Source organism: Rhamphochromis longiceps, linkage group LG16, assembly GCF_057381845.1.
Source record: "Rhamphochromis longiceps isolate RC_006_pf linkage group LG16, R_longiceps_female_GT1.1, whole genome shotgun sequence".
NCBI classification, from domain to species: Eukaryota; Metazoa; Chordata; class Actinopteri; order Cichliformes; family Cichlidae; genus Rhamphochromis; species Rhamphochromis longiceps.
The window spans coordinates 39,227,458-39,295,688 of record NC_140572.1 but is presented as its reverse complement, the minus strand read 5'-3'; the positions used below and the strand labels follow the sequence as shown (position 1 = coordinate 39,295,688).

At 44.3% G+C, this 68,231-nt stretch overlaps 8 protein-coding genes across 14 annotated transcripts in view; 6 read left to right on the top strand and 2 right to left on the bottom strand.

Annotated features, from left to right (window-relative positions):
* Window positions 1-866: 866 nt before the first annotated feature.
* Window positions 867-8,721, top strand: LOC146651673 (ICOS ligand-like). Its single transcript, XM_085385373.1, has 5 exons — window positions 867-1,013; window positions 2,947-3,309; window positions 3,390-3,680; window positions 3,943-4,044; window positions 4,298-8,721. Exons 2-5 carry the CDS (start codon window positions 3,090-3,092, stop codon window positions 4,393-4,395), a joined length of 711 nt encoding a protein of 236 aa, XP_085241499.1. The 5' UTR covers window positions 867-1,013; window positions 2,947-3,089; the 3' UTR covers window positions 4,396-8,721.
* A 4,258-nt stretch (window positions 8,722-12,979) lies between these two features.
* LOC146651672 (ICOS ligand-like) lies at window positions 12,980-19,137 on the bottom strand. The gene is made up of 5 exons (XM_085385350.1): window positions 19,110-19,137; window positions 16,328-16,705; window positions 15,440-15,736; window positions 14,778-14,852; window positions 12,980-13,664 (listed from the first exon to the last, which is right to left on the bottom strand). The coding sequence occupies exons 1-5, from the start codon at window positions 19,135-19,137 to the stop codon at window positions 13,636-13,638; spliced, it is 807 nt and encodes a 268-aa protein (XP_085241476.1). The 3' UTR covers window positions 12,980-13,635.
* A 4,712-nt stretch (window positions 19,138-23,849) lies between these two features.
* Window positions 23,850-29,362, top strand: LOC146651671 (T-lymphocyte activation antigen CD80-like). Its single transcript, XM_085384682.1, has 5 exons — window positions 23,850-25,069; window positions 25,277-25,654; window positions 26,609-26,902; window positions 28,559-28,650; window positions 28,816-29,362. Exons 1-4 carry the CDS (start codon window positions 25,018-25,020, stop codon window positions 28,642-28,644), a joined length of 810 nt encoding a protein of 269 aa, XP_085240808.1. The 5' UTR covers window positions 23,850-25,017; the 3' UTR covers window positions 28,645-28,650; window positions 28,816-29,362.
* A 3,800-nt stretch (window positions 29,363-33,162) lies between these two features.
* Window positions 33,163-34,772, top strand: LOC146651670 (cathepsin G-like). Its single transcript, XM_085384797.1, has 4 exons — window positions 33,163-33,592; window positions 33,767-33,914; window positions 34,087-34,341; window positions 34,438-34,772. Exons 1-4 carry the CDS (start codon window positions 33,507-33,509, stop codon window positions 34,588-34,590), a joined length of 642 nt encoding a protein of 213 aa, XP_085240923.1. The 5' UTR covers window positions 33,163-33,506; the 3' UTR covers window positions 34,591-34,772.
* Window positions 34,773-40,041: 5,269 nt separating this feature from the next.
* Window positions 40,042-41,317, top strand: LOC146651669 (granzyme G-like). The gene is made up of 3 exons (XM_085384090.1): window positions 40,042-40,513; window positions 40,688-40,835; window positions 40,932-41,317. The coding sequence occupies exons 1-3, from the start codon at window positions 40,428-40,430 to the stop codon at window positions 41,202-41,204; spliced, it is 507 nt and encodes a 168-aa protein (XP_085240216.1). The 5' UTR covers window positions 40,042-40,427; the 3' UTR covers window positions 41,205-41,317.
* Window positions 41,232-44,773, bottom strand: rabl3 (RAB, member of RAS oncogene family-like 3). Of its 2 annotated transcripts, XM_085384088.1 has the most exons (9): window positions 44,623-44,709; window positions 44,144-44,270; window positions 43,912-44,003; window positions 43,364-43,493; window positions 43,163-43,277; window positions 42,918-43,068; window positions 42,477-42,548; window positions 41,810-41,848; window positions 41,232-41,720 (listed from the first exon to the last, which is right to left on the bottom strand). In XM_085384088.1, exons 2-9 carry the CDS (start codon window positions 44,196-44,198, stop codon window positions 41,664-41,666), a joined length of 711 nt encoding a protein of 236 aa, XP_085240214.1. In that variant the 5' UTR covers window positions 44,199-44,270; window positions 44,623-44,709; the 3' UTR covers window positions 41,232-41,663. The 2 variants fall into 2 exon arrangements, with proteins under 2 accessions (XP_085240214.1, XP_085240215.1); XM_085384089.1 differs by lacking the exon at window positions 44,144-44,270 and having other exon boundaries at window positions 44,623-44,773.
* A 6-nt stretch (window positions 44,774-44,779) lies between these two features.
* Window positions 44,780-52,991, top strand: gtf2e1 (general transcription factor IIE, polypeptide 1, alpha). Of its 4 annotated transcripts, none has more exons than XM_085384085.1 (6): window positions 44,780-44,920; window positions 45,427-45,738; window positions 45,862-46,019; window positions 49,116-49,311; window positions 49,490-49,719; window positions 51,918-52,991. In XM_085384085.1, exons 2-6 carry the CDS (start codon window positions 45,449-45,451, stop codon window positions 52,361-52,363), a joined length of 1,320 nt encoding a protein of 439 aa, XP_085240211.1. In that variant the 5' UTR covers window positions 44,780-44,920; window positions 45,427-45,448; the 3' UTR covers window positions 52,364-52,991. The 4 variants fall into 4 exon arrangements, with proteins under 4 accessions (XP_085240211.1, XP_085240212.1, XP_085240213.1 ...); XM_085384086.1 differs by having other exon boundaries at window positions 44,790-44,905; XM_085384087.1 differs by having other exon boundaries at window positions 44,855-45,000; window positions 45,427-45,606.
* A 14,397-nt stretch (window positions 52,992-67,388) lies between these two features.
* The window catches only part of stxbp5l (syntaxin binding protein 5L), a 133,307-nt gene continuing 132,464 nt past the window's right edge, over window positions 67,389-68,231 (top strand). For all 3 annotated transcript variants that reach the window (XM_085385098.1, XM_085385097.1, XM_085385099.1), the window contains exon 1: window positions 67,389-68,231. This exon is cut by the window's right edge and continues 108 nt beyond it. In XM_085385098.1, the coding sequence (XP_085241224.1) occupies window positions 68,172-68,231 (60 nt within the window). In that variant the 5' untranslated portion in view covers window positions 67,389-68,171.

Here is a 68,231-nt window from a genome sequence, read left to right as displayed (position 1 = left end):
TACCTGCTCCCACTGGAGGAGTGGGTATAGGTGCACAGGTAGGCAGTGTCGATGCAGGCCTCACTGTAGAGACCGGCCACTTCCATGGGGAGCTGACAGACTTTCTATTAGCTGCATCCGGTGCTTAGACCGGTCCTGCAGCTGGTCCCACTGGCTGGCCCCGTGTTGGTTCCACCACGCCACACTCCTGGCTATCAGCACCACTGTAGATGCATGTTGGACCCAACCACATTGTAACACATTCAGAATACATGTCTTTATTTCCAGTTGCTGTACACTCCAACGCACTTGGCTGCAGCCTTGCAGCTGCCAGCCACACATCAACAACAACAACACCAGGACCCAGTACAGTCCCTCGGGAAAGACCAAAGAGCTGTCATGTTATTTTGTCTTATTCAAATAAAACATACACTAAAATTAGAGACTGTTCGTTTCTTTGGAAGTGAACAAACTTACAAATTTAGCAGGAGGAAGTGAATTTTTCCCTCACTGTAATATCTGAATTCCCCCTCGCTCTGAGTTCACGAACTCCTTAAAGCATCGTTTTCCACACTGAGCTCAGTTTTAATTTCTCTGCTCCATCACCAAGCAACACTGACCAACCACAGTCCAGTTAACCAGTTAGACCCTGGCTTTGGTTCAGTCTGATGACACGGTGCCCCCCTCCCCAACCCGTGCTGAACCCGTCTTCTCATTCTAGAGACAGAAGCCTTCAAACTGCTGCAAGGCAAACAAGTCACCTCAGACTGACTTAAACATGCAAAGAATAAGGCACCTTTTCTTTTTTAAATTAAACACACAAAGTTGACGTACCAGTCTGTTCACATTGTTTGCATGAAGGAGTGGCTGCAACACTTCCTCTTATAGGGAGCGACTGAAACAGAAGCACAGCAGTTTCTACACTGTGTGATTAACTCGTGCAGTTCATGTAAACTTGAATTTAAGAACAACAGAAAATATTCGAGGAGCTACGTCAGCTTTACCCATCAAAGAGGACAGACTTACTGCAGCAGGTAGGCAGAGTCCTTCTTGTTCTTGCTCTTTAACAGCTTGTACTACAGACGGTTGGAGGAACAGCAAACTTTTATTAATCCAGAGTTTTGTCTCTCAGATTTTTATTTACAAAAGAAAGAACTTCAAGTCAGGCAGTAATAGAGCAACAAAACGTTGACAGGAAACCCACAGAGGGAGCATTACCACCAACCTGGCATCCCAACACACACACACACACACACACACACACACACACACACACACACACACACACACACACACACCCCTAAGCTGCTTTTTCAGTGATTTAGTTATTGAACCTTAAAGATCTAAAGTATTCTTTGACATTTTCAAGTGAAAAAAATAATCTGTTGGTGAAATCTGACAAATGTAATTACGGGTTAATAACAGCCTTATAACAACACCTACACCTCTTTCAGAGCGCTGACAGGTTTAATGAAAGAGAAATGAAGCAGATCAGAGTCGACATCTGTCTCGTAGCTGGAGATGGTGTCTGACCACAAAATCCCAGCAGTCGAAGTTTTGCATCAGGCCCGCCCTGAGAGGGCGGAGCAAGCGTAACGTAAACGCAGTGGCAGAAACATCGTAGGCATCAGGTGTGGCCAGGCAGGCAGCCGTGTTGAGACAAACCAGTGGGTTTTCGTTCACGATGGAGAAGAAAAGCTTTTATTTCTTCTTCGGTAGGTCTGATTTTGACTTTATTGCACTTTTACTTTCATAAATCCGTCAGCGTGAAGCAGTGAGGTGATGATTCAGCCATTCTGCTTGTGACCTTTCAGTGGCCTGGAGCTAGCTGCTGCTAACAGGCTGTAGCTTTAAAAAAACGTGGTTATTAATAATTATTTATTTATTATTAAATGATTAAATTATAACTTTGTTTGGTTGGTTGTTCTGTGTGTCAGTACGAGAGGAAGCTGTGACGTTTCCACAGCACTATGCTGTGCGATAGTGGGAAGTAAGATGTATTAAAGCGCGGCGCCTGCTTCTTAAAGATACAGTTAACCAATCAAACAAACATTCATTCATTTTTTGTTCAATGAAATTTATTGAATGTGACAAACTGCTCACACTGTGATCTATTACGTTTGTTAGAGTTAATAAAATCATGAAAATGAAATAATCATAAAACACGTTACTGATATACTGCAGTTCTCGTGTACTGCTGTTCATTATACTATGATTTCTGAATCTTTCCACCAAATTGTTAAATGAAAACTATTATTCATGGATGTTACCATGTTATTAACAGGTTTGTCGTGTTGTACATGGGTGTAACTTTGTGCTGAGCATTGGGTGGGGGGTAAGATGTCTGTCTAAATAAATAAATAAATAAATCTGGGTAAATTCCCGGATGATTAAACATGCAACTATTTTGATTATAATAACTGAAATGAGTAAATAAATTCAATAGCCTACTCATGCAAGATAATTCATAATTTTATTGGGGGGGGGGGGGGTATTGGCTGGGTCTGATTATTGGAAATTACGCCCCTGTGTTGTTACACATACATTAGTGCACCATTACTAACTGGTGTTGCCTCATAAGTATTTGTGCATACATCATTACCTTCAGTTTCTGGTTTTTATCCAGTTACAAAATGTCAACAGAACTCATCTGAGCTCGCTGGTCATACAGTGTCTTACTGGGTTGGTGCTTTAGAAATTAACGTATTGTTTCCACATCGTTAGCGCCTTGTTGCCTCTGTATTGTCCCACTATTACCACGTTTGTTTTGAAAACTTTGTTATAATTTTCATTAATAGTTGGACGGCTGACAGGTTGCATGATTTCAGACTGCCAAAGGAGCGACTATGATGAATGGCGGTTATGGTTTAAGATAAGATAAGATAAGATAACCTTTATTAGTCCCACACGTGGGAAATTTGTTTTGTTTTGTTCGTTCTGACTGAACCTTTGTCTGTTTCGTTGCAGCTCTCTATGGGTTCCCACTGGTGGCAGCTTCCTCTGAAACTAATGGAACCAGAGGAGAGCCATTACTCTGGCAGTGCACACTCAGCAAACAGTTTGATCCACAGAAAGTCAGCATTTATTGGCAGAACCAAAACAATACTGAAATGCTCCACTATTACAGGAATGGAAAGGAGGATTTGGAACATCAAAGCTTGCCATTTAAAAACAGAACCAAAATCTTTCCTGATCAGTTACGATCTGGAAACTTGTCCCTTATCATCGATCCGCTGATGCATGAAGACAACCTGAAGTCCCTTAAAGTCGTTTTCAACCACGCAAGAGAAATCAAGGACAAACTCTGCCAAACCATGGTTCATGTAGCAGGTTGGTATCTGCGTCATTTTACAGCACATCAAACTTGTTATCTTATATATGTCATTAATACATATTTACAATATTTACAGCTAATTTTAAGGAGCCAAACATCGAGATCAACCAAAAGAAGATGACAGCAACTTGCATAACACAGGGGGGCTTTCCTGAACCTGAACTGGCATGGATTTCCACCGACCACGAAGGACATGAACGTGCACTGGAACCACCTGATGTTCTGACCCTGCAGATCCACAAGGAGGAAGACGGCACCTACAGCGTCATCAGCACAGCCAACATCACGGGGTCAAAGACGGTGACCTGCAACGTTTACAACCCAACTTCTAACAAGACTGTGGGAGCAACTGCAGACCTGCCTGCAGGTACACAGAGGGTTACATCACCATTAATCAGCATCCAGCTGACAACTTGCATTGCTGAAATGAGCAGAGCTGCTGATCAGCTGCAGTTTTATTTGTTGTCCATTACTGTCACATCACAGCTAACTTACTTACACACCAAATAAACTGAAGCTACTATTTATGACTTTACATTTATACTACATTTCCACTACATTCATGATCCATGCAGTCACAATAACTTTGTGCATCACCCACAAATGCAACATAATCTGCTTATTTACAGTTGAAGGTCTGCCTGTGGCTGAAACGGCTGGGATTGGAGTATTTATAGTAGCCATCGTACTTGTAGTACTGATAGTACTCGCAGCCTTTGGCTACAAGAAATGTAAGTAAGCTTCTGAATGTTGTTCTTTTACAGTTTTAGCAGATACAATTATCTGATTTCGTGTCGAACAATAATTATGGACAGCTGATATTAATATGTAAACATCAAAATTTTAATTTATTACAAAAAATGTTGCGCACACGTTAGCCAGAGTGCTCTTAGTGTCACAGCAGCATCATTAACACTGAACAAAAGTTGGCGAGCGCCCCCTGCTGTCCTGGTTTGTGACTGACACATTTTTCTTTTGCTCTAGATCACCAACAGAGACAACGGAGGCCAGACAGCCCTGAGCCGTCAGCTGCTTATCTTTCCAACGGTGCTTTGCTAGCAGAGAATGGAGGTGTGTGCTAGTGCTGTACAGGAAGGTGGCGCTGCACACGGGCTGACCAGTACTGGCAGGACTTTGTCGGGGATACGTGTGTTAAACCAAACACTGCTGCTCTGCTGTACCTCAATGCAGGAACGTTGTCCTTCCATTCAGGCGCAGACAGCCAAAGAGAAAGCTCAGGAGAAGCACAGCTCTGAGGTCAGCTCTCCTGCCATCGAGGCAGGATGACCACAGATGAAGCCTGCATTAAGATTCAGAGTGAGACCAAGACTCTAAAGACCAGCTTCATCTCTGTGGCATTATTAAAGTTAGAGCTTCACATGATGGGCTGTACCTCGTTATGCTCAGTATTTGTAATTCTTGCTTGAAACAGATTTCTGAGCTTTAACATTTCTCCCTCTGTGAAGATAAACTGAAGGATCTTGTTACTGTACTTACGTAGAAGGTATCTGGACTTCAGTATTTTCTGACAACTTTTTACTGCCTACATGTTAACACTACTTTCTACTCCTTGACTTTTCAAAACAGACTCATTACTTTTGGTTCAACGGTATCATTTATAGTGTTTATACTCTGGGTTAAAGCGGGCGTACGTATGTCGTCAGCTTCTAGTTTCTACAGAAGAGGAAAGAGCATCAAGGATGTTTCTCCAACGTTTCTATCGGCTCAACAAACATCAGCAAACACACAGTTTGTCTCACAGTGTGTGCTAAAGCTAAAGGTGAGAGCTACGTTCACTCAGAGATGGAGACAGATCAGAAAGACGGACAGGAGAGGAAGAGCTTAGACTTAATGTTTATATCCTTAACCATACTATGCAGTTACAACCTATAATTATCTGAGCTTAGTCCACAACAACATCGGCACGTTTAAAGTGAAATATTCTTTTACTCTCTTCACCTTAAAAACTATCCTAAAATATGATGACAGCATCCATCTCATCCTAGAACGACTAAACAGCCGATTCATGAACAAAATAACTGACAGACATCAAAATGTGAAGATTTGTATTTCCCTTGAAGTCACTTTGTCCTCATGTAAACGCGTTCATGCACATTCACGTGTTTTCTTCCTACAGGACACCTGACCAACAAACATGTAATAGTATTTGTACAGTAACAGTATCCAGAGTACTTTAGGTTCGAATCACTGCTGCGGTTGTTTGGCTCAGCCAAACACGCGTGGTTCACATCCATGTGTGTCCACTCATGAGAAGGACACACATGTAGTCCTGCATTCACTTCATCAATGAATCCGAGTGAACGTTTGTCCTGCATTAACTCTGTGGGGTCTTCACCTTACAGTAACACGTGTGTTTGTTCACTGATGCTATATGAATAAAAGGGAACTACAGGTGTTCCTGAAACGTGTCTTTGTTAGAACAGGACGGATGGATGAGCACAGCCCTCTCAGCGCAGGGCTGACACCACTTTGCCCCTTATAAGAAATACAACACAAATTTATTAGGACAGGTTACTAAACCAGGCTTACAGGTAAAAGGTGTTTCATTTAGTAAAAGCTGATGATCCACTTCTCAAATAATCTCTAAGGATCTGAAGGAAGACATGCAAATATCTCTGCTCATTATTAGGCTAAAAGCGTGATATAGACAATTATATATTTTAGCAGCATCCCCATAAGGCATATCACAGCCCTGCACACCAGCACAGTGCTTATATTATGCTTCAATCAAGATATAGTTATGATTTAACCACATTAGCTCAACGAGGTCACAAAAATATCCCACAATACCAGAAATGACATGCTCAGCACTACATAACCCACATGGAAAAGAAACAGTAAAAACTTACATGATTTACTCATGAAAGTGGCCACTTTCTCATTACTTTCATTTATTGTTTTAGTATCCAAAACACACAAGTTTCATTTATATAATTTTTCAAGGGATCTTATATCTGTTTTCACTCTTGTATGCTTTTCATACAAGTTTCACACAAGACAGATACAAACTTTATAAGAGTTATATTTATCTTTTCCATGTGGGTAAATTTTCAACAAAAGTTGGACTTCAGTCTGTTAACCACCAAATTAGTCTATCCTGGTCAGCTAGCTAAAAGTCTGTACTTTAGCAGCCTAAATCAGAGGCTAACATTAGCATTTGCTAGCACGAGCCAGGATAGTCTGAGGCTAAAACGAGAGTTTGTGTAACTTTTCCTGAAACCCTTTAAAGTGTACAGTAAAGGCAACCGTGGAGCATAAGTATTATTATGGAAGTTTTTATAGTCCTAAAATTATTTCTTCCTCTCTATACATCAGTAGAACCATGAAGTTTTCACTTTTCCCAGTTATGGGGCGACCGTGGCTCAGGGGGTTGAGAAGCGTATCTGTAACCGGAAGGTCACCGGTTCGATCCCCGGGCTCTCTGTCCAGGTCATTGTGTCCCTGGGCAAGACACTTCACCTACCGCCTACTGGTGTTGGCCAGAGGGGCCGATGGCGCGATATGGCAGCCTGCCCCAGGACAGCTGTGGCTACAACCATAGCTGCCTCCACCAGTGTATGAATGTGAGAGTGAATGAATAGTGGCATTTGGGTGCCTTGAAAAGGGCTATATAAATGCAATCCATTATTATTATCTACATGGCTGACTTTAGCTAGTTAGCTAGCTAGCAGTCAGAGCTGTGCAAAGCCCAGAGAGAAGCAGACAACTAAATATCCGGCAGTGTTGCCAACTCCTCCAAGGGCGTAGATTTGGTTGTGGCATTGGTGGGGACGGATGATTCAACCACCGAACCCTGCCCTGTTTCTTTTGTTCCCCTTTTTGTCTTTGCTTCTTGATAAAAGGAGAAGTATACTTGCCTACATATGCTATTCTACCTGCTTTTAAACCATTTAAAATTACAATTCATAGTTTTATATGTGAATTATATAATGTTAAATTACTATTAAACAAATGACTGACTAAGTATTTTAGGCTTTAGTTTACTTCAGCCATATTCCATATAAATCAGGTATCATACAAAAATAGCTTCAAATACAGTCATGACAATAAAAGAATATGACTTTAAGGACTTAACAACATTACTTCAGTCATTCCGTGTGGACTACCCGCTGCCTGTGAGCGCTTTGGCACGGGCGAGGTGCCCACCTGTTGCCCACCTGCACCTGTGGCAGCACCTGTTGCTTGTTGAGAGTAAGAGCGATATGTGTCATCATAAGTCTCCAATAACACCAGAAAAAGTCACCAGATTTGTTGTTAGTCGCTTCTTAGAAAAAAGTGGCTAAGGGGGTCTGAAACTCACTAAATATAGCGACAAACTCGCTAAGCTGGCAACACTGCTATCTGGTCTTTAAGTGATGATGAGCCTGCTTCCAGGTCCAACCTACGGTGTGTTTATTATTGTGTTTTTAACATGTTTTGTATTTTGTTCTATTTAATCTGAACAAGCCCCTAAAAACAGTCAGTGATCACTGTCGGCCTCTCTTGGTTTTTACCACCACTGTTCATTTTAAAGCTCAGTTTTAAACCCTTACGATGTAACTACAGCCCATGCAGCAGTATATGAATGACTAACCTCGTATTGTGGATGGATTATCTCAGTTGTTCTCCTGGCTGAAGTTTACAGCATCCTGCCATGCGATTGCATTTGTCTCTAACCATCAGGAACCCTCATGTTAACTTTTATTGAGTGGAAAGAAGTTAGCGTTCATCCTCCAGCTTCACTGTGCTATATCATGCTATATCAACTTCCTGCTATCTTCTAAATCCGTTAAACTTCATAAAGTCTGTTTTCATGGATGTTAAACTTAATTGTTACACTGATCATTTCATTAAAGATGAAAGAATTTAGACAGTTTTTAACTCTCAGTGATCGTTTGATGTTGGGACCAGAAGCGGAGTTTGGATGGAGAAACAGCAAATGACCTCAGACTTAAAGACCAGATGGTATTCATGAAAACTGCTCCAGCCACTGGAAGCCAAACCGAGTATCATAGCGAAAGATAATTAACTAAAATGGAAAGTTTATGTCATGTTAAACCTAAATAACAACTCTTTTCAAAGTAAGTCAGCAACATATTCCTGACTTATCTGGATACAGTGGACACCATTTAACAAATAAATTAACAATTCTTTCTAAACAAAATCACTGAGTGTTTTGAAAAACATTATCTTAATAAAAAAAATCTAAAAGTTTAATATTTACCACAGAAATGTGAAGGCAGCTTCTCCAACTCCAGAGTCTAAAACCTAAATGAAGCCTTAAAAAAGTCTAATGTCTGCTCTTGCTCTTATTTTGCCCTCCTTTTGGGGTTCTTGCTCCCACAATGCACTGCAATAGTTAAGAAGTACAGAAAAATACCTGTAAATGACCAGTGATGGGAATAACAGCGTTACAAGTAACGGCGTTACTTTTTTAGTAACGACGTAGCTAACTAATTACTATCCCTATCGTTACAACACCGTTACAGAAAATGCAGTCCGTTACTATTTTTCAACAAACAGACGGTTGAAGCTGTGTTCAGTTTACCGCATCTTGTATCAGTTGCAGGAAGTAGCTGTAAGTAATCTGGGCGCTGCAGCTTTAAGCAGCTGCGCTCTCGCGGGCGGCGATCACTTTCTGGCCGACGACCACTTTTTGGCACAACACCTGGAGCTCAGGGGACAAAACAATCGCACGAGTGCTGCTGTTTGACTGAGGAAGAATAAAGTAGTCGTGGTCAATCACATGACCACTTCAAGACAAAGCAACAAGGTGCCATATACCAGTTTATAAACTGTGCTGATAGGCCAGTAAAACCAGAGTCATGATAAACAAGATATACGCGCTGTTTTTTCTCAATAGTTTCGTCACGTTTACTGTCTAAGGACAGCAGCGAGACCTCTCTGCTTATGAGCAAAAAAAACCACAACAAAAAACAGCCCATTGGTGTTGGTGGAAAAATGCACCATGTCGACCAATCAAAAAATGATATGGCAACATGACGTTTGGTTGTTTAGGAAGAGGGGGAAGTTTTAGGAGTGACAGAGAGAGAGAGAGAGATTTGTGACGTTTAGCGTGTTTGGAGTGTGTAGTTAATGTGTTGTCTTGTGTAGTTAATGTGTTGTCTTGTGTAGTTAATGTGCTGTCTTGTGTAGTTAATGTGCTGTCTTGTGTAGTTAATGTGCTGTCTTGTGTAGTTAATGTGTTGTCTTGTGTAGTTAATGTGTTGTCTTGTGTAGTTAATGTGTTGTCTTGTGTAGTTAATGTGCTGTCTTGTGTAGTTAATGTGCTGTCTTGTGTAGTTAATGTGCTGTCTTGTGTAGTTAATGTGTTGTCTTGTGTAGTTAGTGTGCTGTCTTGTGTAGTTAATGTGCTGTCTTGTGTAGTTAATGTGCTGTCTTGTGTAGTTAATGTGTTGTCTTGTGTAGTTAATGTGTTGTCTTGTGTAGTTAATGTGCTGTCTTGTGTAGTTAATGTGTTGTCTTGTGTAGTTAATGTGTTGTCTTGTGTAGTTAATGTGCTGTCTTGTGTAGTTAATGTGTTGTCTTGTGTAGTTAATGTGCTGTCTTGTGTAGTTAATGTGTTGTCTTGTGTAGTTAATGTGTTGTCTTGTGTAGTTAATGTGCTGTCTTGTGTAGTTAATGTGTTGTCTTGTGTAGTTAATGTGTTGTCTTGTGTAGTTAATGTGCTGTCTTGTGTAGTTAATGTGTTGTCTTGTGTAGTTAATGTGTTGTCTTGTGTAGTTAATGTGCTGTCTTGTGTAGTTAATGTGTTGTCTTGTGTAGTTAATGTGCTGTCTTGTGTAGTTAATGTGTTGTCTTGTGTAGTTAATGTGCTGTCTTGTGTAGTTAATGTGTTGTCTTGTGTAGTTAATGTGTTGTCTTGTGTAGTTAATGTGCTGTCTTGTGTAGTTAATGTGTTGTCTTGTGTAGTTAATGTGCTGTCTTGTGTAGTTAATGTGCTGTCTTGTGTAGTTAATGTGCTGTCTTGTGTAGTTAATGTGTTGTCTTGTGTAGTTAATGTGCTGTCTTGTGTAGTTAATGTGCTGTCTTGTGTAGTTAATGTGCTGTCTTGTGTAGTTAATGTGCTGTCTTGTGTAGTTAATGTGTTGTCTTGTGTAGTTAATGTGCTGTCTTGTGTAGTTAATGTGTTGTCTTGTGTAGTTAATGTGCTGTCTTGTGTAGTTAATGTGTTGTCTTGTGTAGTTAATGTGTTGTCTTGTGTAGTTAATGTGCTGTCTTGTGTAGTTAATGTGCTGTCTTGTGTAGTTAATGTGTTGTCTTGTGTAGTTAATGTGTTGTCTTGTGTAGTTAATGTGCTGTCTTGTGTAGTTAATGTGTTGTCTTGTGTAGTTAATGTGCTGTCTTGTGTAGTTAATGTGTTGTCTTGTGTAGTTAATGTGCTGTCTTGTGTAGTTAATGTGTTGTCTTGTGTAGTTAATGTGCTGTCTTGTGTAGTTAATGTGTTGTCTTGTGTAGTTAATGTGCTGTCTTGTGTAGTTAATGTGCTGTCTTGTGTAGTTAATGTGCTGTCTTGTGTAGTTAATGTGCTGTCTTGTGTAGTTAATGTGTTGTCTTGTGTAGTTAATGTGCTGTCTTGTGTAGTTAATGTGTTGTCTTGTGTAGTTAATGTGCTGTCTTGTGTAGTTAATGTGCTGTCTTGTGTAGTTAATGTGTTGTCTTGTGTAGTTAATGTGCTGTCTTGTGTAGTTAATGTGTTGTCTTGTGTAGTTAATGTGCTGTCTTGTGTAGTTAATGTGTTGTCTTGTGTAGTTAATGTGTTGTCTTGTGTAGTTAATGTGCTGTCTTGTGTAGTTAATGTGCTGTCTTGTGTAGTTAATGTGTTGTCTTGTGTAGTTAATGTGTTGTCTTGTGTAGTTAATGTGCTGTCTTGTGTAGTTAATGTGTTGTCTTGTGTAGTTAATGTGCTGTCTTGTGTAGTTAATGTGTTGTCTTGTGTAGTTAATGTGCTGTCTTGTGTAGTTAATGTGTTGTCTTGTGTAGTTAATGTGTTGTCTTGTGTAGTTAATGTGCTGTCTTGTGTAGTTAATGTGTTGTCTTGTGTAGTTAATGTGCTGTCTTGTGTAGTTAATGTGCTGTCTTGTGTAGTTAATGTGTTGTCTTGTGTAGTTAGTGTGTTGTCTTGTGTAGTTAATGTGTTGTCTTGTGTAGTTAGTGTGTTGTCTTGTGTAGTTAATGTGCTGTCTTGTGTAGTTAATGTGCTGTCTTGTGTAGTTAATGTGTTGTCTTGTGTAGTTAATGTGCTGTCTTGTGTAGTTAGTGTGTTGTCTTGTGTAGTTAATGTGTTGTCTTGTGTAGTTAGTGTGTTGTCTTGTGTAGTTAGTGTGTTGTCTTGTGTAGTTAATGTGCTGTCTTGTGTAGTTAGTGTGTTGTCTTGTGTAGTTAATGTGTTGTCTTGTGTAGTTAGTGTGTTGTCTTGTGTAGTTAGTGTGTTGTCTTGTGTAGTTAATGTGTTGTCTTGTGTAGTTAGTGTGTTGTCTTGTGTAGTTAGTGTGTTGTCTTGTGTAGTTAATGTGTTGTCTTGTGTAGTTAATGTGTTGTCTTGTGTAGTTAATGTGCTGTCTTGTGTAGTTAATGTGCTGTCTTGTGTAGTTAATGTGCTGTCTTGTGTAGTTAGTGTGTTGTCTTGTGTAGTTAATGTGCTGTCTTGTGTAGTTAATGTGCTGTCTTGTGTAGTTAGTGTGTTGTCTTGTGTAGTTAATGTGCTGTCTTGTGTAGTTAATGTGTTGTCTTGTGTAGTTAGTGTGTTGTCTTGTGTAGTTAGTGTGTTGTCTTGTGTAGTTAATGTGTTGTCTTGTGTAGTTAATGTGCTGTCTTGTGTAGTTAGTGTGTTGTCTTGTGTAGTTAATGTGCTGTCTTGTGTAGTTAATGTGTTGTCTTGTGTAGTTAGTGTGTTGTCTTGTGTAGTTAGTGTGTTGTCTTGTGTAGTTAATGTGTTGTCTTGTGTAGTTAGTGTGTTGTCTTGTGTAGTTAGTGTGTTGTGGATAGTTTTGTGTTGTGTGTCAGAACAATGAGGCGACTGCTGTCTCCAGGTAGAAACAGGAGTGACACACCTGCTGCTGTCAGACCTGCAGGTATCAGGCTGTGATGTTTCCTTTATAGTGGACAGAAATATTTGCAGTGGCACAAATAATTTGTGGCATCTTATTGAAGAACAGCTGATTGTTCTGTAAACAGTTTGAAATGGTTATTAAAAAAGGGTAAAAGGTAAATGGCTGCAAATAACTTTGTTGTTCGCAAAACTTGTGCATATAAATTAAAATTGACAATTTATATTTGCATTTAAAGTTATGAAATATGATCATTAAACATGTTTGTGGTTGTTACAGTAAAAATATAACTTCTTCTACTCTGATTTGATGTTTTTTATCTGATTTTAGATCAATTTTGTTAATACAGTCAAAATTAAAACATGACTGTAGATTCAGACACGTGAGGTTGTGCTGAAAACAATGAGACCAAACAAGACAAATAAACAGTTTTTAAAGTGAAATGTGGAGGAAACATCAAAAGTAGTCAAAAATGGACATTAATACCCTGGACCCCAGAGCGTTAAACTGTTTTTTAAAGTAACACAATAGTTACTTTTCAAGTAATTGATTACTTTTAGAATCTGGTAACTCAGTTACTAAGTCAGTTACTTTTTTGAAGAAGTAACTAGTAACTATAATTAATTATTTTTTCAAAGTAACTTGTCCAACACTGCTAATGACTAATACGGGAAGCACAGCATTAGACGGGCCGACCTTCTTCTGGCTGTAATAAGAAGATGTCAGTCATAAACTCTGGGTAAAGGGTGGACTTTAGAAAAGGACGTGTCCTGCAGAAACAGTCATAACATGGATGTTGGTCACTGCGCAGTCCAGTCTTTATTACTCAGTCCCAGCAGACCGCTTCCAAAACCCGATCACTTCCTGTTTCAGTCCAAACAAACAGCCGAGCGCACGGTGGACGGTCCTTCCTCCTCCTGATAATGCTTCCTGCTCCATTCTCCCAACGACTCCTGACAGAAAACAAGTCGGCTGCAATCTGCCACTTTAAAATTTTATAGCATGAAGTAAAGTGTTGCGTGGCTTCTCTTATAACTCCTCTAAAGTTATGGTAAAAAGAGAGTCAGCTGATTCAGAAGGACCCGGCGTCCTGCTCAATGTGGAGCCGGACCTGTCAGTGTTCATTAAGATGTCATACTGTCAATAAGAGACGATAAATAAAAAAATAAGGCTCCAGCATCCGCGTTCACGTTGGTGTTCGTGTCCAAAAATGTGAGTTCCTCTAACGTCCACAGTCAAACAGAAAGACCTTCATCCTGTGGAGGTTCTTCTTCCATTTACTTCAACAAAAGAAAGTTTTTCATTAACAGGAAAGAAGAGATTTGAACACTGAAGACCAACATTTTCCTAAACATCCAACAAACTGTGTTTATGGGAGAATTTGATTGTGTCTGAAAGCAGAAGGTAGAAAAGTTCTCTCAACCAGTGTCACATTCAGGCTCACAAACACTTTTACTGTTTCCTAACACTTTGTGTGACAGACTGTTGGACCTGAACAGGTGCGTCTAACTTCCACATCTTCTCTCTCCCAGAATCTCTCAGGTACTCCAGCAGCTGCTCTGAGGCAACTGCTTTTGTGATGCAATACAAATAAAACTGGATTGAACTGGTGCACTCGGCCTGTGTCCCTGCTCCCTACTGTCAAATTAGCTTTAGTTGCTGCACTGTGAATAGCTAGTACCAGCTCATAACAGCTAGTAACCAATCTTAACTGTGCTGACTCAAGCTGTGGACACAGAGCTTTGAAAAAGTGTCTTTTTCTTTTCAGGACCTGCAAACTTGTTGAAATGGCTGCTTGTGTATTAGCATTTAGGTTCTTCATGTATGAACTCTCAGACTCTTTCCTGGACTTGCCCCTCTGTCTAATCCAAGGAAACAACTCCAGTCCACCTCTCAGCAGGTCACAGCTAAGCTGTCGACAGCCGGGTTTAGTTTTAACCACATGTGACTTGTAGAAACTAGAGGATCTTACTTTTCAACTAAAGCCTCGTCCATTCTGGACATCAGACGTTTTTCTGTGAAACCTGCTGCACACAGGCAAAGGTTCAGTAAAAAGAGGTGGAAGCTGAATAACCCCCACCCTAGATGAAGCACCACTACCCTGGTGGATGTTAAAGGGTTAAAATACTGCCTCTGATTCCTGGTGCCTTGCTCTTGGGTGACTGTTACACCGTCAGCGCTGCAGACAGGATGATCTGAGTGATCTGAGCAGCAGAGTACGGACAGACTGCAAACGTTCACCTAAAACACAGAAGCTAAAAGCTAAAAGCTAAAAGCTTTTTAAGAACGTAGTGAAACCTGCAGATGTGACTCCTGTTTTCTGTCTTTGTACTCGGCTGTAACTCAGACAATACTGACTCAGCACAGAAGCATTTATATCAATCATCACTTACATTGACAGAACACACAAAGAGCGATGCTGATAATCCCCACGATGACGGTAATGATGACGATGACAGCGATGCCACCTTTAAAAAAACACAATAAAAAGAGCGTGGTGTTAGTTTTACTGATCACGTCTGTCGGTGTGCAGAGGCTTGTTCTGCTCCGAGGACACAGCAGAAGAAACAAAGATGACTGAGCCTTCTAGAAACATTTGATCAGATTATCCTGATGCCCTACAGGAGAACATCGGTGTTATTGTTAGTGAGTCTACATCAGAGGTGTCCAACTCCAGGCCTCGAGGGCCGGTGTCCTGCAGGTTTTAGATCTCACCCTGGGTCGACACACCTCAATCACATGAGTAGTTCTTCACCAGGCCTCTGGAGAACTTCTCGACATGTTGAGGAGGTCATTTAGCCATTTGAATCAGCTGCGTTGGACACGTCTAAAACCTGCAGGACACCGGCCCTCGAGGCCTGGAGTTGGACACCCCTGGTTCCATCATTACACAAGCTGGTATTAGATCAGATCTAACATGAATGTAAAGTTTATTATATCTAATAAAAATGTACAATAAGAATAAATAAAGTTTGGCAGTTACACTCTGTGACCTGAGCTGGTGTTTCGTGGTCCTTGTGACTTTAACAGTGAGATATTACTGGCTTTTAAGTACCTGTAATAAAAGTCCCGGCAGGTGAGACGTCTTTAGTTGTTGTCTGACATTCGCCCGAGGTGGGATTACAAATTCTGCACGTTACAGTTTTTAATCCGCTGATGTTGGCTTTGCTGAAGACGCTGAATGTTCCATTCCTGGTGTTATTATCAGTCTTTACTTCCAGTGGCTCCAGGATGGTTTCATTCCCCTGGTCGTCTGTGGAGAGCCACGTCACCTCAGGTTCAGGATAGCCCCCCGCCGTGCTGCAGGTTGCTGAGGCCTGGCTTAGCTCAATGTTTGGTTCCTGGAAGACCGCTGGAAACAAGTCACAAGCAGTTTAGCAGGATGTTTTGGACTGTACAAATGTGTTTGAGCATGTGATTAATTTATCAGCCTGTGATGACCCACAGGAGTTAACGGCTTCTGTGGGTCGTCACAGGCTGAGGTCCCACAGACGTCTGAAGTTCACAAAAACATCCAAGCATCCAAACCCGGTCTGGTCCTTTCACAGGAAACAGAGTATAAGACATGTCATTCTCTTCATTTCTGGTCAATTTTGTACCTTTTCGATTATTTGTGGGTCAATTTATGATTTCAACATAATGTAACATGATGCAGCGTGCACTGTTCACCCCACCTGCCTCCACCTGGAATTTTACACCTGTGTGAGTCCAAATTGATGGTGAGGAAGAAGGATATCAGTGAGTCTAGAGATCAGATTACACTTTAGTTTTTAGCTCTAACTTATTATTTTTTCATGTTGTTATTTTTAGAAACTCACACAGATTTTTCTACAGAGGTCCAAACCTGAACAAGAGTATCTAAGATTTTACTTTAGCTGGTTGTGCTGAGGAGGAAAACAGGAATGTTAATCAGCTTTTGTTTTGCAGAGAGAAGTATACAGACCTGCTACATGCAGGGTCTTCTGACAGATATTCTCCTTTGAGTCATCTGAAATAAAAACAACTTCAATGAAGGTCCCATCGTGGTCCAGCATCAGGTTTCTAATCAGGAGAGAGAAATTTCCATCCTCTAATTGAGAAAGGAAGATTGCAGTCCTGTTCTGAAAGGATGAGCTTTGATAAAGAAAGTCTTCTTCTCCCTTCACATAGACGTGGGCCACAGTGGGGTTGCTGCTGCCGTCCATCCCCTGCCAGTAGATGTAAGTTTGCTCACGGACAAACCTCTTAGTAAGTTTGTGCATGCACGGCCAAAGGAGCGTCTCTCCAATGCTTCCATTGATGGTTTGGCACCAGGCTGGCAGCAGCAGAGGTGCAAGGAGAACTGTGACGAAAGACAAAACGATTCATTCATTCCAAACGAGCAAATTCAGCGCATTCATCAAAAACAGGCACAGGTCAAAGTTCACCTGACCCCATGAGGCTCAAGCAGAGTCGAAAAGGCCTTTAATGTTCACTGCTAACATGATGGAAACTGACTTTGTACATTTAAGCTTTTCCAGTCTTTTCCTGTTTATTGAAATGTCGCCCAGACCACAAGTGACTGAAAGAATGAGAGAACAGTCTAAAATGTTCGCTGACGTGCAGTCTGCTGCCATCCTGGCTGAGCAGCAGACTGTCAGTCTGAAGTTTGTTCACTGGTATTGGTTGTTGTTCAATTTTGCACCAACCAGGGAATTGTGGGGCGGGGTGTGAAGTTGACCTCGCAGAGAGCAACTACGCGAGATGTGGAGAGAAACCCAACAGATGTACAGCAAACGAGCAGGTGAGAACTGTAAGAGTACTGAAGAATACGTTCCTGTTGGTGAATTCAGAGCTCGGTTTGAAGGTGATGAATACTTTGAGATTAATTATTTCAAATGCATTTGTTTCAAACTGTTTCTGTCAGTGTATTATTGTATTACTAATAACAGCATGTTAGTGGCTAGCAGTGTTAGCACAGGTACCACCTGTAGCTGTGTGTTACTATGGTAACGTGTGCTGATGTTGTAAGTCATGAAAAGTTGAAATGAGTTTAAAAGCGTCATTGAGTGAATGGACTGAGTGTGCTCCCTGGACTACAGGGCCAGGGGAGGTTTTTTCCTGGGTGAGCACAGACCAGCCCAGATGTTGACTTCCTCTGTGGGAGTTTGGTCGCTGTCGCTTCTCATCCTTTGCTTTGTGGTTGCAGTAAAACAGTGTGAGAGTATTCTGCTGTCTGAGATACTGAGACAGTCTTTCCTTAAGTGATTGTGATTATTATGTGTTTGCAAAGGAACTGACACGGACATTTATTTACCGTATTTCCCGGACTACAAAGCGCACCTGAATATTAGCCGCAAAAGCTAAAATCAGGGGAAAATCCTGTTTTGTACATACATTAGCCGCACCTGACTAAAAGCCGCAGGTGTTTCAATGTTGACTTATCATATGTAAGAGAATATGCACAAAGGGAATTGTCAGGAAAGAGATGGCTGTTTGGAGACACACCCCTTTTATTAATATTTTGAAAAACAAGTTATGGGTACATATTTGCACATGTGCTGTGCTTCATAAATGAGTAACAAATGTAGTACATAACAGTAGCCTACAGCACACCAGAAAAATAGATTTAGACTACCTTTTAGGCTCAGGTGCAGTGACACGGAGAAGAAAAGTCAGTCATTCACCATCTTTCTCTTCTTCCTGCGCTCTAAAACCACCAAAGTCCTCTTCTCCAATGTCGGAAACGAACAGGCTCAGGATGGCTTCGTCATCCACTCTCCGCTTCTCTCCTTCGTTATCACTTTCAAAACCAAAGAAATCCTCGTTGTCAGTGTCAGAGTCGAACACCCTCAGAAGGGCCGTGGCGGTGTCCTCCTCTCCATCATGCAGCAGTCCAGCCCTTCAAAATCCGTTGGTGATCGTGGATGTTTTCGCACTTTTCCACGCTGTCAGAATCCACCGGTGGAGTTGGGCATAACTTGCTTTTCGCAAGTTTATCGCCGCTCGTCATCCACGCCTCCCGCTGAATGCGTAGCGCTACTTTGAAGTTTGTTTTTCGCGCTACTTCGTACGGCACTACGTTGCCTGGCGGACGGACATGTGACTAACATACCACTCTTGAACCTCGATCCTTCCGCCAGGCAACGTAGTGCCGTACAACAGCGGAACACACAAAACAAATCGTCTTACGATATGACAAAAATCATGGAAAATCCATAGAAAAGCCGCACCTGACTAAAAGCCGCAGGGTTCAAAGCTTGTGCAAAAAGTAGCGGCTTATAGCCCGACAATTACGGTAATATAGTTATTTTGTTTAGTCTGAAACCTCATTTCTCTGTCTTTTAACTAAAGTCCCTTATTTTGGTGTTTGAGTGTTGTTGTGTGTGAGTTTGTATCACACGTCAGGTGTTTGTGAATAGCCTGACTCACTGTTTCAGTGAGGCGTAACCTGTTACCTGTTACATACCTGCTGTCTGATTTCACTGCAGGGTTTCTGATTAAATCTGTTTATGATTGTTTTGCCTGGGTTTACAACCATTACTTAAGATTATAGTCCGTCAGTTACAGCTACTACACTGAATTATAGATAACGAACTATAACCCAAAATGTTAATTTAAAAAAGGCCATTTTAAACAATGATGACTTATATTCTTTCTCTTCCACGCTCTTTGCAGCTGTTATTTGGAAAATAATAATAACTTTCAAAGGTTTATTAAAATACACTGGCACAAACCAAAATGAGAAAAGCGACAATCTCACTTACAGAGAAAGATCAGGAGCAGAAACTCCATCGCGCCCCGCAGGGAGAACAAAAAGCTTTGGTGAGACTCGATCAGTGTCTGCAGGATGTTCAGTCCATCAGTGGATACTCGGGCACCGCATCCTGATAAAGCACCATTTGGCTGTAAGTCACTCCAACTACAAGCTCCAGTAATGTTCTCATAAACAGTGATAGCAGCTCTGATAGCAGATTGCAGACTGTGGTGCCGTTTCCTCTTTCAGACGCCACTCTGACTCTCGCTGTGGCTTCTGGTCACATGTTATCGATGGTTATGTTCACGTTACTGTCCGAGTGCAGTTTACTGCGACTCACAGATTTCTTTTTCCCATCAGAGATCGTCTGTGTGACACTTGGCAGCTACAGGATCCGAATAAATCATTTTATCTTGGATGAAACTCTCTGTGAAACCTTTTTTTCCCAGAGGAGTAAAAACCAAAAAGCAGAAGTCTGAGTGCCACATGTTTCGACAGATCGCCGTCAGACCTCCTTCTTTGTTGCCACTATCTGATCAGACAGGAAATGAACCTGAAACTGTGGATATTTGTTCTGCAATGTTTCATGTAACACATAAAAAAGCAAAGAAAACCAGGAATGTGGTTTATGACTGTGTGAAAGTTCAAATGTGAACTGACGAATTCAAGAAGCCGAACAGCACAAAGTCTCGATCTGATGGTACAAATGTGGCAGAGCTGCTTTAACCTCTCACACTCTGAACGGTCAGCTTAGTTTCAGTCATAAGTACAAATACTCTGGTAAAAATATAGATTTAAAGTAAAGGTACAGGCTATGAAATGTACTCAGAGTAAGAAAGTAACTTGTAGCTCTTTGAAGGATGTTTCTACCAGCTATTTTTTTGCAAAGCTAACTGAACCTTGTGCTATATTAATATAATAAATGTGTGTTATTGTAGGGTCCACCTCAGGGTGAGAGATGGAATACAGGACAAAGACATGCTGTGGAAGTGATTCAGTGCACAGAGGTCTGTTAACACAGAGTGAGTGAAGGTGTGTGGCAGCATCCAGTACCAGTGGCTGTGAGGAGTTATCACAGCCAGTGCTAATGATCCCAAGTTTGAAATGAAATAGAAGATGGTGAGAAAGAGAACACCTACAGCTGGTAAAGGAACAACGTCACCTGAGAAAATCATGGAGGAGAGCTGAGTCCAAGGAGAAGGCTGGAGGAGCTGCTGGTGTGATCGATCTGTGCTTCTTGCCAGGGAAAGTTAAGGTTTGGTGTTACCAGTTTATCTCATATCATATAGCCGCTGAAGCTGTGTGACATCACCATGACATTAGTCCTGAAGCCACCACGTCAGCAGACCGAGGCATTCGAAATGCCAGCGTACAGGTCCGTACAGGATGGACGTGGAACGCAGCCCAAGCAATAGACCGCAGAGAGGCTGAGGGTTTACCTCAACCTGGCAGAGCTGGCTAAAGATGGGGGGGGGGGGGGGGACTATAAATATGGCCCAAAGCCACCAAGAAGGAGATCTCATCATCTCTGAAGTAAATGGAGTTTTTTTCTGCCTGTCCCGTTTGGCTCTTTTGCATCAGAATTTTTGTCTAAAGGCAAAGAAAGATGCCCAACGGATTTACTTTACCAAATGGACCATCCCAGCCCTGCCATATTGGTCTATTTGGTTCACCTTTTATTGTTTATTTTATTTTATTTTCACTTGCTACATACGGGACAGACATGACTGAGGGATAGGAAAGGGAGAAAGAAAGATGAAGGAAAAGAAAAACAGAAAGGAAGAGGGACAGTGAGAAAGGGCACTTAAAAAGAGAAAGAAGAGAAAAAAATCTCCTGGATCACCTGTTGAGAGAGAAAGAAGAGAAAACAAGCAAAAACAACAGAGCAACATACTAAACACAACACCATCAGGTTAATCTAGCTAAGTGTAAACAGCAGTAAATACTAAATATTGAATGTTGTTGTGTAGCAAGCAGGACCGACAGCGCACAATGTGCTTGGAAATAGATTAGATTAGATTAGATTAGATTAGATTAGATGAAACTTTATTAATCCCTCGGGTGGGTTCCTCCGGGAAATTCAGTTTCCAGTAGCAAAGCACCGAAAGAAGTTGCATGTTACAGATACATTAAGGGGAATGAGAGTAAGGATATAAGCATAAATACAAATACACCATATATACACATATATAGATACAGAATATACAATATGGATAAATAGGATTGCTCATTTGAGTGAGTATATTGCACAGTGATTATTGCACAGTCAAATATAAGAAAAAAGACAAAACAAAAAACAAATATTGCACAGTGTAGAAAAGCACCTACAACTCAGTTGTTCCTGCCCTCCCTTGTCCCCCTGTTTCTCCTCCCTCTCCCCTCCAGTGAGGCCAATAGAGGTGTAGTTTATGTCTATGAACAGTGAACACCTGTGTGCACACAGGTGTGGATCAGCGCGCTTGTATTCAAAAGGTCATGGTCTGCTAGAGGGTGTGGGGGGGCCACAGCCCCGTCCTCCAGGGCATGAAGCAGGTATGGAGGAGATCAAAACTCCAGACATCCAGAGGCCCCCAGAACACAAGAGACCAAGGAAGACCAACAGAGGGGCAGCCGCGCCACTGTCCCAGAAAGAGCTGTGGAGAGTCCCAGATGAGGGCTCACTCAGCAGCCACGGAGCAGAAGCCAGGGGGAGTTGCAGTGACGCGCCCGTGAGCTCCGCCGGCAGCCAGCCGTGCCCGAGTGACCGAGCCCCAGGCCGAGAGGCCGGGGGCACCCCACTTCCGAAGTGGCCCGAGCGAGCCCCAGGCTCCGGGCCCCAATAAGCGGCCGCCAAGGAGTGAGCCGGTGTGTACCTGGACGCCCATCCCCAGACACAAAGAACCACCAACGCACCGATGTCTGAGGGCGTCTGCCACTGGCAGGGGGAGTGGTGGTGGGTGGAGATAGACCTCCAAACCTTGGAGGGCCTGAGATGTCCCCAGAGAGGTGGCGTCTGATACCCAACCTGACATATAGACACAGACATACAGGCACACACAGACACAAACATCCATTCCCACCCTCATGCTTTGATAGAAGTAACTAGTAATGTAACTAAGTTACTAATTTAAAGTAACTTACCCAACACAGGGTATAAATAACATGAAAGTATGGATCCATCCTGCATCCTTGTATCAGCAGTATTCTGCAGACACTGTAGTGACGTCGTCTGGACCAGAATCTTGCACGAATGTTTCCAGAACCTCGTTGAATCTGTGACACGAAGAATGAAGTTCTGAAGAAAAAAAGTGTCTCCAACCTGCTGGCAGCAAGGTGTACCTAATAAATTGGTAGGTGGTAGGTGTACAGTCAGTGAAGGTGCAGTTTTCTCTGTGGTGGGGTTGGGTGGACTGTCCCGGGCTCTGTGGGGCCGGGGGGCGCTGCTGCGCTGGGCCCCGGTCTGGATGGGCCTGGGCCCCCTTTCCCTGGCGGGTCGCGGAGTATGGGGGTGCCTACTGGGGTCAGCGGGGGAGCTGGCCCCAGGGAGGGGTCACCTGCCCCTCCCCTCCTCCCCATCTCCAGCTGCCTCCCTCCTCCCGCTCCACCACAACCACCCACACATGCAGGGCCTTGGAGTAGGGGTATGTCACCAGGGTGCAGAGGAGGCTACCCCCCCCCCCCCCCCCCCCCCGTCCCCTTCTGGCTGCCTCTGCCTCAATTTTATCCCACAACTTAGACATTCACATTACTCACACTCTCATTACACATACATGTAGGATCTTGGGGGTGGGCACGATACACGGAGTCCAAAGTACCATCAGGGTGTACACCCCACCCCTGGCGTCGTTGCCCACCTCTCAATTTTGAATACACGTAGACATTGAGGGCCAGCAGGAGGGACCATGCGTTTACCTGCTGCTCTCTGGCAGGTAGCTCCATGCCCTCCTGGGTTTTAAATGCACCTTAGAACACACATGCATCAACACTACAATGAGCGGGTGGAGGGAGGTTTGGAGTCTTCTCTCACCCCCATTCTCTGCGGCCTGCTGGAGCGGGGGGCTAGGAGGAGGAGTTGGCCGTCCAACTGCGGTCTGGAGTGTGGGGCCTCCCTGCTGCTGCGGAGTCGGGGCGGTCTGCCTCCCCCCACCGCAGGGAAAAGGGTAACACCACCTGGGTCTGGGTGCAGTTCCCCCCTCCAGGGGCAAGGGTACCTAGACCCGGTTTGTAGAGTACGCTTGGGGAGTGTGATTGTGTGTACAGCGTCTCTTTATGTCTGTCTCCACGTTGGTTGAGTGTGGAGTAAGTGCATATGAGAGCATGAGGGTGGGAATGGATGTTTGTGTCTGTGTGTGCCTGTATGTCTGTGTCTATATGTCAGGTTGGGTGTCAGACGCCACCTCTCTGGGGACACCTCAGGTCCTCCAAGGTTTGGAGGCCTATCTCCCCCCACCACCACTTCCCCTGCCAGTGGCGGACCCCCTCAGGTGTCGGTGCGTTGGTGGTTCTTTGTGTCTGGGGGTGGGCGTCCAGGTACACACCGGCTCACTCCTTGGCGGCCGCTTATCGGGGCCTGGAGCCTGGGGCTCGCTCGGGCCACTTCGGAGGTGGGGTGACCCCGGCCTCTCGGCCTGGGGCTCGGTCACTCAGGCACAGCTGGCTGTGTTCTGGGGGCCTCTGGATGTCTGGAGTTTTGATCTCCTCCATACCTGCTTCATGCCCTGGGGGACGGGGCTGTGGCCCCCCCACACTCCCTAGCAGATCGTTACATGGAGAAACCTTTGGAATGCAAGCATGCTGATCCACACAGGTATGCTCACAGGTGTACACACGGGTATTCACAGACGCGGACTACAGCTTTCTTGGCTGCTGCCTCAAAGCACACTGTGCGCTGTCTATCTTGCAACCAGCCTGATCAGAGGAGCCAAAGGTAAGAGAGAGACAACCAACTTCAGAATTAAACCACAGCAACAGGAAGCTGTAACGAGTCTCCTCCTATTGGCCATAGTTGGGTTTAACTGCTGGGCAGCAAACGGAGCCTTCTTTATCTTGATGCATGCTCAGTCATCCAGGTAAGTAAATCTCCAAAATTCAGGATGTTTTCAGTGGGAGAAAAGTTTCGTCATCATCAGGTGACGTCTTCAGTCTCAGCTGACTGCAGGTTTCCAATCTTATAACCAGGACATTTGCATAATGACTGAAACCAGCCCACTGAAGGAACAATGGGCTGGGAGGTCTGTTCCTTAATTTTAATTATGCAAATTCTCATGAACATTGATCAACATCCACTGTTTATAAGACTGGGGAAACCTGCAGTCAGCTGAGACTGAAGAAGTCACCTGGATGAGTGACGAAACGTTTCTCCCCCAAAACGCTACGTCCAGGTGAACAGAATCAGGTATCCTCATTGGACCTGCAAACATCTGTGAGTCATGGTCCTGCTTTCCTATTGTATCAAACTGATTTCACATCTGTAACTAGCAGCAGGTGTTTTTTAAAATCAACGAAGTCAGCTAAACGTCCTCAGCAGAGCGGAAGCTGTTTAAAGTGCAGAGCAGAAAGTACTCTCTGAATCTGGTACTCGATGACCCTTTGATGGGTAGGAAGGGCTCAGACAGTCTCCATGTCCTCCAAACAGACGTCATTTCCTATTCAGCAGCTATTTTGCATGTCCCACTTCCTCTGCAAAACAGCTAAAGCACATGAGCTGCACGTGGTCACAGGGTACAGATAGTGCAGATATTAGTTGGTGTCTGTAGGGCTTTAAATGTGTATCATCAGAGCTTTGTTGTGATTTATTTTGAAACGATGAGTCAGCGCTGATGCCACGGGGAAATACCGGAGTCAGAACAGAAAGTATTTCTTGATCTGCACATGAGTTTAGCCTCGTTTGTCGTGTTGGTGTTCACTAACATCCATTTTGCTCGCTGGTCTCTGATAAAATGCTCCCCAAAGTGATTTCTGTATTTGGATTATTTTCCAGTTTCGTGGTTGGTAAGTTACTCCAGTTTAAATGTGTGTGTGTGTGTGTGTGTGTGTGTGTGTGTTGGTGGTAATACACCAAAGCTAACTAGCATCTTTAGCTTTTGGCCTATCTGGAGCTAAACTTAGTCTACAGATGTGAGTGTTTGGTGTTGGAGTGTCGCAGCTTTTGAGGAATCATTCATCTTTAACAGTTTTCTGTCTTCTTTTTAATCTCAGCGGGCGATGCGACTCTCGTGCGTGATGTTAACACCACCATCTCTCACTCGGCAGTCCTCGAATGTAGCATACAGGATAGAGCTATCACGGACTGGAAGAGTCTCCGATTTTATTGGCAAGATGATAGAAATGTGGTTTTGTACTCCTATAATAACGGAAGAAAGGTGGCGGAGCATGTAAACGAGCTCTATCAACACAGAGTCACAGACTTCCCTCAGGACATAGTCAGAGGCAATATCACCATCGTACTCAAAAACCTGACTCTTGACGATAATGGAAGAACATACTCATCATTTGCAGCAGTGCTGGACGACAGCGGGACGACGCGATACCACCTGGAACACACACAAATCTGTGAAATGACTTTGCATGTAGCTGGTGAGAAAGGTTTCTGTTTTCCTCACAAAAATAGGAAAGGCAAGTTAGACCGGCACACACCGGGCTGGCTAGTAACACGTGACATCATCAGCACAGATTATATTTCACCAGTTTAGCTTTTCAACGATGGCCATGTTGAGCTCATGCTGCAGCAAACACTGGGCTGCACGAACTGCAGACCTGAGCATGCTGAATAACTTTTAATTCACAGAGCTGCCTAGCAACAGATGACATCATCAGAGGTCAAACATAGGCAGCTACAGTCAGCACAGATTACATTTAGAGAAAATCTGTAGTTATTATGATTTATGCAGAATGTGGAATTTCCTTTTTGAGGTTTTGCTGTCAATGATTCAATTAAATTTTATTTATACAGAACCAAATCACAACAACAAGGCCTTTATATCGTAAGGTAAAGACTCAACAATAATACAGTAACAACACTAATAGATTTATTTAATGTTTATACCCCCTCAGCCATGAAAGGCTGATGAGGTGTTGAGAGTCCACATCATTGATATTCTGGTTTTACACACTGTCCTATTCTCAGAGGATCAAAAGTTGTTGACATATTTGCATTAAATTTTATTATAATAATTATTTTACCTGATATAACAAAAGCATTTCCCAATATGAGATTAAAAAAATGTCTTAAAATAGGAAAAACCCTTTTTGTTTGCTCTGTAATCCAACATATTACAAACAAATTACTGCAAAATACAAAAACAAACAAAAATAACACAAATTAGCTTAGCTCAGCTTAGCTAACATGCTGTCATGGCTAGCACGCTCATGTTGTTAGCAAACCCAGGACAGCTGTTTCCAGCATGCATGCTAACTGGATGTAGCTTCATATTTAGTGCACAGATACTGGAACGCTTTTCCTTTTCCTGTTTAACGCCCACTACAAAAATCAAAAAAGTGAAGGTGACCTTTGTTCTCCTCTCTCCTCAGTGCCGTACCAGGAGCCCAGGCTGGACGTTAATACAGAGGCTATGTCTGCAGTGTGCAGTCTGCAAGGAGGATTTCCTGCCCCTGACATACAGTGGGTCCTCCTCCATAACAGCTCCCATCAGGCAGTGGAGTCCAGGAACGTCAACACTGAAACGAAGCAGAACGTCCACGATCACCTGTACAGCTCCCGCAGCATCCTGCACATCCCTGCAGGTCGTCACGAGGCCGTGAGCTGTCTCAGCCACAACCCCACCCTGAACAGGACTGTCAAGGTCACCCACTACTTCAACACAGGTACGCTCCACATCGTCCAGTCAGCCGAGGGAAGGTAAACTACAACAGCGCGAAGGGGAGCGCTCTAATAATGATGAAAGTGACACCAACTGACAGTCAAAGAGTCGGTTAGTGAATATACGTCACTTATAATGAAGTGTTTTTAAAATATATGTGAGACATATTTTTAAGATGTGAATCTCAGGTGATGGAACCAAAAATGCCTGAAGATAAAAAAGTTTCTCTGAGCGTATCATCATCTTATTACTGTTATTACTACTACTGATTTATATTTATAATAATTTATGGTTATTATTCTAGCGCTGACGAGTGTACGAATTATGAGAGCTGACAGGAAATATGCTGAGTAACCTCAGATCATCATTATTTTAGTTTGTGCAAACAGGACATGAGGAGCTCATTCACAGCAAACTGACAATCACAGGGTGCAAAGACTACAGCGATGTGCAGCTGTCAGCCGTCAGGCAGTCAGACCTGAACACGCTGAGTAATCGTGGAAGGTTCAGAGCTCTCGAGCTGCTGTTCAGCTGAGAGGAAAATAAATCCTCAGACGTCTGCAGAGAAACATCTGTGCTGGTTTATCATGCATGCAGGTCGTCCTGTGTCCCTGCAGGCCTCCCTACATAACCTGCTCCGTGTTCCATTCTTACAGAACTAAAAACAGCTAAAACACTCAAATTTCAATTACAGAACCATAAACGAGTCCCTCAGTAGTCAGTCAAGCTTTGATTAGATTAGATTAGATTAGATTAGATTAGATTAGATTAGATTAGATTAGATAGAACTTTATTAATCCCTCGGGTGGGTTCCTCTGGGAAATTCGATTTCCAAAAAAGCACAGCACCGACAGAAGTTACAGAGTTACAGAATATTACACACACACACACACACACACACACACACACACACACACACATAAATACAGAGACAATATAAATAAAATATACGAAGGGGATAAATAGAATAAATAGGAATAAAAAATAAAAATACAAGTGAATTGCACATTTCCAGTACTGAGGTCTATTGCACTGTTTGATTGATTGATTGAATCTTTATTTTGAACATGTTGAAAAAGTATAAAAAAATAGAATTAACTATTGACTATTTACAAAAGAAAAAAGTATTGCACAAAAGTATTGCACAGTGAGGTGAAGAGGCACTACAGCTTAGTTGTTCCCCCTCCTTTGTCCTCCTGTTTCCCCTCCCTCTCCCCTCCAGAGAGGAGTTAAACAGTCTGATGGCGTGTGGGACAAAGGAGTTTTTAAGTCTGTTAGTTCTTGTCTTTGGGAGAAGCAACCTGTCACTGAACAGACTCTTCTGGTTGTTAATGGCCGTGTGCAGAGGATGCCTGGCATTGTCCATAATGTGCAGGACCAGTGTCGCTTTTGCCATTTGATTATGTTCTTTTTGTATCTGTATCGATCATTCATGTCTTATTTCAGACTGACGTAGGCGACACAACCATGAAACATGTTTCTGCAGAAGAAGTTTCAAAGTCAAAGTTCAACCTGAGTCAGAGTTCACCGTACACTGAGCATCCCTCTGACTCAGAGACATTTACTCAGCCCTGTAACTCTGGCTGATCGTCGGGGGAACTCAGAAACTTGCCCTAGGATGCTCTGGTATGAGGCTGACTGTTGGTGTCTCGGTGTTCAGCAGGTGCAGCAGCGAGGAGCTCACCTGCAGCCCTAACTGTATATCTGATAGCAGCTGCTGTGGTTCTTCTAACAGCTGTGCAGTGAGCAAAGGTGAGCATGAACTATTTACTTTTTACTATCTAACATGTGAAAGAGGTCGAGCATGTTAAACGCAGACACACACACAGATGTGTGGTTTTCCCATGATGCATGTGTAACATGAACATGAAGGAAACAGCTGATGTGCTTACAGCTGCAATCATCTGTGTGTTTCAGCCACCCGAGGTAGAGCGATGCAGCGTTTCGGTGGTGGAGGGGTGAAACCGTGTGCCATGGAGACACTTCAGCGTGTTGTATGTTGCACCTTATCTGTGCGTGATATTGACGGTGCGCACACTCTGAATCTGGGTTTCATGGGTCCTGCTGGGTGGCACTAAGCTGGTGCTTAAAACAAAACTTGAAGCTATATCTGCTCAGGCTGGAGTATTAAACCCACCACAGTGTGAAACACAGCAGTTACTGGACCATCAAACGTCATGCTGGGCGCCTGTTTAACTGAATGTTATGTCCACGTGCTGTTATGTCTTTAGAAGTGTTATTTAAAATAAATCAAAGAGTTATTTAGATGAAAATGAGGCTGTGTGTGTGAATCTGGCACATCTACATGTTGTGGTGAAGTGTTCGTCTTAATGTGTCTTTTTAAATAAAACACAAAAGTAAAGACGGGTTCTACTGAAAAATGCTAAAAAAAAATATTCCTGCTGCAGCTGCTGAGCTCATTTCAAACAGTTTGAACTTTAAATTTTTTATATCTCAAATATAATCTGATATAATCACACACACACATCTGTGTGTATTATTAACCTAAATCAGATGAAATGTGTGCAGCATGAGGGACAAATATTCTGGAAACATGACTTCCTGTGTCGACCACCAGGCCCGTGTTAAACACAGGTTACAGCGTTACGTGAAAAAACTGTATAATACAGCGAGAGACACAAGCAAGCACAGCGAACCAACCAAACAATTAATCCTCCTGACAACTTTGCTGGCTTTGCTGCCAGGCGGACTTACTATATCTGTTAAGGAAGAGTTTACCGCAACTCTGGGCAGAGAGGCTCCCAGGAGCATCTCAGCAGGGCCAAGTTTATTTAGCCCCGTGTTTGGACTTGTCACTGTTGGCCATAACACAATCAAAGGTTACTTATTGATCCTAATCACTACATTTCAGACAGTACTGATCACACATGCTCATACAACAAGTGTCACTGGTGGGTCTGTGCTTCCACAGGCTTCGCTGGTTTAGAAACTTCTTCCTGTTAACGAAGCAAGACGAACAGCAATCGATCGGTTTTACTTGCTATAGCAAAGGGAGCCGGACAGCAGCAGTCCTCTGCCCTGGTGTCAAACGAGTCCAAAGAATCTGCTTCCCCTCACACAGTTTACACAAACACCCATTGTAAAAAACCCCTATGGTGTCAGGCACTAGGTGTGTGTGTGTGTGTGTGTGTGTGTGTGTGTGTGTGTGTGTGTGTGTGTGTGTGTGTGTGTGTGTGTGTGTGTGTGTGTGTGTATTCATATGCATGTGAGTGTGTGTGTGTGTGTTTGGGGTATGTTTGTGTGACCTGCTCACCAAAAGGGTCATAAAGGCAGGAAGTTTGCTAAACAAGAAAACAGAACCCTCACATAGGATGTGCCTGTAATAAAACACTGCAGCCTCCCCCACGTTCAACAGGCTGGGGAGGGGTCAGAAACAAAGGAATGTCTTTGATCCTACAGTTTGAACCAAGACTTACACATTTAAGTAACACAATGACAACATTTAACAATTTCAACCTAACAGTCACAAACTTCATTAATATAATTGTGGATCATATTTGACCTAAATGTTTGGGTCTTGTGATTTTAAGCATGCAGGTTCCATTATAAACACTCCAGTGCCGGTGTATATATAGTATATACATGTACACATCCCCATATGTAAATATAGTATGTATGTGCGTATAGGTCCAGTGTAAATAAAAACCAGTTTATCTGCTTCTGCTCCCAGCTCTAACATGTACATAACAAATACACAGTACATATAGTTACAGTTATAGAAGTTACAGCACATATAAACATACCTGTTTATTTCATAATCAGATGAAAGCAGGGACCTCACAGCACAAGCATTACTCACAGCCTGTTGTAAGATCGTGGTGTACATTGTTATTAGGGGTGCAACGATACACAAAATTTATGGTTCGATACTTTGGTGTCACGGTTCGATATTTTTTCGATACAAAAAAATGTTCATGCCTTTTTAATTTGTCATTTATTAAAATTATAAATATATATTTTAACTCAAAAGTAGTTTTCAAATTTAATGTTGCGGAAACAACAAAGTAATAAAAAAATAATCTATCTGATGGAGGAATCCCTCATCTTTGGAAAAGAGAGTTTATTACAGAGAAATGGCTCTTTCAAAATAAAAGCTCTACTATACGCTTCTTCTGGGCTATATTCTCAGCAGCATATTAAACATATCAGGTCCCCATAAGGAGAATCCTGTGCTAACGGCTGTCTAAATGACTCGGGTAAAGTTTGTAGCATGCTGCTTGTTGTTTTTGTCTGCTTCCACTTGTCTTTGCACTAGGATGCTGTCGGAGTAAATGTGCAGTCATATTCGTTGTGTTCCCACTAGTGCTGTCAGCGTTAATCTGAAATGACGTTAACGCCACAACACGGCAAATCTCCGTTAACGAGCTGCCGCGGATCGCCCCGTGCCTGGGGCTGGACGGCGTCAACATGTTAACGAGCTAACTGCGCTAACACACTAGCTCCCACCCATGTAATTGAGCATTGCGTGGCACATCCAACATACTGTTTTACTTTAGTCCATGACGCGCTTACCTTCAGGGTCATACGTCACATGAAGACCAAAATAGTTCCAAACGCCACATCTGAATGAGGGTGGGGGAGGTTCAGTTTGCCATGTTGCAAGGAGATTAGCTTCTGTCTTGCTAGCTTGCCCTGCGCTCAGTGAATCTGCGCTCGACAGTGCAGCCTAGGCGGAGTAGTCGAACGCAGATCCACTGAGCGCTCAACACAGACAGCATCGTCAGAAGGAAAGTTGATAAAATAGATTAAAAATTTTGTATTGTTCCATACATATGTGTACCGAACCGAAAGCACTGTATCGAACGGTTCAATATCGATACGAGTATCGTTGCACCCCTAATTGTTATATATAGTATGTTTTTTATTTTTATTAATAAAAAACATCAAGAAGTCAAACGCAAAAGGAGACCAGACCACGGGACATGTTTAAACGAGGTGGTCAGAAGTTTCTGCACGGATCTAGATTATTTATATCAAAACAGACAGAACGTCATGCTTTCACCCAAAACAACAGATCAAAGCGTCACATCAGCCAGAAGCTCTGCAGAGCAGCCAATCATGACAAAGCAGCTCATTATAAGCTGTGGATTCAAACTGCTCTTCATATTTTTGTCCAGCAGAGGTCAGCAGAGAGGACTGTGTTGGAAAGCTTTGAGTAATGAACCATTTTTCAATAAAAGCTTCACAAAACATCATAATAGGAACACACAGAACACAGGGAAGCACAAACACGACGCCTGAGTGAGGACAGAGGAAAACTGAGACAATATAAGGACATAAAGGTGAATAGGGAGGGTGGAAGGGATCATATATGACAGCACAATACACGAGGAGGGGCAGTGTAAACAGGAAAGAGAGACGAGACGCAAGGATGCGACACAGGACAGGAAACCTGGGCTGGGAGTAACTTAGAAGGAAAAAACACAACTAAACTAAAAACTACGTACAAAAAACTAAACCATTACAACACAAAGACATCAGAAACACCATAAACTCAACATGCAGACACACCTCACACCTCTACCAGCAACCGCCCAGTCTCACTCACTAACGTCGAGCAAACATTAGAAAAAAACACTCCAGTTTGAATATATCCTGACCAATCAGGTTTGCTGATCACTATTACTTTTCCTTTGGAGCTCACCTGGTTTGTAGCTCTGACAGCGCTCATCTTGGTCCTCGTTGCACCGAGGAGAAAAAGTTAAAATGCAGCCAAAGCTGCACAAACATGAGGTCAAATGATTGATCACTTACATGTTAAACAAGCCTGGAAAGAAAATAGGAAATAGACCTGCAAAGACATCAAGCAATCACCTCTTAGGTCACCAAGCTCAGTAAAATTCTTCAGTAAGTTGTTTCATTTAAAAACTTTAAAGTATACACTAGCTTCTCAGAACTGTAACATTTTATTTGAGCAAGCTTTGGAGTGTGTAAGGCTCATGGTGAGAGGTGTGATCACCTTTGTGTGCACTGTGGTTAACATGACCTACATACACATTTCCATCCAGTTATTTAGCACCACCCAAGTAGCACAAGAGTAGAAAATGTGTGTGTCAGGGGGCATCAGGTAGCATTTCATTCAGTTCAGTCATATTTACATAGTAACAAATCACAACAGCAGTTTCTTCCAGGCTCTTTGTATCATCCTGAAAACAGAAATAATGTTCTGCTGGTAAATGATTGGAGGTGTGTGATGCACCACCACCTGTTACATGCAGCGGTGCAGACAAAGGTGTGATATCCGTGCAGAAACTTCTGACCACAAAGTTTCTGTTGTGGGAGGCGTGTTATAAAAAGAGACGTGTGGAGTGGGGGGGTCACTGCAAGCCTGCAGCGTCTGTCCCACCATGATCTGCTGCATCCTTTACGTCTTTCTGCAAATCTCCCTCACAGGTAAGAAGACTGGCAGAGTTTCAATGACAGGATATTTTAGACCTGCGCTGAAATACAGTTTCCCACTTCTTTAAAGGCCAAAATGAAGAATTTTCTGTGGTCGCTGTTTTGATTTGACCTTTGCTCTCCTGTAAGGGGCTGCTGAGAGCGGCATAGTCGGTGGCAGGGAGGCAAAGCCCCACTCCAGACCGTACATGGTGTCAGTCCAGTATCGGGGAGTACATTCATGTGGAGGGATCCTTATTCAGAGGGACTTTGTTCTGACTGCAGCTCACTGCAAGTACGCTTTTTATATGGTGTATATATATAACTGTTTTTGTCTAACGGTGTTGGAGCGCTGCAACACACTGAGAAGACTGCATGGACCTTCATTTGTGTCGATATTATGATTCACACCATCCGTAGTATCAGTGCGACTGCAGACGCTTCTTTGAACTTTGTGTTTCTTGTTCAGAAATGAGACCTGGGGTTCTTGCACCGTGGTGCTCGGAGCACACGACATCACCAAGAAAGAGAGAACTCAGCAACGCATCGAAGTGGACGAGTATTTCGCTCATCCAGGGTTCACTGGACAATACGAATATGACATCATGTTACTGAAGGTAAAACTAAGAGTGTTTAAAGCTTCATAATAAAATGAATATTTGGGCTAACCTCACTGTGAAGCACTGTTGGCAGTATATCTGTCACGCTGCATTATGCAGTGAGGTAGGAGATATTATTTTAACCTAAAATCAGGAAGTAACTGCTCTCTCAAACACACTGTGTCCACAGTTGAAAAAGAAAGCCAAACTCAGTAAGAACGTGAAGACCATCGGCCTGCCTGAAGGAAAAACATCAGCTAACATGAAATGTGCTGTGGCAGGCTGGGGATGGACTACAGCTCATGACTGTCCCTCAAATGTGTTAAAGGAAGCCACAGAGAACATAGAGGCCACGTCTAACTGTGAAAACATTTGGCAGCAATATTTTAATTCTGATCACATGATTTGCACCAACTTTACCAAAAAAAGTGGAGGCGTCTGCCGGGTATGTCACATGTGAAGCAGACTAACTACTGAACGTTTAGTGATGAATAATAACTGCTACTGACTGAGGGAAGTTTTTCTGTTGCCTGTTTTGTAGGGAGACTCTGGTGGACCACTCATCTGCAAGAATAAGCTTCAAGGTGTAACAGCTTACACCTCACCAGAGGACTGCACTGATCTCAGCTACCCCCACGTGTTCACTAAAGTCCGTTTCTTCATCCCCTGGATCAAGGAAACAATGAAAAAATAAAGGATTTTTTTTCAGGCATTAGTTTCAACATGGTTAATGTGAAACGTCTGTATGTTTGAATAAAAAAGAAGAAGTGTCCTGAATGACGGAGAGAAGTGAAACTAAACCAATGTTGTGTTGGTAAAACAAACCAATCATTTGCTTTAACTGTAGTTTTGTCACAGCTGAACTGAGGTGAATTAAACTCGGTTCTCTTGTTAACGACTAAATAATAAAGCTTGAAACATTTTTGGCCTCCCAGAATCTCTTTTTTAAATTGTTTTTTAAAATAAAATAAGTTCAACATTTCAGAGACTCTTGTCACGACTCTTTTTCCCTTTGCTCTGCTCACCACACTTCAGATGGGCGAGCGTGCATGTGCGTCTTTGTGTCGTTTATGTGTGTGTGTGCACGGCCGGGCTTGGTTCTGAGGCTGGCTGAGCCCTGTGGGGCTGAATCAATGGCATCATTGATCTTCGCACAGAATATCAAAGAACCATTAAAAGTGTTCATATTTTTCTTTTTTGTTCTTAAATTAATTGATTTTTAACATGTTTTTTAAATTTTATTTTCTTCTTTATACATTTTTCATCCACATTTTCAGTTTTGTTCAGATTTTGCAGATTTTTCTTTTTCGGGTAGTTTTTACCAGCCGACCATTAAACGTGTTAAAGCCTTTGAGTTTGTCAGTGCTGAACAAGGTCAGAGGAAAAGAACAGGAGAACCTGGGATCACACCTCGGATACGGAACAATTCAAAACTGGGAAACATGTGAAAGCAAGCAGACAATAACACACACATGAGAAACTAACAGTGTGGTTGGATAAATGAAAGAAGGTAAGGCCTTCCAGGCCGGGACACACCGACACTAAACTGAATGAAAACAAAACTGTGACACAAACAAAATGGAAAATAGATTTTTAAAAACACAAACCCTAACCAAAAACAAAGATGTGATGACGAGGGATGGATGGAAGAAGGTGGACTAACAAACTGAGGGACACTGTGATTCCAGGGAGGACTGTCTTCAGGTTTTCCAACACTAAATCCAGAATCCTGGAGACAGGAGACAGACAAAGGGCCTATTAGAGGACGCCGGGCCCTCAGGAAGTTGTTGTGGATGTTTATGACATATATACCTGTGTGCACCAGACATATACTCACATATACACTATGTAATCATATATACTCGTATCCTCTCTCTGTACATCTGCACTGGAGTGTTTATATAAATGGAACCACACTGATAAGCTTTTAACCTGCATGTTTAAAATCCCAAGATCCACATCTTTAGATCAAATATTATTCACAAGTATGGGCTGGGCTGCAGCTGGGAGCCTCTCTGCTGCCAGCAGGTGGTGAAGCATCCATCTCTACCCCATAAAGTAAACACACTTTGCCTGAGAGTGCACCTGGGACACTTGTTTCCCATCTGCAGTTGCCAAAACTGTGAAAAACCCTTCTTTAACGGGTATAGTAGCCCACCCCTGACAGCGAACCCGACAAAGCTGTCAGGAAGAGGAATTGTTTTCTCTTTGCTGTATGTTTGATCGTTTTCCAGAGTTCTGGTCTTAAAACTGTCAAAAAAGACCCAAATAAATGATTGATGTTGGGAACAGCTCGGAGAGTGATGGATGTGCCAGAAGGTTATGTAACACCAGGGATGGAGATTTAATCAGAACAAAGTGCAAAACTGACAATTGACTGGGGCTCGCTTCACTTTGCTTTTCTGCTATTATTTATCTGTAAATGTATGTTTCTGCTGTTCATGTGCTTTTGTGTATTGAACTCATTTACAAGAATTCTAATCTTTTCCAGAGGATCTTTTTAAATACACTGAAAAAAGTTGGATCACCACATCGTTGGTGGGATAAGGTTATCAGGATGGCTTCAAAATTTGTGACCACAAAGTCTGTTTCTGATTGTTCGGAGACATTCACACCAGTCGTCTGCTGCAGGTCGTTTTGCTGGGCTCTGGAACCTCCTCCTTGATCCTGAGATTGTGCTGAGAGACGCCGTAAACCTGGGAATGGCACGTGTTGATGTGACATCTTGGAGCAGTCGGACCACCCTCTGTAGGGTCCAGGTACCAGCAGTGACACTGACCCCAGCAAAACTTGTGCATTTGGATCAGGTGCAGTGTTGAGGTTTGACCTGTGGATGGCGCCACACTGACACCGCCCAGAGGAAGAGGAGCAGTGTCGCTGCTGAAAGTGCTCATCATCTTCCTCCCACTGATGGGTAAAGGCTCTGTCTGTCTGTGGGTGTCATGTTCCTGGAGCATGCATGTCCACCCACACATCACTGAACTTTTCCTTAGAATCAAACTAATAACTGTTTGCAGAAAACGCCTCCAATTCCACGGAAACCACAAATACTCGTCACAATTTTATGGCTTTTCTGTGGAAATATATAATTTTCAAGTAATTTAAAGCTAAATTATTGAAAACAATATAGTTTACTGAAGAAATGACTATTATGTATATATATTAAACACACACAGATAGATAGATAGATAGATAGATAGATAGATAGATAGATAGATAGATAGATAGATAGATAGATAGATAGATAGATAGATAGATAGATAGATAGATAGATCGATCTCCTGCTCATTATGTTCTGTATATTCATGTCCATCTCACATCACTGACATTTTTCTTTAGAAACAACAAGCGAGCTCCGGAGAGAATAGAGTGGCACAAATGTGTGTAAGGTTCACAGTGAGAGGTGTGATCACCTTTGTGTGCACTGTGGTTAATTTGGCCTTGACACACACTTTCCATTCGGTTATTTACCACCAACCCAGACGGCTTACTTTAAAGCACATGCAGTCAACAGACAGCCGATGAGACAAACCCTCAGGACCAATGTTCAGGGTCTCATAAAACCACAGACAGTATAAAATATATTGTGTTTATATATAATTGAAAATATGAATATATGATACCTGGCAACTTGAACAACCACGGCAGAACAAGGCTAACGGCCAGATTAAAACACTGCACTCCCAGACTACTGCGGCCACTGACGACGTATCAGGTCTCACTCAGTCATGCCAATCGACTGGAGAGGCTGGTGAGCTCCTACGCGAGCACGTGGCTCGGACTTCCCAAATGCCTCAGCAGTGTTGGACTCTATACTGTCATTGCCTATCACTAGTCTGGTGGAGGACATTAAATGTGCAAAAGTGAGGCTTGAGATGTCACTTACGGCCTCCCGAGACCCCGGCCACATCTGTGCTACAGGCCAAATCTGCTCTTCACCGTCGTGACGTGGTGGGTCACGTCCAGCAGGGCAGAGGAGGATTTGGTCTTGGAGCAGTAACACCTCGGTGGCAACAGGCATCTGTAACCGAAGGTTGAAAAATGGTGGTGGAGGAGGTGCGTCGGCAGGAGGAAACAGTCAGACATGCCAGAGCCGTAGCGCTGGCCAAGCAGAGTCGCTGGATGAACTGGGAGAGTGTGGGAAAGAGGAAACTCTCATGGAGTGAAATCTGGGGAATGGGTCTAATAGACTACGTTTCATCCAAGCGACATACGATGTGCTGCCTTCCCCAATAAATCTGCAGCTGTGGTTTGGAAAGGACCCATCCTGCCCCCTGTGTACAGTCTTTATAGTTATCCTGGTCACGTGCAGCTGTTGCTGCCTTCCCTGTATCAGACGGCTGACCGAGAGGGTGATAGCAAGGGCCATGGACGCGGGACTGGAAGGCCCCGCACCCATGATGCTGTTGTTGGAGGTGAGATCGGCCGAGCTGGCAGGGGAGTAGCGGCGTCAGCTGTATTGTGACTTTCTTCGAAGGTGGAGAATATATCATGAAGTAATATTTTAGCAAAGGCCATATTAATCCAGCTGCTAATGAAATGTGCAGGATTATAGGGTATTACCAGAAGTGTTTTGCTTGTAACAGTGCACACGCCTGCCCAGTGACAGTCAGAGTAAGATGTAAGAAAACACATTCTCTAGTGCTTATTGGCTGTGGATTTTGTTTTTCCGTGATAAACTGTATCAGAGGTTATTGCAATGCTTAGCCAGACTGAAACTGTGCAGACCTGCAGAGAACGTTGCCTATTTTTACTCTGCTAAAAGAGAATAAGAGGAAACAGATTGGGGGTGAAAGAGCATTGAGACTGTAAGTGAAGTGCAAACATGAGTGCCTTAGAAGGGGTTGAACTTAACTGTCACTGTTGCAGGATAATAAACTTTGCTTATGCAGACAGGGCAGGTTTAGCCCTTCAGCCCTTAAAATAGTGGAGCCTGTGTGCTTCCTCTATGGAGATCGACACAGAAGGTGGTCTTGTGTACATCCCCCCATGCATGTGCTTAATAAATCATTGTTGTTGACTGGACCTGCTCTGAGTTTTGGTTGTTCTTTCTCAGCACATCAAGAAAGAATCGGGACACCAGCCACTCAAGCACATGTTGGATGGTTGTAGGACCAGCCGTACTCAGGTCAGATCCACATGGAGACACAACCAGGTCCTCAGGTGTGTAGCCGAGAAAGTTGAGAGCAAAAGAAAATCCATCATTGCTCAACCTTTCACCAACCAAGAGGAGCGTCAGTATCCATCAGCATTTGTCTTTTGTTAAAAAGGGCTGACATCACTCGTGCAGCTAAGGCAGTCAGCTAACCGCGAGACACGCCCAGGATTGATCAACCCGTGGTGGGCCTGCCTCAACAGGGGGCTTCAGAATCATAGAAAGCCCAACACTAGAATTTTCACTCTTCTCCCCTCTGCTCCTCCCTTTTTCTGGGAGGCAGAGGGGAGGCAGAGCGTACAGCAGGATCCGGCGGGAGGTGTGGGATGCCAGATCAGGCGCCCCCCTTCCGGCTCTCCTCGCTCCTATCTTGTCTCTTTTGTCTTACTTCTTGCTATCACCTTTTCTATCCCTTTGAAGAAGTGAGGCTCTTTAAATATGAAAGAGATAAGTAGAACTTTTGTGGTGAATTGATAAAATAAACTGTAGAAAACTAAACAACAGAAAGAAGAAGAGAAATAACATTATAACATAAACCAGTGACAGGGCCTCCTTGGGTGAGTGTCTAGTGATAATGGCCAAAACACCCGAGGAATCCAACGTCCACTACTGACGATGTGTCCTAAAATTTTAATATGACAATCCAGACTAGATTCCTAATCTCTAAACCCAACCAAGGAAGGTAAAGAGAAACTAAAAAATGGCAGAACAGCTTGTGATAAAAGACCGAAACAGCCTGTGAAGTTGAGGCACACAACGATGTCCTGCTGGTAAAGTTTCCTCATAGCAGCAATCCCTCAAGACCTTCTGTATATGAAGCACTGCATCGTAACATTTCGTCCTTTTATTGAATCGTGTTTAGATATATTTATATACATAATTGAAAATATGAATTAATAATAATAATAAATGAATGATCCAGACTCTAATTCATCCTGAAAACAGAAATAATGTTCTGCTGGTAAATGATTGGAGGTGTGTGATGCACCACCACCTGTTACATGCAGCGGTGCAGACAAAGGTGTGATATCCGTGCAGAAACTTCTGACCACAAAGTTTCTGTTGTGGGAGGCGTGTTATAAAAAGAGACGTGTGGAGTGGGGGGGTCACTGCAAGCCTGCAGCGTCTGTCCCACCATGATCTGCTGCATCCTTTACGTCTTTCTGCAAATCTCCCTCACAGGTAAGAAGACTGGCAGAGTTTCAATGACAGGATATTTTAGACCTGCGCTGAAATACAGTTTCCCACTTCTTTAAAGGCCAAAATGAAGAATTTTCTGTGGTCGCTGTTTTGATTTGACCTTTGCTCTCCTGTAAGGGGCTGCTGAGAGCGGCATAGTCGGTGGCAGGGAGGCAAAGCCCCACTCCAGACCGTACATGGTGTCAGTCCAGTATCGGGGAGTACATTCATGTGGAGGGATCCTTATTCAGAGGGACTTTGTTCTGACTGCAGCTCACTGCAAGTACGCTTTTTATATGGTGTATATATATAACTGTTTTTGTCTAACGGTGTTGGAGCGCTGCAACACACTGAGAAGACTGCATGGACCTTCATTTGTGTCGATATTATGATTCACACCATCCGTAGTATCAGTGCGACTGCAGACGCTTCTTTGAACTTTGTGTTTCTTGTTCAGAAATGAGACCTGGGGTTCTTGCACCGTGGTGCTCGGAGCACACGACATCACCAAGAAAGAGAGAACTCAGCAACGCATCGAAGTGGACGAGTATTTCGCTCATCCAGGGTTCACTGGGAACTTAAACAATGACATCATGTTACTGAAGGTAAAGTGAAAAAGTTTAAAGTGACCTGATTCCCTGTGCACTGGGTTCATGTGTTGAACTGATGCAGGAGCAACTTTCACTGATTCTCTTTGACAGTTGAAGAAGAACGCCACGCTGAATAAGTACGTGAGGACCATAGGACTGCCTAAGAAGAACGGGGAAACACCCGCCAACATTAAATGTGCTGTGGCCGGCTGGGGACTAACCAGAGCTAATGGATCTCGTTCAAATGTCCTAAAAGAAGCCACAGAGAAGATGCAGTTCAGCACTGAGTGCAAACACATTTGGCAAAAACACTTTAACTCTGGTCACATGATATGCACCAAGTTTACCAGACGGGACGGAGGTGTTTGCCAGGTAACGAAATAACAAAAGCAGCCCAGCAGCTAATAACTCAAATACAGGTTTAGTCTTTTATTCATGTAAAATGTGCAACCTTTACACAGATCGCTCAATCAAGTCTTTCTTTGTAGGGAGACTCCGGTGGGCCACTTATCTGCAACACAAAGCCTCAGGGTATAACAGCCTTCACCTTGGCAGAGGACTGCAATAATCCACAGTACCCGCATGTCTATACTAAAGTCAGCTCCTTCATCCCGTGGATCAAGCAAACAATGGAGGAGCAGGAATGATGCACGAGTCAGAGGAGCAGTAAAGCATATGTTCTAAAAACGTGTGGTCTCATTCATGATGGTGTAATAAAAAGCTCAAAGCGTGCCTCTTCATTCTGTCCTCAGCACCTTCTTCACATGTCATTTCCAGCTTTTATAAACTTTTCTAGATTCACTTCCAGCGCGTGTCTGAGTGGGCGGGGTCTGATCACAGGTCTCAGTCATAGTGCAAACTTTTGAAGTTGAACCGTTTTCTGTCTGTGAAGCCAGTCATCTGCAGAGAAAGTGGGAAACAGGTCACCTTCAACCTTTTACCAAAACTGCTACGACTGACTGGACAGAAAAAAGAGAAAACAAACTGACCTGACTGGGATCTCTGGTGAAATATCTTTTCTCTATTACCTGTTGAAAGGTTTAATACGAGTCAGAACACACGTACACGTCAAGAGAAAGGACTCCCATTAATGTGAGACATTTATCCTCCAGGTCTATGATTGAAAATAAACGTGAAGCCCAAATGATGTTTGTCCCTGTTTGACAGCTCTCGATAAATCCACACGTGTAACCGCAGCACAAAGACGGAGGTGCACACACGCGTGTGATGCTGCGTCCACACTAATGCATTTTTGTTTGAAAACGCAACCTCGTCTCTCCGTTTTGGCCTCCCGTCCACACTGAGACGCACACATTTGAAAACAGAGACTTTCTAAAATGATGACGCATGTTAGTCATGTGATGCAGTCATGTGACTAATTAAACAAAGATAGCAACAAAGAATTCTTTAATTCTCACTCACTGTTGCCACTTTGTACTTTTGTGTTACTCGCAGCAACAACTCCACCTCATTGTGAGTCCATTTAAAACACTCGCTGCTTTTCCTCCACATTTTGCCGCGACGTTTCGAAGAGCCGGAACGGCGTTTTCATCTGAAAACATTCCCCCCTAACCCTAATCAATCTGGGCTAGTGTGGACGCAGCCTGAGTCACGGCCTGCCTGACAGACCGCAGTGACGCAGCTCACAGCTCTCACCTTGTCAAAGAACCTGCTGAGTTTCACAGCGTTTGAGGTGCCTGCAGCCAGGTATCTGGGGTTGGTGCAGTCCTGGGAAAACAACACAACACCAAAAGCGTTCAGCTCCCGCAGTGAAACTGACCACAGCAGCTTCCACATGTTTTATTTTAGGCTGGAGGACCAGACACAGGACAGAGAGGAGCTTACTGATGCTGTGATGTTTATGATACATGTGTTGTTTTTATTGTTGCGAACTAGGATTTGTTTTTGACTGAAAAACGTAGGTGGTGTGTGAGTGTGTGAATCGCCGCTTTATTTTCATCATTAGTCTAGTTTCCTTTTTTATGAGTGCTAAACATGAGTTGTGCTTTATGTGAGAGATAAACAATGAATGAAACGGATTCATTGGTTTAAAGGAGCTGAAGCTGAGAGCTCGTAGAGCAGAGTGAGGCGACTTACAAGATTGATTTCTTCTGCATTGAAGTCTTCGGACAAGAAAGCCGTCCGAGTGAGGACTTCACTGCGCTTGTTTTCTGGAATTTGGTCAAACTTGGTCCCGATCAACAGCAAAGGCACCGGATTCTCTGCAAACTGCTCTCTGTCATAGTCGCTGCAGTCAAATATCGAAGCTTCCACATTAGCCATGTTTTCTGTTTATTATTCTGAATGAAGACGGGCGATGTCGAACACACAGATCTGCTCACCCGTTTGAAATGATGACTCCAGTTGGAGAGGAATCCTTATTCAAAGCTTCCAGTGACCAACGGTACAGATTCTGAGAGGACTTCTTATTGGTCAGATCGTGGACCAATATAATTCCTAAAAGAACCCAAACATGAAGAGCATGTCTCAATAACACGTCACTGATGAAATCAATGCTTTCAGATCTGTCTGTAAGTGTTTACCGTTAACCGAGTTGTAGAAGACTGCTCTCGTGCTTTTGACGCTGCTGGCGTTGCCAACGGATCCTCCAACATCCCAGAGTTCAATGTAGAAGGTTTTCTCCTCTGGGGTTCCCTCCTTATAGTCTTGAACCTGGAGTAGAATAATTATTTCGACATCAATAGCTCATCGGGCGCCATCTCACTCTTACCTCTCTGCACATGCCTAAACCATCCCAGCCTCGTCCCTCTGATGGACTCATTTCTAAACCTGTCCATCCCGGTCACTCCCACCGAACACCTGAACACCTTCAGCTCTACCTCCTATCTTTTTGTCAGTCACCAAACTATACATCATAGCAGGCCTCATTACCTGCCCTCTCACTCTTGCTGCTATCCTTCTGTCACAGATCACCCCTGACACCCTGGTATTTAAACCTGTGCACCTGTTCCTTTCAGGTTCACCGTTACACCTGTCTCCCTCTCGTTAGTGTGTTCTGTCGTGTTTTATACGAGTTTAAAATAAAAGGCCAGCAGGGCTTTGTAAAGTAGAAGATGCTGGACCTGCTTACCCGCACATCTACAGAGCAGCCAACAGTCCACGATGGATTTCCCAAAACTTGATTCTGACATAGCAGATGGACCAAGGAAGACTTGCCAACCCCTGCAAAGAGCACAAAATGATACTGGATAAAAGGAGCTGATGCAAGGCACAGCAGGTTAAACATTTTTGTGTAGCTGATCGATATTAATGGATTTAAATTATGAATAGACTCTACAGCTGCTGCTGACTGGAAGACTGACCTCCACCGAAACATCGAGTCAGTTTACGACAGACTCGGCTTCCAGCAGAGCACATCTCCGGAACAACATCAGTGAGTATCCGTAATCATCTGTAGGGTGTGGCTCTCTGATTCGGCAAAACGTGTTTCTGTGGAATTTAAACTCTTGATGTGGAATCGTTTCACACCCAAACACTCTACTTACATCCACCTGCCGCAAAGTGACCGATGTAAAAATGACGGGTATTAAAATTCAGCGTCGCTCGCCGATGTACCTTTATTGTGAAAATTACCCGTGAGCTTAGACATGACAGGTGTGTTACGTGATGTTTATCCGTAGCTTTAACTGCCACAGCAGCAAACTGACCACAGCGTCGGTCTCCTACTTAAAGATTAAGAGTTTTATAAGTGAGCGAGTTCCGTTCAGAATAAGCAAGTGTCCTTATAAATAACAGCAGACAGTAGTAAAGGTTTTGCTTGTGAAAATAGTTCATAACTCACCGGAATCTCCCAAAACCAACACTTTTACCCTGTCAAGAGAGGCCATTTTTTGATAGACGCGATCAGGAAGTAAACAGTGTTCTTAAAACCACGCCCCATGAAAACAAAGCCATGCTATTCGCCAACATGCCCGTCACTCAAGCTTCTTCGCTTCTATGGGTGCAGTTTAGTGCAGCCGGGCCAACATTTCAGTTGGCCCGGGTTTATTTTTCATTTCCGGGGTCGTCGTCTCAAAATAAGAAGTGAAGCATGTTGGCTAACCCAGCAGCTAAAGGACCGTGACGTGCGTTTGTGTTCAGTGAGTTTTAGCGGTGTTTTTGTGAGTTAACGTCAGTGTGTGTGACTCTGAGATGACTGTTGGCACATAAACAATAACCGGTAAGGGTCGCGTTAACGCCTGCCGGGTTTCTGCAGGCCAACTCAGTGTTAGCGCTTAATTTAAATAAAAGTAACTTTATCGAGCTTTTATTAAAGATAAAGTGTGAAATAATAAGATGACCGGTAAACTATTAACACGCCGTCTTTCTATTGTGGTGTATTACATTAAAATGTACAATAACACCGGCAAACCGGATGCATTATGTTTTAGTCTTTGTTTGGATCTAAGCTAAGCTACGCTAGCTGTGATTGATGATTTGACATCGATAACGCGGCCGGGATTTTTCTCCTACTGGGTTAATGTGCTCTAGTATACCTTACACTTCCCTCTTAAATTTAAAGTTTTATACTTGGATAACTCTTCTGGCCCTGCTCCTCATCCCTGCCTTCCTGATGTTCTCCCCGCTGTCGCACTCTGCCCTGCAGCTCTTTCTCTCCAGACCCAAAGATGATTGAACCAGCGGTACTGACCGAGGTCCCCGCAGCTCTGAAGCGGCTGGCCAAGCAGGTCGTGAGGGGTTTTTATGGCCTGGAGCATGCTTTGGCGCTGGATGTGCTGATCCGTAACCCATGTGTGCGTGAGGAGGACATGCTGGAGCTGCTCAAGTATGACCGCAAGCAGCTGCGCTCAGTACTCAATACCCTAAAAGCAGACAAGTTTGTGAAGTGCCGCATGAGGGTGGAGACGGCGCCCGATGGCAAGACAACGAGACACAACTACTACTTCATTAATTACAGGTTTAAATCTCTGCTGTGTGTGTGTGTGTGTGTGTGTGTGTGTGTGTGTGTGTGTGTGTGTGTGTGTGTGTGTGTTGGACACTTTAGACTCAGTAGTCTTATTTCTGTCTTACATCTTTTTAGGGTACTGGTCAATGTGGTCAAGTATAAACTGGATCACATGCGACGACGCATTGAGACAGATGAGCGAGACTCCACCAACCGCGCTTCCTTCCGGTGTCCCTGCTGCTTCTCCACCTTCACCGACCTCGAGGCCAACCAACTCTTCGACCCTATGACAGGTAAAGGTGCAGACCAGTGCTGCTATACTGTAATATTCAACACGCTTGGATTTTTGAAAGCATTCTGGCAGTTTGACGGGACTTTAGTCCAGCTTTTATGGGATGAATAATTAATTAGAAGCTTCTTTACCGCGGGCGGGGAGAGTTCATATATATTTAAATAGCATGCTGCGTGCACAGAGAAACTTGTCGTTTTCTGAGTATTTGGTGCAGGTGGACGGCTCAAAACGGTGAGCGTGGTGCCTCAGCTTTGGCTCTTTCCTGTAGATCTTCACTGAGTCTTAAACCCTTTGGTTTGGAGCAAGGCCCCACATATTTCTGCTTCTCAGTAGTTTGTTTTTAAAACCAAGCATAAAGTAACTGAACTCGACGTGCAGTGTCAGCAGGAGGGAGGACGACACTCTTCATCTTTTTTTTTAAAATCAATAGATGCAGAACTTTCTCCCTCTGTGGACGTGTTTGCCCCTCTGTGATTATCCTAACCTGGTAAATCTGGCTCTCAGTTTATCTGGAAAATGTTTGGAGATATAATATGTGGGGAAAGCGAGGCAGGCGCTCACGACTGGCAGTGATTCACAGTGGATGTACAGAAATGAGTTTGTCAAAGTTAAATGAAGACTTCGGTATTTCATTGATACAAGGATCACTTTGTGATCTGATGTGTTGTTTTTTGTTTGCACTTCCATTATGTTGTGTGCTCCTCAGTTCACCTCTAGATGGCAGTAACAGCACATAGCAGGATACATTTAATGACAATTCCTCCTAATGAAACTATAGTGTGAACAGAGGATCGTGTACGTTATAGAGATAGAAGCATGAATTTTTGTTCATTGTCCATTTAATGCAGAGTTACTTCTAAAGCTGTGTGTGAGTGCACTTTGTTAGCAGCGCTACGTGGACATGAAAAGACTGCCATTGAAGCTAATGACGTGTACGTGGCTTTGTATAAGCTCCAAGTCGTACGCTAACATTCTGCCATGTTAAAGTTCACTTTAAATGTCTGTTATTTGAATAAGGATGAGTCATAAGCCTCACACATACTTGCATATGCTGCATAATGATGAGCTCTGAATGACACAGACCAAACGTAGGTGACCATGAAACAGTTTGTGCACTTTAAAAACCCAGAATCTTCACTTTTACGTCAGATTTAAATAGTTGGTAATCAATGACATACAGCGGCCATGATGATGTCAGTACGCGCCCTTACCCGAACATTTGCTGTCTCCCTGCAGTCACACTGGAGCCACTCTCACTTTGCTGTTGGAGCTCGGTGCAGATATCCAGCAGGATTTTATTTCTGATCTGATGTTTTAAAGTGCTTCCTTTCCGAGCAGTGCACATTACTGTATTACGCAGGATGCAATGCATTTTGGGAAAATGGCCTCTCTTTGAATTTGGTTTTAGAGAAATTGAAGCAACATCCCCAGAACTGATGAACTGGGTTGTATGTGTGTTTGCTAAAATCCATCCATTCTCGTTCGCTTATCCTTGTCAGGGTCACGGGGGGTGGAGCCTATCCCAGCTGTCATAGGGCGAGAGGCGGGGTACACCCCGGACAGGTCGGCAGTCTGTCGCAGGGCCAACATGTGCATTAAAAATCCTGATTTGCATTAGAAACGTTGTCCACGTTGCGCTCTCTCTGCAAAGGTTTGTATTTGTTTGTGAGCTGTTTTCATTCATAAACTGCGGCAGCTTTAAGCTGTGACACCACGCTGACTGCCTGCCAGGGTCGGGGCTGACTGCCAACCATCCGGCTCGGCTTCTAGGACTCACACAGGAGTGGTCAACAAATCATTAAAGATGGTTTCTCATTTTCAGTGAATAATTCTGTCCAGTACTTGTGGTTTACTGGGATAAATGTTGTAAATAGTTGATGTTGTTGGCTGTCAGGTTGATTCACTGTAGAATCACTATGTTAAAATGTGGGTGTGTTTAAATGATCGAGCTCTAAGAAAAGACACAAATGGGACAGAATAGATGTGCAGTCTCGTCACTCTGGATAAATGAGCCATCAGTGTGTTTGTGATGACACGCCTCACGGTTCCTCTGCACCGCTTCCTGTCTCTGCTGCTTTGCCTCGGTCAGGGTTCAGCCTTCGGGTACCTGCAGCTCTGCTGGTAGTTTGATGGGCTGTTTTTGTCGGGCCAGCAACACTCAGCGTAACCTCACGAGGATCGGACACGACACTGCTGGTCTTCCAGCTCGTTCTGACCCACAAAGGAGAGCCGAAGCCCTGCAGCTCTGTTTTCACAGCGCGCCGTGAATGTTGTAACACGTGATCTTCTTTCCACTCACTCCACCTGACGTGCTCATTCCTCACCTTCGGCCAACATGTTCTCCACCTTTGTACAGGAAAAGCAGAATGTTTCAGTGCTGAGCCAGAGACCAGTGCCAGACCATTATGAACGTATTAATCATATTTACGTGATTTACTTTGTAATGATTTTTTCCAGTAATCTCAGCTTGGTGCCGCTTGGCACACATCGAGGATAAATAAGATCTTAATGAGGTATTTACCACTTTAATCTTAAATGCACAAACAACAGTTTGTACATTAATGAGACGCTGTTGCCTTTCAGTTGTTGAGCAGCCTCAGCTGTAACTGTTCACTTCATTTGCATTAATCTGGAGGTGCTTTAGTTGTAATAGTAGTTTTCGGGGTCTCTCATACACATAAAGCAGGCGTGAGCTCTGCGCTGCTGCTGGCACGGCTCCCGTTACTGAAGCTGAAATCGGCCAGAGAAGCAGATGGTCGAAGCGTGCCCTTCTCTTAATGGTAGGAAGCAAGTGTGGTGCGCACAGCATACAGTTTCCCTCGCAGACGTTTCCTGTTTAATGCAAGAGTCTCTGTCAGCGCTCTTATTCCTGTTGTGTCGACACAACCACGCCCAGCCTCCATGAAGACCAAGCCTGACCCCGATTGGTTATAAATCACCAAAATCAGAGCACAAATGGCACCAATGGCAACCAGCAGGTTCACTTCCTGTGATATATCAGCTGGTATGTAAAGTAGTTGGGGCCTAAACTTCTCTGCTGGTTCGGTCCATGCAGCGCCCTGTAGGCAGGTCTGTAATGATTGTTTTTCACCTGCAGGTACATTTCGCTGTACCTTCTGCCAGACGGAGGTAGAAGAGGATGAGTCGGTCTGTCCTGACGCCAGGACACTCGTGGCGCGCTTCAACGAGCAGATCGAGCCCATCTACGTGCTGCTCCGTGAAACCGAGGACGTGAACTTGTCCCATGAGCTGCTGGAGCCTGAGCCTGCTGAGATTCCTGCTCTCAAACAGAGGTCAGTCTGCCTCGCAGCATCGCACTCGTCCGAACAGCTCACCGCAGTTAGCGGTTACGCTGTGGTGAGCTGTTGTCTGTAGCCACAGGAGGAACCGAAACGAGTGAACTGGGCACATTTTTCAGACTTAATCGTGTTAACTTAGCTGTAAATATTATTCGCTGACTCTTTCCTGCAGCCGAGAACGTGCTGCAGCATCAGGAGCAGCGAGCGGCCCGCACCGCGAAGCCTGGTCGAACAAAGGATCGACGTACGCTGATCTGTACACCCAGAACGTGGTCATCAACATGGACCAGGAGGAGCAGCAGAAACAGGCTGGCGACAGCAAGGCGCCAAAGGAGAGGCCGGTGTGGCTGACTCAGAGCACCGTACAGGGCGCTTACAACGAGCCGGACGTCCTCAAGAACCGTAAGTACAGCGCTGTCACTGCAGCCGCTCTCAGCTGAGGCGGATCAACGAGTCTGTGACATCTCTGTGATGGTTGTTTCATTTGTAGCTCAGTCATTATATTCAGACACACTAAACATAAACAGATACTGTTTAGAGCGGGTGTCCAGTTCCAGGCCTGGAGGGCCGGTGTCCTGCAGGTTTAGATGTGTCCTAGATCCATCACAGCTGACTTAAATGGCTGAGTGACCTCCTCAACATGTCGTGAAGTTCTCCAGAGGCCTGGTAATGAACTAATCGTGTGATTCAGGTGTGTTGACCCAGAGTGAGATCTAAAAGCTGCAGCACACCGTTCTCATCTTTGTCTCTCGTGTAGAGTTTGTTAAAAAGATCCAATTTAAACGTCTTCACTAAATACAATAACATTTGAAAATGGACTCACAGAGTGGGATGAAAAACGTCTCCAGAATGTGCAGCTCGTTATTGAAGATGAATGAATGTAATCGTACTCTAAAGCACTGCAATCTCCGACTCCGTGAATTAGTTTAAGTTTAATTCAGCGTGAATTTCCTCCCAGACTCGGCGGCTGTTTATGTGATCGTTAATCATGAATGATGTTTCTCGTCCTCAGAGGGTTTGGTGTTTCAGGAGCGGGTAGCTTGGATGCTGCATGGACTGCAGAGAGCGCCGTTTTTGTGCTTTTCATCTCAGTCGGTGCTCAGTCTGTAGCTGGAACAGGTTATTACAGGTCAGCCAGGTTACCTCCATCTGTCAGAGCAGCCCTTCAACAAGTTTTCTTCTAATGACATTGGATCCTTACCCAAGGGCATGCAGCAATCAGACCTGGCCAGAGTACCGCTGAGCCATAATTGCCTAATTGGAATAATCAGGGCTTGGTTAGTGAGTGGCTGAGGCAGGATCACTCATAATAGAATCCATTCTTATGGAAATTACAAATTAGACATGTGGGTTGTGTTTTTGTCACAGGTGTGTCTCCGTTCATCTGCCTGCGGGTTTTACCCTGTGCTTAAATCCTGAGCGTGCATCGAGCTGTAAACGTGTGTTTCATGATCTGGTTTACTGAAAGAAGAAAGGGTCTGACTCCAGCTCCTAAATACAACTTATTCATTTGAACGTGTAAAGAAAAACCCAAATTCTGATACAATGCATCAAAAAACAGAAGATGTGGAGCTTCTTTGTCCTCAGCTGCTGAGAGGGAACGAGCGCGTCTTCTGTGCTTGCTGGTGGGGATGTGCACCTTGGCTGTTCTGATGATTTCAGTCAAGCGTGCGGAGCTTCAGCTGGTGAAAACTGAACACTGGTGTCGGAGGCTGTGCACCTGTGGGTGCAGGCTCTAAAGATGGAGCAGCTCTTTCAGCCCACACTCACTGGCTGACGTCACCCGCTCTGCCTGCTTTGACATCAGCGGGGATGTGGCACCTGCTACATCTACATAAAGTCAGGCTGGGCTCGAGCTCGCACGCCGAAACTGAAACGGTGCGCTACCATTCGTTAGAGAGCTCCGAGGGCTTCCCTGGGGGCAACTGCCCACCGTGGAACTGCCAGGCTTTTAGCATTGTGCCGGTTGAAACGCCAAGATGACGTTAAGCCAGGTGGTGGTTGGCATAGCAACTGCAGTTTAGCTCGTCTGAGCTGATTTCAGCAAGTTGGGAGGAAGTAGGAGAAGAAATTACCACTCGTGGTTTCCCGCCTCTCTGATAGGCTCCGCTGATCCTCAGCCAATGTTTCTGTTCATCTAGTTTCCCATCTGTGTAGACCAATCACAGAGCACGTACCTACCCTGGAACAGGTATCGATAAAGAAACCTGTTTCTAAGAACTTACTCACTCACTCTGAAGCCAGCACATTTCTTTTAAAACGGATTAATGTCGTTATCGGTCGTTCTTGGAGATCTCACGTTTATGTGTTGCAGCTGTTTGTCCCAGGCCACGCCTTCTTTTTGCGTTGCTGTGATGAAACATGGCAGCACTGAATGTCTGCCAAGAAACCGTGCAGGTGCTGTGTCATCCAGCCTACGCTCCAGTGAGATGTCCTGGATTGGTTAGAAGTTGCATCATGTGATGATAAATCTCGACCCCATGGTTACCTTACCACATGACACGGATGCAGAATAACAGGGTTGAAGAGCAGAGCTGTGTTGAAGTTGTGAGTTAAGCTAAAAATGAGAATGTGATCTAATCTTAATGTGGTTTTCACAGGTGGTGGCGTACCTGGAGCCCAGGATGGAGCGCCTGGTCCTGGCACCAGTCAGGTAGATGAAAACGAGGAAGTGATGCGCGCGCTGCTAATCCACGAGAAGAGGAGCGTTGCAGGCGCCGGTGCAGGCGGAGCCAGCGCCGCTGCGAGGGCTCTCACCTCTGCCAACGCCAGTGACTCAGACAGCGACACCAGCGAGTCGGACGACGACTCGCCCCCGGGTCCTCCTCCTGCCGCGGCCGCGCAGCATCGGGGCCAAGAGGAGGATGATGAGGACGACGATGAATTTGAGGAAGTGGGCGATGAGCCCACAGTGATGGTGGGAGGCCGGCCCTTCTCGTACAGAGAGGTGAGCCAGAGGCCAGAGCTGGTGGAGCAGATGTCTGCACAGGAGAAGGAGGCCTACATCGAGATGGGCCAGAACCTGTACCAGGACATGTTCTTCTGAGCCAGTCGGTCACAGCGTGGGTTCACTCCGCTGTGTCAGTGGGCATGTCTGTGCACACAGCTCGTTTAATCATGCTGCTCAAGTATTCAGCCTGCTTCAGCGTTCTTCGTTCCATTAATGAGGACGTACTCCGACAGTGTTGCCCCCCCGTGTAGTATTCTGACCCAAGTATTTTTAAATCTCCGCCCTACAACCCCAGAAGGAGCTGCGTAGCTGCACAGTGCCAACTGTTTTGTGTTTAGTTTGAATCTTGTTGCCTGTTTCTTTTATGTCCCGTTTAAATGTATCAGGTGTTTTACTCAGTAAATTTCAGCGCTCAGTTTCGTGGACGAGGAAAATAGATTTCTGCAAACAAGCACATGCAGCAGTGAGCTTGGAGAACTGGTAGAGGTGTGAGTGCTGGAGCTGCACACTGATGGAGAACTGAAGAACCTGCGAGGACGAAGCAGCTGGCTTTACGTTCTGTGATTTACTTCTTCTTTTTGTCTGAAACAAGTTAACAGACGGGACGTTTAAAAACTGGTCTCAGGCAGACGGAGCATGTGGCTAACAGTGAAACATTGCTTCTTTGGAGCAGTCTGTAATAAAAAGATACTGTGGTGAAGGAGGAGAGTCTTTATACCATAAACATACTTTTTGACCATCATGTTGTTCCTGTCTGCTGTCACCAGGGGCGGTGTCATCACTGTGGTGTTTCTCAACGTCTTTAGGCTCAGTGCTTCCAGCTCTGAGCGTTTCACATGTCATACTCAGAATGATCCCTGTGAGTGTCGCCTACTCCAGCCAGTGACCGTATCAGATGACAAAACTTCTGTAAAGGTCATAAAACTTGAACGGCAAACTGCACAAATGCCACAAAGAAAAGCGACTAACAATCTTCTGCAGTGTTAATCTTGGGTTTTACATGTTCCAGCTGTTACTGTTGCAGAGGCTAAAAACGAGAAGTGGGAGTTGCTTTGTCGACAGAGGAAACGTTTTGTTTGATTTATTCTGTGTTGCCGTAGCTGCAGTTTCAGCAGAGGCTCAGCAGCAGGTAAGAATAAAGCTTCTTCATCACCAAGTGGAAACGTGCACTTTGCACACCTGTCACTCTACCTGGGCTTCAGTGGTTTTAATAACGTTTGACTTTGTCAGTTTACCCACGTAAAACCCTGCGTCATGTGATCTGGTTTCATCTAAAACTTAATGTGAATTAGAAGAACGCGGCACTTCCTGCTGATTTTAAACCAACACTCTGATAAGCCGCTCCTGTTCGGGCTGCGTTCAGCATCAGTTACCACGGTGACAGCTGCTTTCATGGAAATTGTGCACTCGTCCTCTGTACCAGGTTAGAAATGTAAATTTAGCCTAAAATCAGAGTTTTCATTGCGGTGGTGGTGGGTTTTGATCGCCATGGTAACATGTTGAAAACATAATGTGGAAGTGAAGCGTTCGCACAGATTCCTGTACGTACAGGGTCCTGAGTGTTGTACACGTGTAACCTGTGCAGCTCTCTGTCACCCGTCTCTGTCTGGTTGGAGCAGGCGGTGCTCACTTGATCCATTTTGTGGGGAAGAAGACTCGAATGACGCATAAAATACTTTTTAAGTGCACTGAGAAGCCCGTTTTGTTAAACCAGCTAATGCAAAGAAAGCCTACCTGTGCTGAACTTCAGAGGACAGAAGTCATCATGGACAAAAACAGTGAAGTGAGTGTTTAAAAAGATGTCGCATACCCATAATCCTTCATCAACGCAAACGTAGCACCATTGATTTCACACAAGAGTTTGTAGGTTTTACATTTTAGTCCAGATTTCTGTGCAAACGTTTCAACAACGAGCTGTTCAGAAAATAAACCCCTTTGTCTTCATCACAGAGATCACATGTGTATATATGGCAGGGGTGTCCAACTCCAGGCCTCGAGGGCCGGTGTCCTGCAGGTTTAGATGTGTCCTTGATCCAGCACAGCTGATTTAAATGGCTGAATGACCTCAACATGTCCTGAAGTTCTCCAGAGGCCTGGGAATAGCTAATCATGTGGTTCAGGTGTGATATCCAGGGTGAGACCTAAAACCTGCAGGACACCGGCCCTCGAGGCCTGGAGTTGGACACCCCTGATATATGGGAACAAAGTGCATGCCCACACCCTTTCTTTCTGATATAATTTCTTACGTAATGACTTTGATATTTTACAAACAAAGCACGGCTGTTTGACAAATCTGCCTGTTTACTGAGGCACAGCAATCGAGTCGAGCAAGTAAATAAAAGCTTCAGGAGACGCCACTGTGGTCAAATCGTTCCTGCTGTCGGCTCATATCCAGGTCACGTTATTTATTGATGCCTGCCGAATGAACACAGCGAGTACAGCAGGGTGTAGGCTGCATCCTGAATAAAGGCAGCATTGTGGTTAGCACTGTTGCCTGCGTTCACCTCCACCGTTTGCATGTTTGCGCAGGTTCAAACACGTGTGCTTAATAGGGATAGGCTCCACCCCCCGCTAAGGATCACCTGCAGAATCCCCTCACCGTGAACTCTGACACTGATGCTGGCCTGATGGGCCTGTGGAGCATGTGCAGAGATGTCTTTGTGTGAAAATGATGACGGTGTCACTGCTCTCGAGTACTTTTTACAATCTCAGGAAGCACAAACACAAGTAATAGATTACTTTGATACTGTATATGGCTTGTTTATTTCCCTCTGGTCTGATGCGTCTGTGTGCTCAGTGTGCTGGCTCTCAGACTGTGGGCTGCCTGGCTGCACTTAGCGCTGATGACCAGGCTGACGATGTCATCATGGTTTTTGTGGGACGAGCTGACTTAGTTTTCTTATGATGGTGACTTTTACTTCACTCGTTTGCAGCAGTGGTTTGTAATGACACTTGTACCTGATGCCTGAGATGGATTTCAAGAGTTCAGTGGACAAGTTATTTGGTTAAATCTGCTTTAATTTCACATTAAAGAAACTTTAGACCTGCTAACATCTGAGCCTCGTTTTCACTCCCGTCGGGTCTTTTAGTCCATATGTGGCACAGATGCTCCTGTGCACTGTCCCAGCTGTGCACCCCGTCTCATCCTGCTGCTGAATGCTGCACAGTCCCCAGCACACCTTTGCACAGCCAGTGTCCTGTGCTGGTCTCTGTGGAGCTGGTGCTCACTGACTGTTTGTGTTGTTCTTTAAGCTGGTGGTGACAAAAATATGATTACGTGAACAAAGCAGCCGTGTTCTTGTGTCATTTATTAATATTGTGCACAATCGGATTTTTGGTTTGGGTGGTGCGTGAGTGCAAACCATCCTCCTTGCTAAATGATAACACAGGTATCAGAAACACTGAATACAGTGTAACAGGTTAAAAAACCTGGCTGAGACTTTCATTCAGGTGAAAATGTCAAGCTGCAGACACACTTGTGAGGGCTGACACCTCTGGGGTAACCCTACAAGCCCATACATTCCTTTTAAGTTAGAGGATGGACACCTGTAGAGCACAGCCTCAAAGGTCAGGATGAAAACAGGCCCTGGCCTCATTAAAACCACCCCCACCCTTCAGGACAGCTCAATTAAAATCCTAACCTCATGCTGCTCCATTGATCTGCCAAGGCAAGTCTGAGTGTGGGTTACAGGGAGAGCGAAGAGAACTCGGTGGGGAATCCACAGAGCTGCAAAAAATCAGGAGACCCTGAAGATCAGGTAGACTATGGCGTACTGAGAGGTGCTGTGAGGTTATTGTGCTTTAATGGGATTTAACAGGGTTTAAGAAGATTTCTCCCCTGATGGCGTCTTGGTGCTATTTTCCTGCAGGAGAATAAACATGTTCATATTCATACATGGATCTGACCTCATTTGGCTGCTTAAAAAAAAGTGTGACATCCTGACAGAAAGCAGCGTTTCACAGGATTTGGGAGAGGGTGGTGTAAAGCAATGCATCCCCACCCCCACGGTGTCTGTGAGTGGGTGTGAGTGGAGACGTACAACGGCACTTTATAATGAGTGATGCTTCAGAGGTTTGATTGCATAAGGATTGATTGATTGCAGGTGTCTTCATCACTCTTATCCAATAAAAGCCGAGGATTAACGACCGAGTGATCGACCCTCGTTCTGTCTTCGGTTTCCTTTGATCACACAATCTGAGCTTTTCAAAAGCTGAGAATATTTAATCTACAGGAGAGAAATCTAATGATCGCTGGAATGAGGAGTTTCTACAAGCTCAAATTTCTCCATGCCATCAGTCTCTGGATGCCACCAGCAGCTGTGATAGCAGCTAAAGAGCTGGAGTCCATCCATCCATCCATCCATTCGCTTCCGCTTATCCTTTTCAGGGTCGCGAGGGGCGCTGGAGCCTATCCCAGCTAATGTGGAGCAAGAGGTGGAGGTGGGGCACGGCCGGGCAGCAAAGACAAGAACCGATTCATGGCCGTGTCACACCCACGGACGAGCTGTGGAGGATTTCGTGTCTTTTGGAGGGCCGCAGGGAAAAAACACCACACAGGGTCTTTGCACAGTCTGTTGCTGTGCTACGCCGCTACGCCTGCACCACCTGGCTGTGATTACTGAGATTAAATAGATAAAGCTTCCAAATTACTTCTCCAATTAATGTCCAAATGCACTGCAGGAGGTCAAGTGAAGCGTTGAGGACCAGCGTTTGCAGCTCAGCGTGTTCATACAGACGAATGAGGCAACATAAGGATGAAGTGCTGCACTCAGGTGAAGCAGCAGCTGTGTGGAGGTATGTGCCAGGGTCCGAGTGGCTGACCACAGCTGGCCAAGCTGAGCTCTGGTCACAGAAAGAATTCGTGCTCCTCCTCAGCGGTGGTTCACCTTTTACTCAAGTATTTCACGTCCAGGCTCAAAGAACCATTTTCCCCTTATTTGCTGACGATAGTCTCTCCACTCGTCCGCACCAGCCGAGGAGAGTGACGCGTCTGAGGAGGCGTGTTCACCTCGGCCTGACACTCAGCACGAGCCTTTCTACACCTGCTGTTAACATCGTGAAGTATTCGTCTTACACTTCAGTTCAAACTGAAGGATGAATGTTTGTGAACGTGTGGGCCGACCTCATAGCAAGGATGTCAAACGTACGGTCTGAGGGCCGCCGAATGTTCCACGCAGGCCGACTGCACGACCATGCGAGGCGTAAGCTTGCAGAGCAGCAGGGTTGGAATTCAGCCTTTTCCCAGGAAGCATTGCGTTGTAGTTTTCTTTGAGTTTTCTCAGCACAAATCATCTGCTTTTTAAACGAATGAGGTCAGGGTGTGCGTGTTTACAGTGAAGAAAGGCCGCGCTGCTTTAACTCTACGCAGACTCCAGCCTGGGCTGATTTCACCTGTAATAATTAGACGGCTCTATTGTAAATAATCACAAAATGCTCAACAAACATTTCTCATGATGTCCTCGATGCGTTTGCCTCATCTGAAGCAATGAATCACGCTTCGGTTTGTCACAGTGGATCACTGTTCCTGTGCTGAGAGTCGAAGGGCTCCTGAGAGCTGCTTTAAGTGGATTACTGACCTTTGATCGTGCTTCTCTTCTCCAAGAACTGGGAGATCCACGCAGCCTCTTCTTCACTAATAAGCTTTAGAGTGATTTTCACTTCTCCATTGATTCGTTAAAAGGCCTTCGTTGTAACTGCACCTTCAGACATGTTACAGTAAACTCTGCACTCATGTTTTGGTGACACGTGACAGACCTTTACTCGGCCTCAGCAGGGCTGCAGCGTAATACCAGTAGCTGTCCACACTGAGGTTCTTCTCCTCGTGATCCATCACCTGCGTCGGCCTTATCAACCTTCCAGTATGCAGAATATTAAGTACAGGTTTGAGTATCTGTTTGAAACATTATTGCTCCACAGGCTGTTAGCTGACGCCTGCCGTCGCTGCCTCCCAACCAGCCTGTGTGCGCGGCTCGATCACCTGCTCTTACATTCAGCCGCTCTGCCTTTGTTCACCTTTAGCTGTTCAGTGGTTCATGTACACTGTTTTACCGGCGCTAAATACTCACCATCTGTCTAACCTCTGATACTTGGACGTGTCTGTGCTGCAAAATGTGATCAGCTGCTTTGAAGACATCAGCTGTTTCCATCTGAAACATCATCTGTGAGCAGAAGAACTAAGTTCAGCTCCCCGTTCAACCTCAACCATGAAATGATTGCGGGGAAATTTGCCAGTTTTTAAAAGATTTCCAGTATTTATTGAACCTTCAGACAAAACAAAGTGTTCTGAAAAGCTCACGTGTTCAATATATTTAGTGTCACAGGGTTAAAAAGAAAAGATAAAGTTTGCCTCTGAGGATAGACGGTGGAAACCTCAGAGGGTGAAACAGGGAAAGGACCTGAATTCTTCCTGGAAAGTCAGAAAAAGTTGCGTCTCCAGGAATATTGTCTGTGTGTCGTTGTTTCTCTTCATGGTGCCGCTCCGGCGTCACACTTTTTCCCTCCCACCTCTCAGCCCAGTGGGAGAAGTCCCACGAGTGTACATCTCTATACTGAGTCAACAGTTGAATAACGCTGGGACTTGTTTCTATGCCACCAAACAAAAGCCTCGTTTGTGTCTCCTGGCAAAATTCAACGTTAAAGCCTCTCAGGAAACAATTATTCATTAATGTGTGACTCAGGCTGTGTGTGCGCACATGAACCCAGAGATGTGTTTCAGCCTGTGAGGAAAGGTGCGATCGTTAATTTCCTTCACAATCAAGTCAAAGCATAAAGTCTGTGCTCGGGAGACGAATCATACCTGTAAAAATGAGGGATTAAATATCTGTTTCCTGCTGTTCTCGGACTCGGGCCGTTTCTGTCATCACACTGTTTTATATAAATCGCAGCCCTTCGGTCAGTCGTGCCATCGTCATCTCCATACGTGATTCCATCATCATGTTTCCGCTGCCACAGGTCGCCCGTCTGCCACAGAGCATGCACACTCACAGTCACACTCTCCAGGTAACCTGACACCACGTTTATGATGAAATGATCAGAATCGATGAAATGATGATGATGATGATGATGACTCGCAGCCACAGTTTTCACTTCCTGTGAAGTTTTTCTGAGCTCACGTCCTTCCTGCTCCTCTGTGGGCTGCTGTGTCCTCCCACTCTCCAGACTCCTGGCTGTAAGGGTAACAACTGATTCTGGATCAGCCACAGGTGTGGACTGTGTGTGGATGTCGGTCACCTGGGACATCTGTGGCTTAACGTGTTTTCTAATAAGTGGAAATGAGAAATAAACTCAATCAAATGATTTCAGATCTAATCTGGAAAGTTTGACTTTACGTGTGTAAAACATTTACCTGATTTCTTTGTTTCTTTTTTGACAAATACATTTTAATATTAGTCAAAATTAACTTGAGTAAATACAAAATACAGTTTTTAAATGATGATTTCAGTTATTTAGGATCAAAGTTATCTTTATGACCTCCTGAACGAGTCGTTGAGACGCTCTTGGAGTAATCTTGGTCGGCTGGCCACGCCCTGTTTTGTGCATGTGTGGATGACGGTGCTCGCTGTGATCGTGGCGTGACGTTTGGGTCCTGTCAGCCTGCTTCACTCAGTCACATAGTTCCTATTAATGGTTCAGCAGGTATAACAGTGTTAATCACAGTAAATTCATGATTTAACCATATTAAGTCAGGATAGTTAGTTATCATTTAGATCAAACTTTAATTCTCACTCACTTTCACATACGTCTCTCAGTCGTCCACAGCTCGTCTCCCATTGGTGCAGATCAGAACTAGCCGGCGCTCACTAACATACAGCGCTCTGCTTTTGTGTGTTGGGATGAATATGCAACCGTGTGTTGGAAAGTGCACTTATCATCAGTGTGTGTCTTTTATTCAAACTGGGAAACACTTTAACTCTGTGTTTCAAAGGATTGTAAGAATAAAGTTACTGTTACCTAAAACAAACACTCAGCGGTCGTAATGCTTCTCTTTACCTTTTAATGAAAAGGGCCGTCATTCTCTGCGGTATGTGGGCCATGTGTAAGCATATTGTGTGGGCCATACCAGTTTTGCTATGTGGGGGTCATGGCAGTCATGCGCCTCCTCATGGACTGGCAGAACCTCCAGATGTCATCCTGTGGGACTAAGCTGTCACACTCTGTCACTCAAACGACTCTCCGTGGGGTTGAGATCAGGATTAGGCTCATTGGAGCATTCCAACGCCACCACCCGGTCAGGCTGACCCAGTCGTGGCGTTCTTACAGACATGATTTTCTCCAAACCTGTGGAGCGTTTACATAGTTGGGTGTGTTTGCCAGAGGAGCGGTCGTTTGTGATTAGTTGGATAGAGGCATCGTGACTTTTTCCCAGATTGTGTTTTGTTAATTCACAGGATGACATCCTAAAAGCAGTCCTACGTGCTCTTATATAACTAGAGAAGTGCTGCATTAATAAATCTGAGTTACATACAGACAAAAGAGAGTTGTGATCAAACCCTCGGACCATGAATGGACCTTGTAGAAACCACAGGGGCGTCTCTTTGTTAGGCTGGAGTCGTGCCGGAGAGGCTGATCTGCCATATGGCTGCACAGCAGACCCCGAGCACACCTTACCTCACTGCTGCAGACAACGATGACACATCCATCATCGTGCAACAGGCAGGACCACACGCACACACGCACGCACACACACACACACACAAGGACGTTGATAAAACATAAAAGTAGGACGAGGGAGTTTTTCTGTACGTCGGTTTCTGTCTGATCAGCGATGTCTCGTTCAGAGTTGTTTGTCCGTGTCTGTGGTTAGTGCTCGCAGCAGTGCTGCAGTTAATAGTAGTACGAGTGGTGTACATGACACTAGCAGCAGATTTATCCTACAAAGCTTGTTTGTATGGAGTTAGTGACACACCGTGAGACAATGGCCCCTCTGTAGTCTTCCTTAATTATTAAATATATTTTAAATCTGCGCGTGCTGAACATCCACCTCTTTTCTGCATTTGGGCTGTTTGTGCAGATTCAAACCGTCTGTTAAACACAAATCAGAGAGTCACGTATCAGTGAGCAAACAGCTGTGTCTAACTTTTCTAAATGATTACAGTGTTGTGCTCCGTATTTGTTTGATCCGTCCTTCTTATAAAGGATTGACTGTCCTTTTATGGGAACAGCAGCGTCTTCTCTGGGAAAGTTTTATTGGTTTCTCTCAGCATGAAACGAAAATCTGTTCAAGGCCTCATTCCCACTTCATAGCATTCATTTCCTTTCACATGTAGCTTCCATAGTTTGTCTGTGACTTTCCTAAAAGCAGCGATGTCATTTGAGCTGGAGCCAGAGTGCAGCGGCTGCCCACCTTTCCCTGAGGTAAGGTCAGAATGAAAGGTGTTTACTGTGACAACGATGACATATTGTTGGATTTCAGCATTTTTAAAACATCAGGTGATGTAGTTGTTAGTATATGTGTGGCATATAGAGCTGGCACTTCACCTCAGCCTGTTTGTGTCAGTGCAAAGATCAGATTTGTCTTACTTCTGTATTTACAACTGAAATAGAGAAAATAAAGCTGAGGTATTTTAGACCGCCCTCTCCTGCCCTCACAGCGACTGTTTCCCAGCTCTGTGGATCCAAATATACAAAGACCAGTTCAGGTTTTCTTTAAGCACTTAAACAAAATACTGAGGAACCAACTTTCTCTTTTTGACAAATCTACCAAAGATAACATAACTCAGTGTGTGCACTGTGCAATAGTCTTGAGCCCTTTTTCCTTATGTTGTTTTTCTTGTTTTAAGTTTCTTGGGCAGTAGTTCTCCAGCTTTCTGAAGTTTGATCCATGATGCGGTAACATGGCCAGACATACTAAATATTCACTCTGAAGCTCAACTGTACAAACCCTGTTCTGATGCACTGATTGACCATTTTGAATAAAGCAGGTGTTTTGCTTACATAAAGTATGAGCTGTTTCTGTTTCTTTGTGTTGTGTTAGTTTAGCAGCCGTGTTGGGGTCTTTAAAACAGCCGTGCTTCATCAGTCTGAGCAAACAAAGTAAAAATATCAGCGTCCTGCATGGCACTTTATGGGTGTTTGATTATTAAATATTAAATAGATGGAGATTTGAAATAATAATCTTGCTATTTCTGGTTCAGGAAATAACCACCAGCGTCCTGTTTGTTTGTGGAATGAGACACAGAACGAGAGAGAATCTAGACACTCATGTAAGTGGATAGCTAGCACAAGAAAATGCCACTGGGTCCTTGGACTCGCGGTGACTCTCGTTATCTCTGCCACTAAAGGTTTGTGTTTGCTTGGGGGTAATGAATAACTGCTCGACTCCAGCTTGTTACAAGAAAGCAGCATCTGCACTCTGCGTGCCCTCTCTGAGAGAAGAATCAAACAGTTTTATCAGCATCACAATCAGCTGTAAAGAAAGCAAAATTTTAAAAAGTGAACGTGGCCTCTCCTCGTGTTCATCTCGTGGTCAGTAATGAATCCTGAGAAACAGCCACGATTTTACCAGCTCATTTATGTGGAAATGAATAATCCCTGTAGGATCAGCCCCACCTCCCAGGCCCCCACTTCCTCCACTCTGACTCTGTTACCAGTGGTCATACAGATAGGGGTGACTTCTTAATTGGAAATTGATTAAAAACATCTTTTTGTGACTTCACTTTGCCTTTAGACTCTGCTCCTGTGCACTTTTATCAAATGTGCCCAGCAGGTATTAATTGAGCTAAAGTAACTCCACAGATGGGTGGGTGGCAGCGGTGACGGGGGCACCGAGGACTGTCGGTGGGTGCTGGACAGCAATTATCAAAATATGAACGTGCGTCCTGAGGTTCTGATTTTCAGGGTGTGTTTGCAGCGTCTGTTAAACAGGAAGCTGCGTACGACTCATGTTCCTGCACCAAACGGGCTCGCTCCGTGAATGAGGTTCATAAATTTGCAGTGTATGAAATTTGCATGTAGCCTTCGCAGTGATGCGCTGCTGCCAGGACTCAGGTCTGCTGCATCTCTGATCACGCGCAGAATACAAATGCACTTCCTGGAACAAGGTGAGGAGCTAAGCCGGCAGGATTTTCAGTGTTTCGGCTGTAAGTGCTGCTAGTTTGTAAATCATGATCCCGAGCAGTGAGCCAGTCTTTAACAGCTCCTGAGACGTGACAGCAGGATTAACAGGACAAACGTGTCCGGTTCAGTCAACACTCAGAAAGGATTCTTCACCCTCAATAAACTAATGTGAGTGAAATGTAACAGAAATCATTAATTATTTGACCGGATTCAATCAAATGCAACATTTTACACTTATGTAACCATGTAATTAAATGATAAAGTCGCATTGAGGACAGATTTATTAGTGAATATGAAGCAGTCCTGCTGGAGTGTGGTTCATCCTGTTTGGCACTGAAATGTTTCTGAACGAACATTTGATGCTGAACTCGTGTCTCAATCCAGCTCCTCAAATTAAATATCGTTGTAATTTCCATTTAATTTAATGCAAATTTTTTACTACACCATAGCTGGAGGGTTTGTGCATTTTACACTAATTACTTTGTTTTTACATGTGTTATGAAAGACACCATCATTTTGCTTCCACACTATATGAGGCTTTTTGACCTTAGCACCACCCAGCAACATTAAAATGCTACATACAGGTTAAGACGTGAATAATTTAAAAGCCCAATCTTTGATCCAAATGTAAACCAAAGGTCATCCCTGCCTACCATCAAAAATTTAAAACAGAGAAGTGGAACATGCGCTCACTGCTGAAGTGACTCTGAGGCGATGAAGCTCCACAGCCCTCGGCAACAGCTCAGGTGTTTCCACATTACGATGCTCTTGTTTCTCCTCGTAGAAGTAAAGTTCCCGATCGCAGCAGGACAACAACGCCCCGTCTCTTAACCCGAAGCTGCTGGGACGGCTGCAGCGCTTCCAGTTAATCCTGTGCATATTTTATGATATTAATGCTACATCCCATCCATTCATTTATTTATTTCAACATTTACGGTGCTGATGGATCCTTGGATCGACTTTTAGTGACATTGCTGTTCAAAACGAGTGTGCACCGATCGTCTGTGAGAGGAAGCTGATGGAGCAGAGGGGAAGTACTCCTGTGATGCAGAGGTCAGACATTCTCACTTGCTGCTTTTCCTCAGACAGTCACGGCAGCGAAGCTTCTGCAGGATTTACACGAGTCTTTACACAGTAGCATCCTGCTCATCTCATTTCATGAAGACAGAGCTGTATGTGAGGCACTTTGTAACTGATAAATAATAATTCATCCAGCACGGTTTTTATACCACCATCATCATATCAGCAGTCTTCAGCAAATGTTCTCTAAATGCTAAATATTTTTTCCTCTGTTTCTAATCTTCAGTGAAGGATGATAATTATCTCTGGCCCTAAATTAGCCAGCAGCCTAATTACCATGTGCCATCCAAAACAAAGCTGCCCGTGGATGCACATTTGCAAACAGTGTTGTCTCTGAATCTGAGACAACATCACTTTCTGTATTTGTATGTATTGGCTGTCAGTCGAGGTGCAGTAAACAGGACACAGAAACTCTGCTGCCTCCATCTCTTTGTATTTGCCTCACATGCCACATTAAAGGGGAACGATGGCAGCGCTTTGAGGGCAGCTTACAGCAGCGTTACGTGGACAGACGGAGGACACGTCATGAAAAGAGCCCAAAGGCAGCGTCCTCGTGTATCGAGGAACACGTGAGTGACACGGACTGCTGTTTTTGAGCCCCCGCGACCAGCAAAGATGCCAAATATCTATGAACCATTTGATTTACACCAGCCTCTTTAAATGAGCTTGACCTTTGACCTTTTGATATTAATGAGTTAGTTATTCGAGTATTTGGGGTGTTTGAGCCTGAGTTACAGTCAGCAGTGGTTTTAATGAGCTACACAGAGCTTTGCTGCTCTGGTATAAAATGACCCTCAGCTCACAGTGTTTGACCTCAGGAAGCAGTTTTCTCGTGACGTTTAGAACCTCGCTCCCAGGCCGGACTGACTTTTACACCATGTTCACTTTGTAAGCGATGAGGACTATTAGACGAAGAAAAATGACAGGAGATGCTTTAAAAAGGTATTTTGTGATCGACAGGTCGCTGCCGTACGAGGGCGCTGTTCCTTGGTTTCAGGTCCACTGGTTTCAAACAGCAAACTGGCAACAGTCAAAGCTCCTAACCAGTGAGTGACCATCTTCTGTATACAGTCTGTGGTTCCAGGAAGACTTTTTTGATAATAAGCTGGGAAAATGCAAACATGAGTCAGGCTAGCATGGTGATGGAGCAGGCCTGTTAGCGTGCATTTGGAAGATCGACTAGAACTTCTGAGGAGGCATTCCAGTTTACCCAGTATGTCATTGTTCTGGAACCACACTGCAGTCATTGCAGTTTTGTGCTCCACGCTGACAGGATGTGTTTGTTATCACACTTATTCTTTGGCTTTTTCACAGATCTGTTCGGCGGACGCTGAAATGACCCCAGCTCAGTGCTGAGTAAAGGTGCTTAAGAGCTGAATAATTGGGTTTGAAAATGAGCCTCCGTGGAGCTCGTGTGCACTTCACGTGTGAAAGCAATTCAATTCGATTCCAATTATGCCACATCTTTGCCATTTAGCTTCTACGGCCTCTCACGCGCCAACCTGTGTCACAACATAACAGTTTATATATTTTCAACGTAAACGAATAAAAGATTCACGTACAGAGGAATCTCGAGGCCATTACAGCTCGTGGGCTGTGTTGTAACATCTGAGCGACACAGCTCACAAAGCGCTGCTTTTTGGAGAGCAGAACAGAGGCGAGCGTGTGCGCGTGCTGACTCAATAACATCAAGTGTCGCCCGGGGCAGCGGCTGCTGAGGGAAGTGCTTACGCAACCACAGCGTTCAACACGGACGGTAGGTAAGTAAGAAGGAAGATTTGTTGTCATTGTTAATAGTTAACATGCCCCTCCCCCCACTGTACTACATCGTGCTTAATATTGTATGAAATGATGAGAAGTTGCTTTCCTTTGATTCTTTGATGTTTTGGTAGCTAAATATCTGGCAGATGTCCCTGTTAGCAGCTGGGTGAGGCAGTCAGTGACATCAGAGCTCTGACCTGTTGGACTAATTAAAGTAAGAATTTGGAAAGAAACCTGACATGATGAGGGAGCATCTCCTGGACCAGTGTGAACTCTCAGTGATGCTCTGGTTACTGAAACATGCAAAATCACATTCACACCATTAAAAACCAAGAACAAACTGGAACCAGAGATATTAAAGGACTTTTTACTGCACTTCTCCATCAGCATCATCACATCGTCAGTCGGTGCTTCATGTTTCAGTAACATTTATGGAACTGAAATCATGGAATAATTTGCAGATTAGAGAGGAGCCTTCCACTTTTAAATCACGTCATAAAACCCACTTCATTCTTTGGCTTTTAACCACAGGGACACTTAGTTTCTCTTGTAATTAAATTAGTGATTTAATTAATTATTTTACTTTTTCTTTTATTTGGATTTTATTTACATATTATGTAATTTTATTATATAGTTCCAATGTACAGCACTTTGTGTCAGCTGTGGATGTTTTATAAATAAAGGTGATGATGATTTTCATAAAACTAAATATTTTAACACATGTATGCGCATATGTAATGTAGTGTACACATTAATGTGGTGGAAACAAACCGGTCGGTGGTTTAATAACATCAAGCACGTTACAGGAGACAAAACCCATTTCTATAAAGGACATAAACCAGCATGAACACACAGGGAAAGATGAAAAGAAATAATAATAAATGTTCCACCTCAGCTCTCCAACATTTTTAAGCAGCAGCTTTAAAAGCCTCACTGACATCCAGCAGCTGTGACCTGAATGTTGAGGTAATTTACACCTTAAAGGTTAAAATAAATCTTGATTTTTAAACATTAATAGTTCAAACCTGCTCCTGTTGAGACACCGGAGTGACTGACGGTTTAACCGGATCTGAGGCTGCCCTGCTGGGATTCGTGAACTGCTCCTTTATCGTTCTGCTCCTCGCCGCTTCAGAGCCGGGCAACCAATCACTGACGAGAAGGCGGGGAGAGAGAGGGGAGAGAGAGCGGTGGGTGGGTGGGGGCGGGGCTGCTGGTGGTGGTGGTGTTTCAGCACCGCGGACAGCTCCTGCCTCTGGTCTCTGGGCTGCAGGGAGAAACAGCTGGACGAGACTACACACCGCTTCACTTCGATCCACAGACCGCGCCGAGCCCGCCCCACGCGATCCACGCGAGAACAGGCTGTCCGTGTTTCTCCTCCTTCTCCTCCGTGCTGACTGCTGTGTTCTGTGGCCTCGCAGAGGACTCCAGCCTCGGTTAACTGCAGCGCCTCTGCGCCTTCCGTCCGCTGGCTCCTCTTCCTGTTGTTGGCGGCCACGGTGTTGTGGGGTTTTCGGGGAGGGCGGGGCGGAGGAGCAAAGTTCACTTCTTCTTTGCTCTGATTATTTTTGGTGTCGTGCACCTGCGTGTGACATGTGCGTGTGCACGCCGCCGCTCGCTGCCCGGGTTTGTCTGCAGGCTCGGGAGCGCATGTTCCTCCGGGATGCAGAAGTTGTGTAGTTCCTTTCGCGCTCTGCTGTGAGACAGGTGAGCTGCATCTGCAACGTTGGCTGGGATCCTCGCAGCAGAGTGCCACGGACTCGCTCGTTTCACGTGGACAAACGTCAGAGAGCACGATGAGGAGCCTCTGTGACTTTTTAAATTGCACCTAAGAGAGAGAGAGAGACGGGGGTGGGGTGGGGGTCCCTGTTAGTGCCCCGGCACTGCTGCAGGAACACAGCTTTGTTTCTTTAGCTGCTTAAACCGCTGGGATCGCGCGTGACAGTGGACACTGTGCCGCTCACCTCTTTACCCCTAACCTGAAAACAGAGCCCGACACGCGGGGAACGAAATGAAGAAGTTCCGGAAGGTGCTGGACGGCCTGACCACCTCCTCCCCGGGAGCCACTGTG

Excerpts from the sequence above, each read along its gene's own strand:
- LOC146651673 (XM_085385373.1), top strand. The coding sequence starts at position 3,090 with ATGCTCCACTATTACAGGAATGGAAAGGAGGATTTGGAACATCAAAGC. Across the intron at positions 3,310-3,389 it reads AACCATGGTTCATGTAGCAG|CTAATTTTAAGGAGCCAAAC; the intron begins GTTGGTATCTGC and ends CAATATTTACAG. Across the intron at positions 3,681-3,942 it reads AACTGCAGACCTGCCTGCAG|TTGAAGGTCTGCCTGTGGCT; the intron begins GTACACAGAGGG and ends GCTTATTTACAG.
- LOC146651672 (XM_085385350.1), bottom strand. The coding sequence starts at position 19,137 with ATGGAGTTTCTGCTCCTGATCTTTCTCT. Across the intron at positions 15,737-16,327 it reads GAAGACCCTGCATGTAGCAG|CGGTCTTCCAGGAACCAAAC; the intron begins GTCTGTATACTT and ends ACTTGTTTCCAG. Across the intron at positions 13,665-14,777 it reads TCTTTGTGTGTTCTGTCAAT|TAAATGGAAGAAGAACCTCC; the intron begins GTAAGTGATGAT and ends CTTTTGTTGAAG.
- LOC146651671 (XM_085384682.1), top strand. The coding sequence starts at position 25,018 with ATGCTCCCCAAAGTGATTTCTGTATTTGGATTATTTTCCAGTTTCGTG. Across the intron at positions 25,070-25,276 it reads ATTTTCCAGTTTCGTGGTTG|CGGGCGATGCGACTCTCGTG; the intron begins GTAAGTTACTCC and ends TTTTAATCTCAG. Across the intron at positions 25,655-26,608 it reads AATGACTTTGCATGTAGCTG|TGCCGTACCAGGAGCCCAGG; the intron begins GTGAGAAAGGTT and ends CTCTCTCCTCAG.
- LOC146651670 (XM_085384797.1), top strand. The coding sequence starts at position 33,507 with ATGGTGTCAGTCCAGTATCGGGGAGTACATTCATGTGGAGGGATCCTT. Across the intron at positions 33,593-33,766 it reads CTGACTGCAGCTCACTGCAA|AAATGAGACCTGGGGTTCTT; the intron begins GTACGCTTTTTA and ends TTTCTTGTTCAG. Across the intron at positions 33,915-34,086 it reads ATGACATCATGTTACTGAAG|TTGAAAAAGAAAGCCAAACT; the intron begins GTAAAACTAAGA and ends CTGTGTCCACAG.
- LOC146651669 (XM_085384090.1), top strand. The coding sequence starts at position 40,428 with ATGGTGTCAGTCCAGTATCGGGGAGTACATTCATGTGGAGGGATCCTT. Across the intron at positions 40,514-40,687 it reads CTGACTGCAGCTCACTGCAA|AAATGAGACCTGGGGTTCTT; the intron begins GTACGCTTTTTA and ends TTTCTTGTTCAG. Across the intron at positions 40,836-40,931 it reads ATGACATCATGTTACTGAAG|TTGAAGAAGAACGCCACGCT; the intron begins GTAAAGTGAAAA and ends TCTCTTTGACAG.
- rabl3 (XM_085384088.1), bottom strand. The coding sequence starts at position 44,198 with ATGTGCTCTGCTGGAAGCCGAGTCTGTCGTAAACTGACTCGATGTTTC. Across the intron at positions 43,494-43,911 it reads GCTGCTCTGTAGATGTGCGG|GTTCAAGACTATAAGGAGGG; the intron begins GTAAGCAGGTCC and ends ATTCTACTCCAG. Across the intron at positions 43,069-43,162 it reads GGAGTCATCATTTCAAACGG|CGACTATGACAGAGAGCAGT; the intron begins GTGAGCAGATCT and ends ATTTGACTGCAG.
- gtf2e1 (XM_085384085.1), top strand. The coding sequence starts at position 45,449 with ATGATTGAACCAGCGGTACTGACCGAGGTCCCCGCAGCTCTGAAGCGG. Across the intron at positions 49,312-49,489 it reads ATTCCTGCTCTCAAACAGAG|CCGAGAACGTGCTGCAGCAT; the intron begins GTCAGTCTGCCT and ends TCTTTCCTGCAG. Across the intron at positions 49,720-51,917 it reads GCCGGACGTCCTCAAGAACC|GTGGTGGCGTACCTGGAGCC; the intron begins GTAAGTACAGCG and ends TGGTTTTCACAG.